Genomic DNA, 72,089 nt, shown 5'->3' on the forward strand with positions numbered 1-72,089 from the left:
TGAAGAAACCCAGGCACAGTCCAGGCACTCAGCCTTCCAAGCTGCATTTGGCAACTGACTCTCCAATTCATCTTTCTCTTTCCATTCACTCATCTCTGAAGTAGGAATAATAGCAGCCGTCTTCACTTACAGGACTGTTTCCTTTGTCATTAAATATTTATTAAGCATCCACATGCATGACACAAAGTCGAGTTGCATAGGCTACACCGGATAGACGCCGTCCTGAGCTTCAAAAGGCCCTGAGGAGGAAAAGGCAGGTGGCCCTTGGGCACATAGGCACAGGGCAAGAGTGTGCAGATTTGTGTGAGTGCGGGAGAGAGTGAAGAACAGAAGCTGGAACTACATGCCATTTGCTCTCTTTCTAACTACATGTGTCTGCCTTGACTTTGGGTTATCTTCAGTCATTAATATGTGGAAATATATTTGAATTTCAAAGCTGTTGGATTTAGCAATAGCACATAATCAGATTCTGCTTCTTTTTCTATTTGCACAAAGGGCAGTCACTACCAAGTGCCCAGAAGGTATTCACATAGCAGGTACTCAAGATGACCCCACAAAAAAATAAGGAGCAAATATTTCCAGCATCAAGCTTCTCATCTGATAGTGTTACCTAGGTGCATAATACCACTAGGGCTTTTCTCCTTATGGTAAAGGTCAGCATAAGACTGAATTATAATGGTTAGTTCTGCTAAAAAATACTGTCTCTGGGCAGAAGAGAGCATTTAGAGAAATAGTAACCAAGAAGGTATAGAATGGAAGTTACTGTGTTAGTATGTCTCCAGCTATGAAGCTCCAGGCCTTCCCATTAACCTTGTGTCAATCTGTACTATTAAGGGACAGTCAATTATGTGAGGAACATTATAAATTTTCTAAAAAAGCAATAGCTGGAAGTTTTCATCTGGGCCCTAGCTGTGTTTCCCTTGTTTGCTTAATCTAGGTTTTCAGTCTTCCTAAAAAGATGAAAGGCTGCCATTTTAGCCTCAATGCCTCATAATATGTACGTTAAACTCAGCACTGCCTCATTACTTATTAATGTCAAGTTATTATACTTCAGTGGAGGGTGGGGGCTGGAGCTGCGATGGTGACAGATGTTCCAACAGATCAGCTTATATAATGAGAAGTTGGGCCAAATCTGTCGAAAGGAGTGTTTTTTAAAAAAACACACTGACTTCAAAGAAATGAGTTGTGGCATCTGTAACATCCGTGGAGCAGTGCCAGTGGAGGCGAGTGGGTCTGCAGCCGGGGGGCACAAGTCATGCGATTATTGGAGCTTGCAGTGCAGTGACTGGAACAACATCTGGGCTGCAGCAAGCTGGCCAGGACATTTAAAAAGAGCTCCTGCGGTGCCTCAAACTTTGATTTTACAGAGCTATGGAGAAAGAAACAGGCTGCATTCAAGAGCTCATGTGTTTTGGCTCACATGTTTTGTCCTCGATCACCGTGGAGGGCTCTGCTCAGCTGGGAATCTGAGGGACACTCTTGGACAGTCATTCTCTATCCACTCTGCTAGCTTTGTGGGTTTGTGCTGGGTTCTGGGCAGGTGATCCCTGAAAATGGTACAAAATAAGAACCACTCTCTCTATTCCATGGAAATTACACTTATTCTTTCTCAGCAAGAAACTCTCAAGGGAGGTGCTGTGTAAAAACTTGACACCTGTCAGTTGGTTTTGGATAGTATGTCAGTTGGAAACTAAACAGGTTCTTGTCTGCATGTGTGTGTGCATAGTGAGGGAGTAAGGAGATTGTGTCCTACAGTTGAGAATTAAGAATATCCATTTCCAATTTCACAGCATTTAAGCATCTAGTCCGAGTATCACAATGTCCTAAACAACTTTTTCCCTGTCTCCATTCTAGAACATTCATTTATGCAACAACTATTATTGTGAAACTACTGTGTGTAACATACAGTATGCAGAGTCCTGGACAGAGTGAAGACTTGGGACTGAACCACAGCCTTGCAGCCTCCAAATTCTGTGAGCCTCACTTGCTGCTCAGGGGCTTTGGACAGCATTTATGAGGTGTTTTGGAAACCTTGATGTTCTCTAACATAGTGCAGGTGGGAGGACAGCAGAGTGATGAAGAGCCTGGTTTCTGGAGCTGGAACCCTGGGTGCAAATCCTGACTTTTCCACTTACAGGTAATGTGACCTTGGGCACGTTATTTAGCCTCTCTCTTATACATAGGTCCACATCTATAAGATGAGGATTATAATAATAATAATAATAATAATAATAATAATAACCTATTACAGGGGCTTGTCAAGAACAAACATGTTAATGCATATGATGCATTTAGGATTTTACTTGGCACATAGAAAGCATGATATAAGTAAGTGCTCTTTTAAAGCATACATGTGTGCATGCACCCACACACACATAAATGAAAGGTGCTATTTCAGAACTGAACCATCCGATGTGAAAAACAAAACTTCCCTCTCTCATTTCTGGACTATTCCCTTTTCAGACCTCACTTGGCCAAACTGTCCTGGACTTCCTGATTCTCTTGTTTGTCCAACTTCGTGTGTGTGTCTTTTAATCAATGTAAGCTTCCTTTGCCAACATTTTAAGTATTATGAAGCCTGGAAGCTTTCCACTCCCACAATGCAAGAAGGAGCAGAACCCAAAGGGCGTGTTGCACATGTAACTTAGAAGAAGAAATGGAAGCCTGGGAGCTTGGAGAGAAGTCACCAGGCAGAGAAGGCATTGGTGCTGAAGAACGTAAAGTCTAAGGCCCTCACTTAGTAACGTCAGCTAACATTTAAGAACCCTTGACAAAGTGGACTTTGAAGTAAATCAGACCTGGTACGAATCCTGCCTTGAGTATGCACCAGCTTTATAACTTTGGGAAATTATTTAATCTGGCTGAATCTTAGTTCCCTCATCTGTAAAATGGGGAAATAATATTACCTCCCTCCTAGTCCAGTTACAGGTTATATTATATAATGCTCAATAGAGTACATGAAACATAGTAAATGAACAATAAAGAGCAGTTGTAATTATAACCACTGGCTGCCCACTAGGTCGGGAGGACTGTGGGGAAGGAGCGGACTGCACCGGGAGGAAGGGGGAGAAAGGGAAACCCCTCAGCTTGCTGCCTTTCTTCTTTTAAGCCACACATGCTTAACAGTGACTAAAAAAACCTATTCACCATTGCTTGATAAAAAAAAAAAGTGGGCTAAGAAGAAACTCCCGGAAAACAGAGACTTACCTATAATAAAATCAATATGAAGACCAAATTTCAAAGAATTTAAGAAAGAAAATACTGTTTTCTAAAAGGCCAATGACTGCAGTCTTTGTGCCTTAAAAAAAAATTTAAAAAAAGAAACCAAGTATATGTCAATAGAACAGGAGGAATTAAAGAATAACTTTAACAGGATCATGGTCTTCGTGAGTTATTGTGTTTGTTTCCATCCCTAAAAGTGACACTCATCCTGGTGAAGAAGTCTCACATGCTGTTAGAACTCACAGAATCATCCCAGAGTAGAAGCCCATAAATGAGTCACTTTGGAAACAGCACATTTTTCTCTTCTTATAAATTTATAATAGGAGAAAGCAATCGTAGTTTCTAGATCCTCCTTCTCCAACCCATCCTCACCTCAAGGGGAATGTGGCGTCAGGGTCCACAGATTTTTCTTGAAGTCTGTGACGTGTCAGCTGAACAGACGCAGGGCCCAGCTTCCTCTTTGCTAGCCCCCCTTCTCCCCTTATCTAATGCCAACTCAACTTTACTTTTTATTGGGTTTCCATTACTTCAATGTTCCTCATGAAGACTCAGTTCCTGTAACTGTTATAGCTGATGGTAGTTTAGTACTTTGAACATCAGTAATTAACTCTCTGCGTCACACAGGCCAGGCGCATTTCCATCACAAGCTGCTATCTTGTCCTCCAGCCTAGAAACCTTGGCACAGTCCTCTCAGAAAGCCTGGATTGCATCTAAAACCATACGGCAGAGAGAGAAGCCCCAGATGGGGCCCCCTGAGAAGACTCAGACTGGGAGCAAAACTCTCCTGTCCAAGCACCAGGGTCCAGCCACACTGGGAGCTGCTCCACGAGCCAGCCCCCAAGCTTCCATATTTGTCTGAGCAATTTTACTTGTCTCTATACCACGTGCCCCTATCCTGACTCCTCCCACTTCTATCACAGTGACCAATGAATCCAAAACACAATCTCTTCTTTCCAAAATCCATACAACTCTGACACACCAGATATACCTAATGCTTATCATCAATCATTTTCATGCAGCATGAAATTCTTTTCTCCAGCAGTCATCCATTAGTTGTCTTTATGAGAATCCATCCTGAGTCACAGCCTTTAGCCACCCATAACAATAAATAGACTTGTTTTTATCATTTTACTAATTAAGTATTATATGGCTACTATGATGGATATGAAGAAAGAAGTAAAGGTTGTTAACACTTACTAAGTACCTATTATGTGTTAGTCCCATTCTGTGACTTCAAAGATCTTACATTCATATTGTTAATATAAGACTAACAAACTCATAATAATTTAAATGTGGAAACTTTTTAAACACTTACAGTGACCCTGTGTTCTGCCTCTATGTGCTTCTCTTTTTAGTCCTTAGTTTCGAAAGAGAAGAGGTCTTTTTAGCTTCATCCCATTCAGGCCCACCTAGGGCTCCCAATGCTCATATTTCTCATTTTTTCCAATAATTCAGGAATAAGACAGCATGTGTGCAAGTATTTAATAGAATGAAATTAAATTCCCAAATCACAGAGCTCTGCCTCTCCTGATGTTTGAGAACTATGCTGTGCTATTTGGTAGCCACTAGACTTGCGGCTACTAACCCTTGAAAGGTGGCTACTGTAACTGCAGAATTACATTTTTAATTTTACACAATCTTAATTCAGTTTAAATTTAAAAACATTTTTCCATTTAATAAAGCGTTATTGTTTTTGAAGGGCTACACTGAAAATTTAGTATCTAAATTGAGATGTGCTATGGTATAAAACAGACACTAGAGTTCAAAAACTTAGTCCAGAAAAAAGAAGATAGAATGTTCCATTAATAGTTTTTATATTAGTTAAATGTTTAAATGATGATATTTAGGGTATATTGGGTTAAATAGAATATTTTTTAAATTAATTTCACCTGTTTCTTTTTCTTAATGTGGCCACTAGAAAATTTAAATTTAGGTATGTGGCTTGTTTTACATTTTTATTGGGCAGTGATGCTCTAGAAAAGAATTAAAGAGAATTCTAGAAAAAATTATAGAAACTAGGAAGAATAATTTCTATTGAAATGCAGGGCGAGAAGGACAGAAGGAAAGATGAGAAACTACTAGTTTAGCCCATCTAACCAAATGAAAGGAAAATCATTTGGTTTGAGACCCAGTCACTGACTCATAATTCTCTCTAGGATTAATTTTCCATTCCATGTTCCTACCCAAAGCCCTGCCTGCACTGTCCCCTGGGTGATGAGACTGCTCTGTGAGACCCTGACCACTCAATGCCTGGATATGATACTCCCCTCTATCCTTATGAAAGCACGTAAAATGGTGTAATAAACACACAACGTCCAGCAATGGCATTCATTGTTCCCCTACATGGTATCTGTGCGAAGCTTAATTCGATGAAAGGATTACAGGAAAAATTTGTGTCATAACGATACTTTAAAGTGAAATTGTAGATCAAAGTTCACCACTGCCAAATATACAACTCAAGAACAAACTGAAGTGCTGCTATTAATCATGGTTTCTGGGGATTTGATGACACAGATTAAACTGCTGTGGAGAATACTGCTGTGCATCTCACCCTTGCAACTGTCATCAACACTTCTGTCCAGTATTCACGGAGCAGGAAGGAAAGCTGCTCAGTGTTTACTGTAGGTGCCTCTCTCAATGAGATTAGTCACAAATCTGGGCAACAGGTTTAAGTTCATGATAATACCTCAATGGTATCTGCAAAGCCTCTGCTTTCTTAGGAGAGAAAGGTCTTGGTAAGATTGAGAGGCACAGTGGAGGTGAAGCATGGAGGGACAAGTAAATTGAGATCAGATGTCACTTTTAATTTCATTTCCACTGAATTTTCAATCAGATATAAGGCTTTCCATAAAGATTCTATAGAACTCTTTACTAATAACATGCCATATTTCAAAGATCTGAGGATATGTATCTTTTCAATTACATTTTTAACATCGTCCACACTGAAATGCTTCTTAGAGCTGATAGCATCTTAGTCACTGTAGTCCAGGCTGCACTTACGATGAAGTTGTTTCTGCCCGCATTCTGGGTGCCCGTTCAATCATGCTGGCCCTTTTTAATCACTTCCTTTGAGTTCTTTGCTTTGTTGGTACAACAAGGGTTGAGTTTAACTACAAAAATTGAAAGTCTTTAAGAAGATTACATAAGGATACAGCATTGAAACAAAGGGTATTGTGCACATAAAAAGACAGGAAAAAGTGGATATAAATTTGACATTCGTGTAGTCATCATTGGAGGAATAATGTCAATTCCATCTTCTTACACAGCAACAATGAAGTGCTTTGTGGGACCAAACAACTAGAAACCACCTTATAATTGCTGGAGACATGCAAAAGGAGAGTCTCTTGCATGCCAGGCAGTGCAATGGAAGGCAGAAGAAATTGCAAAGCAACCGAAGACTGGTGTGATTGATTCATGTGTTGCACAGGACTATGGATAAGGCCTTGTATCAAGTTTAACTAACATGTTTTGTTCCCTAGTGGTTCAAAAATGATAACATATCCTAATTCCAAAAAATTCAATATGTAAGTAAATATAAAAATGGAGGGCATTAGAGAGCTTGTGCCCTCAGTTTATTTTGGGCCCTGGTGATACGCTCCAAATGAACTTCCTTGTCTTTGGTAAGTAAGTTGTCCCCTGATCTCCCTTCTAACACAGGTGATGCTTAGATAAAATGTATGTATTTCCTTACTTTTTAAAATGATTGTTTTAAAATACAAATCACCTGGCTTTTCTTTAGTAAAGGAGCAACATTCAAGTGCAGAAATGATAAAATTTCCCTGTACTCCCTTGCCTGTAAATCAACTTAAATTATGTTTCCTTCTTCCTTACTTAGAGTCTAATAGAGATGACCATAGAGATGTACTAAATACTGTCGACAGGCTGTTTTGATTGCCAGGAGAATCAGATGCTTGCTAGTTAGACGACAAATGAGAATCAAATACACACCAGTTGCATTTGTGTATCAGGCTCATTTGCATATCAGGCTTCTGTTTGTAATGCTTCACTCTGGCAGTTGCACAAAGAATAGTCCCCACCCTTTGTTAGTGAAGCAATGTCACAAACATACTTGCCTTGAAGAAAGGAAGGGCTTGGGAAACCAGTATATCACGTGACAGGCAGCAGTTGAGTGTCCAGTAGATAAGTGTACATGTTTAAGTTTTAAACTTAAAACTTGAAAATCAAGACCAAGAGTGTTCCTTGCTTCAGTCGCATTCCTCCTAGTATATGCTGTCCTACACCACTGATGCTTGTTCATAGAGAACACTGGCACTGTGGTGATTTTATACTTATTTGAGTTATTATTTGATCGATGTCTGTTTTCCTCTGCTAGATCACTCTGTGTTCTGTGTTTTACTCACCACAGTATTCCCAGTGACGAGAATGATGCTTGATTCATAAATGATGTTCAATAAATACTTGTTAAAGATTGAAAGAATGGACAAAAGATTGTGATATTGGTTTTCTGAAAGCTTTGTTTTTTCTTGTAAGAATCAGTGCAGTTCTTTGAATGTTTTTTAATTTTTTAATTTTGGTAAAATACATACAATAGGAAGTTTACCATTTTGACAGTTTTAAAGAGTATAATTCTATGGGATTAAATACATTCACATTGTTGTGCAACTACCACGTCTTTCCATCTCCAGAACTGTTCATCTTTCCAAACTAAAACTCTATACCCATTAAACACTCCCCATTCCTCTCCTCCCCAAGCCCTGGCAACCACCATGTACCTTCTTGTTTTTGAATTTGACTACCCTAAGTACCTTGTATAAGTGGAATCATACAAGATTTTCCCTTTTGTGTCTGACTTATTTCACTTAGCATAATGTTTTCAAGGTTCATCCATGTTGTAGCATGTGCCAGAACTTCATTCCTCTTAAAGTTGAATATATTTCATTGTATATTTAGACCACATTTTTTTTATCTGCTCATTCATCGATAGACTCTGGACTCACTTTCACTTTTTGGCTATTGTGAATAATTCTGCTATGAATATGGGTGCACAACTATCTATTCAAGTCTCTGCTTTCAATGAATTTAAATTTATATTCAAAAGAGGAATTGCTGGATCATATGGGCTTCTATTCTTAATGTTTTAAGGAACTGCCATACTTTTTCCCACAGTGGTTACATCATGCATGGGGTTCCAATTTCTCTATGTCCTCACCAACACTTATTATTTTCTGAGTCTTTTTTTTTAATGATTTCCTGATGGTGTGAGGTGGCATCTCACTGTGATTTTGTTTTGTAGTTCCCTAATTATTAGTGATGTTGAGCATCTTTTTATGTGATTATTGTCATTTGTATATCTTCTGTGGAGAAATGTCTATTTAAGTCATTTGCCCACTTTTTAATTGGGTTGTTTTGTATTTGTTGTTGTTTTTGAGTTGTAGCTGTTCTTTATATATTTTGGATATTAATCCCTTATTGGATATAGAGTTTGCAGATATTGTCTCCCATCCTTTGGGTTGCCTTTTCACTCTGTTGATAATGTTCTTTGATGCATAGAAGTTTTTAATTTTGATAAAGTCCAATTTACCTATTTTTTTTGTTCCCTAGTATTGTGTTTCATAACCCAGAAATTATTTTAAAAACAATTCTGGTATCAGACGGACTTGAGTTCAAATTCTAATTTTTCTCCTTTCCAGCCCAATGGCCAGATAAGTCAGTCCCTTATTTTATTTCAGTTTTCTTATTTTCAAAATGGTACTAAATAATACTTGTTTGTATGTTGGAAATTAAAACATGACATATCTTTGGATCACAATTCATGTTAAAGGAATATTAGGCAATGACATCAACAATCAAAAGATTTAAATTTCAAGCTGGCAGGATTTTCCTTGAGCCAATACAGCTGTCAGATAGTTAAATTTTGGCATGAGGCATAAATTTTCTTTCAAAAAGAAGTAGTTATCATTCTTCTCCTCTTGATCTTCACGATCTTAACATATTTGCTTCCTTTTCTAAGAGGCAAAAAATAATAATAATTTTCTCAAATGAAGACCTATGAGAAATAATTTCCCATAGCATTTTGAAGTATTGTACACATATTTCCAAGGGAACCATAAGTGAGAAAGCTGACAGTTTTATTCCTCTTCTTTCCAACCCTAACAGGAAAGTTGTTGTTAAATTAATTAAATAAGGAGTCCATTACACTGAGGTGGCTATAATGCTGCGGCAGCCAATGTAAGCAAACCAAAATATAACTGTATAAACGCTTCAAGGTTATGAAATCAAAATGCTAAGGACAAGCAATCACAAACAACCAAGCAGGCTTCAAGCTACAGTCAATCAGTAATTTCCTTACTTTGCTTCTGCCTTTTCTCTATGAAAGTCTAATCACAGGCTCCTGAATGGGAGTGCTCCTGATTTGGTGCTGCCCAATTAGAATCAAGTCTTGCTCAAATAAACTGTTAAAGTACTTAATATGCCTCAATTTATCTTTTAACAACTCTTAATATAACCAAGACTCTCCCTCTGGCTCCACCCCAGCTCCGAATCCCTCAGCTGCCTCCTCACAGTAGGGGGCTGTTCGCAGGAAGCAGGGGCGAGAGGGAGGCCGTGCTGACAGCTGTGCCGTGGTGACCGCCCCTGCCGACCCACTGCTTTCCCTGACAGGCGCTTTTAGTCACACAGAATCCGCAAGGAGCGGTTTCTTTCCCTTCTCTTCTCTTCTCACTCCCGCTGCCTTTTGCCCCCCCCAGTCATTAATATGACCCCAATCTTCTTCCTTCCATCCTGTCAGTCACCAGTCAGCAGACAGGTTGAGCCCTCACTTGTCATTTGATGGCTGGGTGATTATGGGCAAGTCCTTAACTTTTGTGAGTCCAGCTTCCTCACGTACAAAGTGAGGACAAAAGTATCTCTCAGGGTTGTTGTAAAGAACTGAATAAAATAAGGTATGTGGATATGCAGTGTATATAAGAAAATGCTGTGCAAACTCTAGTTGTTTTTTATGCCTCATATAATGAAAGTTCTGCATTAATTTTCTCCATCTTTCCCTGGGAGGAATTATCTTCATTCATTTAATGGGGGTAAGGCAAGAGAAAGAATCACACTTATCAATAAATGGTTACCTGGCCTTTAAAGTGGTTTGACAAGGGAAGAGGATGAGATGTTGCCAGATAACGTTTCATTGTGTCATTCAACAGTGGATAGGCATGAAGAGCTGGAGGACTAGAGCCAGGGCAAGGGGTCAGGGCCCCAGAGCCACCTCAGCTGGGAAGCAGTCACTGATGCTATAAACAGGGTCCTCTGATTCAGAATTACTAACTGCTCTTCCCAAACCCTATCAAAGCAAATTACAAGTGTCACCTTCCAAAAAGGACTTTCTTGGTCTCTGCCTGATAAAGGGAAGGGGCCTGGGGCCTGGATCACCTCTGGATGATTGTGTGAGAAGCCCACTGTGTGGAGGACAGAACTGAGCAGGTGCCCCATAAATGCATACATCATGAATGAGCTGCCTGGCAGAGTCACCCATCATTGGTCTGTTTTCAGTGGCCATAGAGTCACCACCTACCCATAATACCCTCCAGAAGCATCATCCATACAACAGGTGGACTGTGTGTTGCAGAAGCTGTTCTCTCCGATGCCCATCATGCATACCGTTTCTGGGACACACAGTACTTTCTGCTTTGGAGAGTTTTCTAGAGCTTTATTGTCCAGCATGGTAGCCACTAACTACACATGGCTATTTAAACTTGAAATACTTCATATTAAATAAAATTAAAAATTCAATCCCTCCATCTCACTAGCCTCATATAAGGGTTCAATAGCTATATGTGGCTCGTATTAGACAGGGCAGATATAGAATATTTACATTGTTAAAGAAAGTTCTATTGGACTAATGGAGTATACTGTCCTAGAACACTTACCCCTCACTTTACCAGCCCTTCCTGGCCTTTGTCAAATAGTGTCTCATCCTCACAGCTCGATCCCTTCCCTCTCCTCTGCATAACCTTAGTCACATCCTCTGTGCTCCCTTGGTACTACCTCTAGTTTACAAAGTATTACCTTTTGGTACTCTTACTGCTGCCTCGATTTTAACATTTACTACATGGTGTCATGACTATGTGTTTGCACATGTGATTCTCTGATGAGACTCTGAGTATCCCCAAAAGAACGACTTTTCTCACTTATCACCACATCACCAGCAACAGTATATGGGCTGTGGCAGGTGCTCAGCAAATGCTAAGAGCAGGGCCGAAGAAACCAGTGAAGGTCATGTAAATAAGCCGACACATACTAGGAGCTCAAGGTGTCATCAAAACCCTTCTCCCAGGGGTTCTGACTGGATGTATCACATGCACAGGAAATAGAAAAAGCATAAACAAAAGCTTTATCAATCCAGGCAGATATGTGATATGTGGTACCCCAAAGCAGAAACATAGTAAAAAGTACCCTATGAATGCAATGGGGCCTCCTGTTTTATGTATCCTCCCCTCCCCCAGTCTATGCCTATTTTTATGCCATCCTCCAACCTTTTGGGTGGATCTTACCAATAGAGTCTGAAGAAAATCCAAGCCAAAATACTCTCCTGTATTCCAGAGAAAAGGAACAGACAGAGAGCAAGAAGGAACCTGTGTGCCCCGCCGTGCAGTGACTCACGCACCTAAGCTGCTCACCTGAGACGGCAGCAGCTGTGGGGTCCGCAGCCACTGTTACAGTTTTCCTCAGAGCAAAGGTTTTCTCTGTGGCATCTTGGATCACCACCAAAAGAGAAAATATTTTTTTCTGACACAACACCCCTAATCCATGGGAGTTGGAGAGATCTCTAGGTCCTTTTCTGGGATTGAATTGTTTTATATTATAAAAAGTACTTTTTCAAGATAAAATGACATTTACTGCACTCAGTTGCACACATCTATAACCTAGAAGTAACCATGTTAGTAACCTAATACAGCAATCCTTATAGAGCCACTGGGCCCATAGCTCTCAGGATGCAATACCCATCTTTCATGCAATCCGGGCTTCTCTAGCACCCTATCTCACTGCAGTCAGTGACACATCTGTCGCTAGCTGGATGTCCGAGGATGTTGAAAGTCTCCCTTTCCTCCCATTATTTCCAGACTAGACTCTGGAGGGTGTCTGCAAAAAACAGTTTCTGAAACTACAGCTTAGCCTGGGGAAGCTCCTTAGACTAAATGATCTCCAAGCTGCATGTAATTCATTCTTCCCTTAGGAATATTTCCCCTTTGAATTCACATAACATCCTAATAACTTTAAAAGATATTCATGATAAAATACCTACAGTTTTGGAAGGAATATCTTATTTAGCTGTCACTACAATCCTCCATTCATAAAACTCAGCTCAAACAGAGAAAGAAAAAGGAAGGGAGCGAGGGAGGGAGGGAGGAAGGGAGGTAAAGTCTTCCCTTTCCTGTGTTTTTGTGAGAAACTAAGAGTCTTCTATGTCTCTACTGATAATGGGAAATTGGCAGCTCACCCAGCAAAATCTCCAGACCTACCAAATTTGAGGTTCCATTCTAAACCTACAAAATCCACTTATTTTTTATTCATTTATTCACATATTTATTTAGGTAGCCATTCCTTCATTAATCACTTTTTATCTTTACCATATGCTGTGGCAAAAATAAACAAGATAGAGATAGAGCCCCCCTCCCTATGGATCGCCCATTGTAGTTAAGCTGTTCGACCTACACAAAAAGCATATATTGAGGTATATTATCTTAAGAAAAGTTTGCACATTTTACTACACTGATGGACAGGGACTGCAGTGGGGCATGGGGGGGGGACTCAATAATATGGGTGAATGTAGTAACCACATTGTTTTTCTTGTGAAACCTTCATAGAAATGTATGTCAATGATAACTTAATAAAAAAAAGAGATAGAAGTATGCACAGAATGCTTTGACAACATTTTAGAGAGACCGTTTATTTCTCCCAGGGAAAGGAAGATAGAACCAATAGAAACTGGGAAAGGCTTAGCTGAGGAATGATTTGAGTAAGTTCTTGAAAAGTGAGAATGTAGATTTGAAGGACATGCAGGACTGAGGAGAAAACATGAAACTAAGCTTAAAAATGTTTGATGTCAAACTATCAAAATACATGTTTGATAGTGGAGACCATCGCTGAATTTTCTGAAGCTTGTAGATGGGTCAGAATTCTTAACTTTGAAGGTCACCTGCTTCTCCACATACAGCTCTTACTTGATCTCTTAACATCTTTTAGCTCTAATTCTTCATATTCTTTCTGCCTCCCCATCCTCCCAGTATCCTCAAGCTAAAACTGAGTAGACAGCAGACATTTAAACTTATACAGCTTCTAATTCCTCTCTTCCCCATATACCAAGTTCATGAAATTCAATTATCAGAATAAGCAGAAGCTACCAGGCACCCTCCTTGATGTTCATTCATTCTGAGACGATGTTCCCCAAGGCAAAGGACTTCTAGAACTTTGTAACAGTCCTTGATACAAGTGTCTTTAAGATTGTCTTTATTGTTGCTGAATGAGAGCTTCTATTTTGTTTGAAAAACATATGGTTCAATTAATTTTCCCTTGAAATTCATTTCAGCAAATTAAGAAAAAGGAATCTGCAAATCCTTCCAATCCATTTCACCAAATACCTTTAAGAAAAATGTGCAGTTTTCCAGAAGCCTAAACAGGCAAGGTTTTTCCCTTCCTGCTATTAATAGAGAAATATTTTATTACAGTTCTGTAAACAGAGCCAAATTGAAAAAATTGCATTTAAATGATGTTAGGGTTTCCAAAGAAAACCACAAAACAAACTCAGAGTTAAGGCGATAATGCATCCCTGTTGTACCTTGGCACAGGAGCAGGCATTTTGCAGTGACCATCTGGGATATGTAACATCATAATAGGGGCAAGGGCACCAACTCAGAGAGGCCAAGAAGCAACACTTTTGTGTGTGCCAACTGTGATATATTGCAATATGAAAGTTTTTTCCAGGAAACCAGCATTTCAACTTTTATAAGGCATTTGAAAACACCAAAAGTTTTTTTAACTGCTCTACTTCAGATGTCTAAAATAATGCCTCACATTTAGTAGATGCTCAATAAATATTTTTTTGATTGAATAAGTATTGAAAGTGCCAAGCTTTTTCTGTAGTAATAAAAATTCCTTGTTGCTTTGGGGTCCTTTTACCTTTAAAACACTGAAGGATGTATAATTATTTACCAAGAACATTTCAAGAGTGCTGGGAGGAGTGGTAATTTATCAAGTACTTTAAAATTTGTAGACCCCAAAACCATTTTAAAATGCATTTCTGTTACCACTATCTCTACTAAGAATGTGAAAAGGCAGATTTTAAAAGTTCATCAAAATGTCTTGGTCCTCTCACCAAAAGCATGAGCAACAACAAAAATATAAATAGATAAAGTAGATCTCTTTAAAATTAAAAATTTTGTGATGCAAAGAACATCATCAATAAACTTAAAACACAAGTCACCAGATGGGAGAAAATATTTGAAAATCATAGCTGCTGGGGCTAGTATCCAGAATATATAAAGATCTCTTAGATCTCAAAAATTAAGACAACCCAATTAAAAAATGGGTGAAGGATCTGAATAGATATTTCTCTAAAGAAGATATACAAATGACAAATAAAGCACAAGAAAAGATGCTCAGCATCGCTTATTGTCAGGGAAATGCAAACCAAAACCACAGTGAGATACCCCTTCATACCCACTAGGATGGCTATAATCAAAAAGGCTGATAATAACTGTCAGAAAGGATTTGGAAAGATCCGAACCTCACACATTTCTGGTAAGGATATAGATTGCTACAACCACTTTGAAAAATAGTCTGGAAGTCCCACAAAACATTACAACATGGCTCAACAATTTCATTCCTAGTCACATACCCGAAAGAAATGAAAACACATGCCCACAGAAAAACTTGTACACCAATGTGTTTAGCAACATTATTCATAACAGCCAAAAGAATGGAAACAACTGAAATGTCCGTCAGCTGATGAATGGATAAATGCAATGTGGTATGTACTTACAATGGGATCCTATTCAGAAATAAAAAGCAATTAAATACTGAGACATGAAAGAACACAAATGAACCTTGAAAACATTATGCTAAGTGAAAGAAGACAATCACAAAGGCCCATACATTGTGTGATTCCCTTTGCAAGACATAGGTAAATCCAGTCCCAAATAGGCAAATCTATGACAGAAAGTAGATTAGCAATAGCCTAAGACTTTGAAATAAAGAAGGGGCGGGTAAAAAAGTGAAGGTGCCTGTCAATGGTCACGGAGTTGTGGGCAGGGTGATGAAGATGTTCTGAACTTTATTACGGTGATGGTTGCACAGCTCTGTATATACTAAAAACCACCGAATTATTCACTTTAGGTGAATTGTATGGTTTGTTAATTATATCTTAATAAAGCTATGATTTAGAAAATGTCTTGGCCTTATTATGAATTATTCTAGTGGCTTGTAGTTTAATATAACTTAAACATGGACATAGCGTGTGTAAGTTGACCTAACCCTGTATAAACCCAACGAATTGCAGGTAAATCAACTATTTCATATTATTGGATCTGAGTCTTAGTGTGAAAAAGACCCTTAAAAAATACAAATTACAAGTGTTTTCTTGATGAGGATTTAAATGTATTTTGAGTGGACTTGGGATGATCTCTAAGTATTCTCATAGATGCCATATCTATTCCAAAGTGACTTTATGCCATGCAGTTAGAAGTATCATCAAAAAGTAGTTTTATTAACATCTTTTTCTGTTCACTAGAGAGTCACAAATACATTATTAAGTTCAGCTTCCTTCAAATACTAACATACTAAATTATGTCCTACATATTATAACTAAATAACATGATAAGGTATGTCATACTTAATTATAACATGTAAAAGATAAATTCTAACTAATTCAATGAATTTAAAATAATCCTGATGGTGGTGTTATGTTCTTTGTAAAGATGTATATATATATATACACACACATACACACACACACATATATAGGCAAATATATATATATGTAAATTTTTTTCCAAAGGATGTATTTTAACAGAACTATTTCCTACTATTAAGCTGAATATTGTTTATACTTAAGGTCATATGAACTTGAAATTGAAAGGAATAGTAAAGATGCTCATCCTAGTCACCCCTTTCACACACAAATAAACTGAGTCCTGACGGGTTATGTTTTTGTCCAAAATCATGGTTGGGAAACCTTTTGAAACCAAGTTTCTAATTCCCAAGGAAATATGTTCTAACCATACCAAAATTCCAAAAAAGGGAAATTTGTTTTTGACAAACATAGATGGATACTAACTTTTTATTTATTGGATGTGTCTGTACTTAGCTGTTCATTTCCATCACTGATAATGTGTTTAAGCTTTGAGCTCCTAAAAGGTTGTAGTCATATATGTCTACTTACGTGTTCACACATTCAACCTTACCCTCCACTTATCTGTGCACCAGTTTTAAAGAAAGGTCATTAATGAGATTGAAACACTATGCAGTAATGATTTAATACCCAATGGAAGGCTTAAGAAAACTTCCATATAGATGAGTCAATACATTCCCCAGGAGGAAATCCAGAATGGTTACACTTTGAAATAAAGGGTTCTTTACAAACCTGTCTAATTAGAGAGAGCATCAGCGTAGCATCTGCCAACTCTACCATGACTCCTAAAAGAAGCTCATGAAATGATTATTTTTAATGGCTTTACACCAGGTTTGGTTAGAGCTCCCTCTTCCCAAGATAAACTTCTCCTCCCTATCCCAATCTTCCCAGAATTGCCTTACTCCAAGAATTACTCTTTTCTTTTAATCAAACCTCCAAATGTTTTGTTTATCTCCAAAGCTTTTGTTAATCTATTTCACTGCTGATAGGTTTAAATCTGGGGAGGGATGTCTTGAAAGGAATTCACAATTTTAAAGTGAGGTTCCTTTTGCTCAAAATGTCATTAATTGATATAAAGAATGAGTGTGATCCTTTGCTATGTCAGCACCACTGTGCCTCAGCCTCTTCTGGGAGCCACCGAAGTCTCCTGACCCCCTACATTCCAGAAATCAGGGGTCAGCAACTGGGTGCCCTGCTTGTGAAAAGCTGTTGACCTCTGGGAGGGAGCTTGTATGGAACCAAGTGTTAATTTTCAAAATGTGGCTGGTTTTGAAACAGCAGCAACCTCATCTCATCACAAGTCCCTGGAATGTTTCCTAGTCATGGGGTCTAGAAATGATCTGTCATCACTGGTCAGTGGTACAAGCATCTCATTTTTGTATCTTTGCCCTGCTTCCCTGACCTGAAACGAAACATACCATTCTGCCCTTCTCCTTTCACATTTAAATTTTCATGTGTTCAACATTTGTCAGAGCTTCACCTTCAATGACATGACTAGGGCACCAAGAAATTATATTTAACACATGAGAAATGAATACCAGGCCCATTTCTCCATGCCTTATAATCAAAAGCTACAAAATCTGTGTTTGGAGTAGAAATATGTGTGCTTATTCTTACAACAACATTTTATAGACACATGAAATGATTACCCTCCAAAGTCATAACTGGGTTTAGTAAAACACTTTAATATATACTTTCTTAAGCACTTTTTTAATAAAATACAGATATATAATTATAATTATCAATGCATGTATGTCATGTATGATAAAAAGTTAGTCTTTGAAGTGACATAGTGATTAATATTTACAGTAAAACCTAAAGGAAACAGCATCTGTACAATATTGCTAAATCTAAAAAAGGATTTAAAAATTCTACTAGTATTGTGGTGTCATCTCAAATTACCAACAGCAAAAGGAAAATGCTCTCCTTATTAACAGATATGGGTACAGATAATTTCTTTCCAGGTTTTCTCAAGATGGAAAACCCTCTTCTTCTCCTTGAATTATACCAAGGATGAATGAACTCATAAGGACTTTTCCCAAATCTCTGTCAAGCTATTATTACCATATACAAACACCTTATACAGGTCTACCTATTAGAAATATTTCATGTCCCTTCATGCTAATCTTAAATTTAAAAATTAATACTAATTTGATGAACTGTTACAGAACCCACAAGGAAATTCATCAGTATCTATAAACAGAGACACATCCTGTGCAAATGCTGTTCATATAGTAATCCCCCTAAATACCTAACAGCCAAGCTGTTTTAAGCAAATTCTACCCTTTCCCCATCTGAACTAAGGTTGAGTTTAAACAATTCTCTTTGGCACTGCTTTAGCTTGGCAAATATACGAAATGTGAGTCGATGGAGACACATCAATTTCTCAGCAGATATATGGTAACGCTCCTCATCATGCATTCTTAGCCTTTCCTATTCACTCTTAGCGTGCCATCAAAGTTACTTGTTTCGAAATCTTAAACCATGTATACATTTGATGGATTTTTAAAAAATTAATGCTGTTTTCATTTTTCCAGTTTTAAGGTTAAAAGTGCTGTTGAGGTTAAAAGTTTTATAGCTCCATTATCATAATTAGTATCTTCCTCCTTTGTCCTTCAAGAGGGCCTTTATAATAATGGGCTTTAGCCTTTGCACCACAACCCCCAAAAGATAGATTGCTGGAGATAACCCCCTGAAATTCCTTACAATGTTATTTAACACCAAAAAGCCCTAGAATCTATCTGTTTCCGGAAATACTCAGACAGAGGAACAAGGTTAAGGAAGGGGGAGGTTTCAATTTGTAGGAGTTACCAGACATAAACAAGCAGCACAAATGCCTTTTTCCTTACGTACAGACCGTGGGTCAGAAAGCAAGATGGAAAAATAGGCTGAATGAAAAAATCTCAGTACGAAAAAATAAGGGATAGTAACAACATTATTCCCCTTGATTTAAAAAGACAGCAGATGTTGGAATCAAAGAATTTGAGGTGGATTTATTTTCTTTTTACCATTCCATTCATATCATATATTCCCTCCCTGGTGAAAACTGGAATTTAAAAATATTTATAGAACATTCTTTAACAGCCTACTTGATAAGCTAAATAAAATAAGCAAAAAAAATCCCCAAATACTGAAAATTTATCCTCTGCAGATGAATAAGCACCTCTATATGCCCAATGGAAATGAAATGAAAAAAATGACAAGATTTTCCTCCACCTTAAGAAAATAATTATTATGGGTTATGGATTTTTACAGAACCGAGGTCATCTAATATCTCTGATAAATAAAAGAAAGGAGGAACACAAAGCTAATCCTTCACTACTATAAAATACCTCAGAAATAATGCTAAGACCTCTCACACTGTGCCCAAGAATAGCAGAAATCACAGGACCCCGTATGCTGGTTACTGCTGGTTATCCAAACTTGAGTATGAAACTGTGTAGAGTGTTTTTCTGATGAATTAAGTTATAAGTCTTAGTCTGGTCTAAGTTTTAAGTTTGCTGTTTGGTTTTTAAGAGAGTCTGAGAACTTTGATGAAACGAAGATTTACGCCATTACTCTGTGCAACTAGATGAACTTGGGGAGAAAAGAGTAGGATGTGGTTTCGTAGACTAGCAAATGACGTGCTGTGTATAGTATACAGATGCACCACAGATAATTACAACTTCACCGTGAGAAAGTCAAATAACTCAGTGAGCCTTCATTTTCTATCATGTGTACATTTTACAAGCTACTGATAGTTTCTTTTCATACTGCTTTCAAGAAAAAGCAGCAAGAAAATGCATTAGAACAATTAGAATGTCATTTAACTTAAAGGCTTCTTCAGACCATATGTGCCGACACTTGAGATGATGACAGAGTTAAGCTTCCTAGGGTCCTAGAGTCAAAGAAACTCTGCTGACCCCCGCTGCTAAGCAGGTGCATGCCTTCCACAGGGGGCAACATCTGCCGATCGGTCATGGTCCCACTCGGGGAGGACCCCAAGAAACTTCCTTGAGAAGAAACAATTTTCTCAGGACTGGCAGCCAGTTTGGGGGATGTGGAGAAGTTATATCCATACAAGGCACAGGGGCTGTGCAACCGGAAGGTGTTATAGGAACCCTGATGGGTCTGGTTAGTAGTGAAGGCGTTGCTGGACGGTGAGGGCATGATGTACTGGAGCTGCGGAGACATCCCCGAAATCTGCATGGACAAGCTGGTCTGAGGGCAGCTGAAGGCATCCCCGTCAGTGCCACCCATGGACATGTTCACGGAAGTGCTGCTGCTCACACCCACGTAAGAGGGAGTCCTGGGCGGGGCGAAGGTCTCGCCGGTCTGGCTGGTGAGCCTGTTGTAGGTCTCAGCCAAGGAGGTACCGTATCGGTTGAGCGTGAGGCTGGCGCGGGCACAGGCGGAGTAGTCAGCTGGGGCCAGGCTACACAGCTGGCTGGTGTTGGGCCCCAGATGGAAGGCAGGCGAGGAGCAAGGTGAGTCGGACAAGAGATGAGGGTGGGTGGCAGGCACGCCCCTCCCAGAACCTTGGAGTAAGGGGGAGGAACTTGTGTTTCCTATAAAAGAAGTTGAAAGGTTAAGAGCAACGTCCACAGCCATCTTTTCCTCTCAATTTTGTAAAAATGAGCTAGACACAGCTTGTTACAAGGGCAGTGACGGAGGTGAAAGAAGATGGTCTCGGCTGTCAAGGAATTATAGTTTAATTGAATTCAGACTGGAATATTTTAAACACAGATCCTCTCAATGTATTTTTTCAAGGCAAATTATCCCCCCAGGGAATAAATTTTTTTTTTTTTCAGAAGATATCAGGATACTACCACATAGAATTTCATTCACTTTTTCGGTTAGCTTTCTCAAAGTTTTTTTATTTACTATAATAAATATTATAAATACTGACTCTGCAACTTTATAAAATATAAATTTCATCTTACTCTATATTTGTTCCAAAAAGAGTAGCCATCACCTCTCTTGTACCCACATTTTACCCTCTCTTTCAGCAGAGCTTGCTCAGGATCAATATATTTTCTTGCCCAGAAAAAAGAGGGAACTCACAGGAAAGCCAAGCTGGCAAAGGACTCGTCCTGCCACAGACATATCTGCAGCTCCCCACGGAAAGAGGTGTGCACCAGTGACTATGCCAAGCCCGGCTCCCGCAATAAAGCAATAGTCTAGAACTTCAAAGATCTCGTTTCCAACCAGAAAACAGGTTGGTGAATCACATGCTAACATAAGAGCAGAGGGCCAGCAAATAAATAGTCCTGTGAAATAGAGAGAGAGGTCAACCCTGCTTGCGAACAACAGTGGTAGTGCGGGTGACTCCCCCTCTCTGGATCTGCTGGCAGATTGATGTTTGCAAACTTGACAGAATTTAGGGGGAGAGGAGAATTCCAATGGGCAGGACAGGCTGTAAAACCTTCATTGCTCTAGCGACAGTGTTTTATACAGCTTCTCAAAATAATCTAAAAGCCCAATCCAACCAATGATAATTATCTAAAACCCAGCAGGCTAAATTCTCACTGGGGTGCTGGGCAGGATCAGGCATAAAAAGGCTGAGTGCGGAAGTGGGCTGGGAGGCCTACCTACCGAGCAGAGAAGGAAGGGTCATCTCTTTCCGGGCAGCTCCCTCTGAGGAAACACCAGCCCTGGGCTTGTGGGAAATACTCAGAGGTGAGCCCAGGGAAGTCTGCAGGAGTGTGCCTGACCTTCCATCATAAATCCAACAGGAGAACCCTGCCTAGAGGCAATTCTGCCGAAGGAAGAAAAAAGAGAAGCTGGCTAGAAAGGGTGCATTGGGACCGGCATCTGCAATTTCTTGTGAGGCGCACCGGGCATCAGGGCCCTCTAGTCCACCTCTAATTTTTACAAGAGATTTAGGGTGAGGTGAAGGTCATGAAATACATGAACAGCCTAAAATATACAAAATTTAACCAACAACCACACAGCCATTTTTCCTGGACCATCCCCATGCCACACAGGAAAGATATGAATCCTGTAACAGGAGGATGCTGATGAAGAGGTTGCCACTACAAACGGAATAATGCCTTGAGCATTTTTTTCAGTGCCTGAGCTTCTAGGCAGGAACTGGCTGTAGATATGGCCCAGGAAACCTTGTGATTTACCTTGCTTGGGAATTCCAGGAATATCTTCAAAAGTGAGAGTCCGTAGTGAAGGTCTCCAGAATGCGTATGACTCCACAAGAGCTTCCAAACCCATTCTGAATGGAGGGGTCAGGATGGGGGGAGACAAAAGAAGCCTAGTTAGGAGCAGCTTGTCAGGAGCGTTCACCAGTAATAAGCAACGCAGAAGACAATGCTGGTGTCGACAGCGGCCCCAACCCAGGCAGGTGAGGAGCTTGGCACAGGCAGAAAGAAATGCTTCGGTAATGGGCTACCATCCTTTCACCAGTAGCACGAAGGGATGGGAGCCACCCGAGATGCCCAAGATGTCCTGAAAATGTCCTCAGAAATCTAAGCCGATCTCAGAGGCTAAAAATCTGTTCCCTTGTGCTGAAGAGCTAAGGTAACAATCATGCATCCGAGTGAATGTGAGTCCAAGGCTCCTCTGTGATCTGGGACACACCCTTCCTCCCCCTGTTACCTTACTTCTCCCTCTGATGAGGAAAGCTTTGCTAAGAAGTATGCCCTTGTAAAGCCACATCTTTTCTAAGAGGCATTTCTGCCCATCAGTTGTTGCCTCAGCAGCCAGCCTAGAAGAGTGTTCATCCAAAAAACACATCTTTTTCAGGGGCACCATCTCCCTGACACCCAGGGCAGCTAGGATGGGCTCTCCTTCCAGCAACAGGGCATTCAGGGTGGGCAGCCCTGGCCTCTCAGCCCAGTGCATGGGATAATGCAGGAAGGTGAACTCACAGGGTGGTATAGTAGGCAGAGCTAGCACTGGCATCAAACATTATTTTAAAGCTCCTATATACACTTAATGAATGGATACTGAAAGAGTCAGGGTAAGTTGGTCATGGACTATTTAAATGATTCAGTCTTCCCCTTCTTATATCAGATAACTAAGTCCTCTAGGTTCTGAAAATGAGGCCCTTCACTCAACCAGCCCATGCTCAACTTTTCCCTCAATTGCCTTAGCCATAAGCAATTTATTAAAGTAGATAACATTATGCTTTTCATGAAACATATAGCTCCACTGTAGGAAATGCTTGTTTTCTGAGTGTCAGACAATACTCAGACATCTCTTGGGATCATTAGATACAGTTTTATTTAATACAGATAATCTGTATTTAATGTGGACGTTAAAGAAAGGGCTTATCTTTAATAGCTTAGACTAAGCTTGCTGCGTCCTCTGGATTCCTTGCAACCCCAAGTGATGAACTGTGAGTTAGGACTAGAGGAAGTTCCCCCACAGTCATACCGCCTACACAACATGGAGAAAGCTTTCTGAACACCCATGTCAAGTGATATGTGCAGATAAAACCTTCTCACATGAGCTGCCCTTCTATTCCAAGGCTTCACACTCTGAATGTGCTTCCTTAGAGTGTTCAGACTACAGACTATTAATTTGTTGATTCTGTCATGACTCCGTGAGGAGCATGGCTACCCCATCTTAGCGACAGAAGGAGACAGCTATCTGTGTATGAGTGGGCGGTGTGTGTGCATTCCCAGGCTTGCATGCATGAACCATTCTCACATGAGTCTGGCCTGATTCATCCTGAGTCAAAAGTTCAGCAAGGTGCTATTCTGAGAGCACTTTAAAGAGCTGTCACAAGCCCCACAAGGCTAGTCCCTAGCTGCCAAAGGGAAGAGCAGCTCACAGAGGGGACCTGCATAGGCCTTTCCTGGGCTGCACTGAGAGTGAAGGGAGGAATCTGGCTTCAGAGTTGTCAGTGTGCCACGAAGAGGACTACTGAGTAGTAAGGATACTGAACTGGGGAGTCAGGAGAACTGGGCTGTGACTGCAACTCATTAAAACTTACTGTGTAATCTTAAGTAAATGTCTTAACCTCCCTGGACTTCAGTTTCTCACAAAGTAGAATACAAAAGCACTGCATCCTCTCCTAACTCTAAAGTTGTTTCCTACTAAGTGATTTTTCCCAAACCAGATATCATAACTGTGGTTGACTACAAGCCAATCCAAGATTACTCTACTCGGTGATATTTTATGTACATTAAAATACTGATTTGGGGCAGTTTGGCAGCCAGGTCAATCCCAAAACCCCACATAACCTGCAAGTTGCATTTTATGTTTAACTAATGAGTGATAGGTGCTCTTTAGCTGATTACTCTACATTTAGCCTGCACTGAGTTTTTATGACTTTGTAGAAACAAGCTGTTTTGAATGCTAGGACACAATTTTTTACAAAAATGCTTTTTCATTACCACATAGATGAGTTTAAGTTATCATAGTTTTAAATATTAAGAATACTAAAGTGGTCATGGAGTGGTCTCAATGGGTGTTTACTAAGAGGTAATTAATGAGCATTCAACTAGGCTTAGAAATTTATTAACTGTAGAGATGAACATTACTGCATTATTTGCTAAGGTAGTATAAACTTTACTATGCTTCATATACAAATCCATAGACTAAATTCTGGGAGAGAAGTTATTATCATCACAAACATATAACCCTTAAGCATTAAGGAGATGCTCTGAAGGTGACGTATCTACAAGTGATCTGATTTGGAGCTACTGATATTTTTCCTGAGGCTGTTGTTTCACACTGGAAGTTCCAGAAAGGATTTCAGATATTTTGCAGGAAACAGTTATAAAATATTTATTAGCTGAATCTGGACTTTTTAAAAAAGGCCTTCATTTTCCCCAGTAATGGAGACTTTTCCCAACTAGTTAAAGAAAAGATAAAAGGCACCTCCTGCAGGAGTGTAGCCAAGGCGATAATTTATACAAGATGCCTTTGAACAATTTCCACATTTTATCACCACCCTAATTTATGCTATCAAACAGCTAAGTTTATTTAGTAAAATGGCTATGTTTTTCCTGAAGTATTTAAAGAGAAGAAATTTTTGTACCTTCCTGAGTAAAAAATTTTATAGGGTCAAACCTAAAGCCTAACTGAAGAATGAAACTATTCTCAGCACATAAATCCTCTTTCACAAATGTCTTGCAGGAGAGCTTTTAAGGTCTGAAGCTACTGATTCCTATAAAATAGGCTGTAGGACCATAAATAGCCAGGAAAGGATAATTTTTAATTAAAGCAAATTGTTTTATAAAGTTTAAAAAAATCACAAGTCTATGCTAATTTCTTTTCCTGATTAATTCATTTATTTCACATATGGGGAAAAGTAGAATTTATATTAAGAAGCAACAGCACAACAGAACCAGGGATATTAAAGAAATATATTGAACTTTTTCTCAAGGGCTTTCTTCTTTATCAATACATGAAAAAAAATCACCCCTTCCCCCAAGCCCCTATCACCAGTGAACCCTCTAAGTCTTACTTATAACTTAGCCTCTTTTTTTAAGAAAAATGATATATTGTTATAAATCTTTAAAGCTGACCAGATTCTCTCTTCCCCATATAAGGGTCTTCTGCATTCATCAATGGATAATACTAAAATCAGATTTTTTTTTAATGGGAAATGTTGATTTATAGATATTCAACATTCCAAAATGAGCACCAAAAAAGCTTATCTACAACAACCAGGAAAAGTAATTAAAATGAGAAAAAAAAAACCTATTTCTTTCACTAACAAGCAAGCTATGTACAGGCTCACTATGTTCTTCTTGTACTAAGATGTTGTTCAAATACTTAGAGCAAAGTTTAAATTTTAAATTTTAACATAATTTAAGAAGTGTTAAAATCCAATTCATTATTTTCTGTATGTCCATTGAAAACTAAATTTTAGAGTCAGGAAAGAAACAGTTGCAAACACTATGTATGCCCTTCCTATATATTCCCGAGACAGCCAAAGGGAAGGAAAAAAATCGTATCAAACCCAACATTTTGACCTCATGATACCAAACAAAAGACTAAATAGTTTATCTTCACAAATGCCACCGATTTTTTTACTGACCAAATTTTAAAACCTAAATGCCTTTTCATTATGCTGATGTTTCTAGAATTCTTTCTGGAAATTTGTCATACACAACTTACCACACACTTGTACTTGTAAGTTCATTTATTATTATTGTCTGCCCAAAATATACATTTAAAAGTATTTTTAAATTTATTGCTTTGAAAAAGAACCAGCCGAGTAGAAGCAGCACCATCCCCCAGCATCAAGAGCAGTGAGGTCTTCCCCAGAGCAATCCTGCAGGAGAGCCTGGACGTGGTTCCTGCTACTACTCTCCCCGTGTTCCTGCTACTCTCCTGGTTCCTTATCTACTCTCCAAGCTTCAGTGATGCCCTCCAAGAGTTTCAGTGAGTTTTAATACATGTATTCTATGCTTTAAAAATATAACAAACTGGAAGTAATTGAAGACTCTTAAGTGGATAAATAATGTTGGGTTATACCCAAAACGACAGGAAGATTCCATCAAAGTATTTGTCAAGGAGAAAAGGAATCATTCCAAAGGCTGCTTTACCTCACAGTGACCATTTCAGTTACCTAATTATTCAGTTTTCAGAAACTCCTCTGAAAAGCATATCTAACCAGGAGCTAATGAAACAGAACAAAAGCCAAGCAAGTTTTTCCTCTCCACACTGAAATACACACCTAAAAATAGTAATTTCAATACAGCCAACAACGTGTAGTAGGTATACCTGCAAATCTTTCTACAGGGTGAAGAATTTCAGAGGGAAACCCTGTTATTAATTAGTCTTGTTGACCACCTGTACTAGGTTAAAGGCTACTCTGCTTTCAATGCATTTGACTCCTCACATTGCATGGTGTTTAAAAGCCATTGCACATGAAGATGAAATCAAGTCTGTGCAAACACTTGAGTGTATTCTAAGTAAAGGTCTCTGTTGACACAGACCCTGCCCAACTTAATCAGAGGAAAGAACTAAAAGTCTGAACTATGACCTGATTGTTTTCTCTCTACAATTTTAAATGAAATTATCCCTAAAATAAGTTAATTGGGGATTTTGACTTCATGTGGACACAGCCTATCAATACCAAGTTTTCAAAGAGTATTAGAATAATTTCTGGAGTAAAGTAATAAAAATTTCTCAAATACCTCCCTTTAAAAACAAAATGTTTTAAAAACATTTAAGTCAGAGCCTTACCCTGAAAAGGCATCTGGAGAACATTAGTCTATTATTACTCTCTATTACTAGCAACAGTTATTTTAGAAAATGTTGCACCAAGCTGTATTGGAATAGAATTATATCAATAAACTCAAGAACCTTTGGCACACAGAATCGGGTGATCTGCTTTTTGATAAAAGTAATAGAGTGGAATTCATTCTTGTAGCTATCTCACTTAGTACAAATACCATAAAACATGACATAGAAAAAATAAACAAGTGTGTGGCTGTCAGCAGAGCCGAGACATATTTGGAAACTAAAGAACAACAGCTCTCTCGGCAACGGGGAGCAGTTTCATAGTCTAGTTGGGGGAACAAGAGACTCCATCATATTCAGAAGACAGAATCAATAGATAGCATCATAAGCAAATTCTAAACCAAGAACAAATTCAGAGAGGATATTCAGTTGGGATATTGCTGCCCCTAGGCCTGCAGGAAAGACTTCCTCCAGGCCCTGTGAGAGGCAGCATGCACTACACTCCCTGACAACTTCTGTTTCCACCCAGCGTCACACATCAAACTCACCTTGAGAATGGGCAGGCCACAACACTACACCCAAAAATAAGTTACATCCATGGCCCAGCACTATTAAACAAGTCTAAATCCTCTTCAGAAATTATCTCCAAACCACATCAGCAAATTCAACTGTTTTTTTGTAATGGAAAATCCACAGTACAAAATCAAATATATTTATCACAGGGTGTTCCTCACTAAGACTTACCTGTTCCTCCCAGAGTCTCGGAAGCCTTTGGCAAATGGGTTCCTATCTATCTTCAGACGAGTGATCTGCAGAGCAGGAAAAAATAAACCACGTCAAATCATATTATAAATGTCAAGTAAGGTCATTACAAAGAAATGATGGAAGAGGTACAAGTTATTCCAAAATTAACTGTCAGCAGATTCTATTGTGCTCCTCCACCCTATGTCCCAGGTATTTTATTATCTTAGCAGCAAAGCTAGAAGAAAATCTCAGAAATCATTCAGCCATTCATCTACTTTGAAAAACATGCCCCATCTCTATTCAAGCTCTGTAAATAAAGTTTGTTTTGCTTTTAATAACCCTAGAGATGGATATTCGAATGGTCTGCTGAGGAGTTGTCCTTTGTTTGATAATCTCTCTGAACTAAAGTTCTTCCTTTTAACTCTGTGACATGGTTTAATACTGTTTCTCTTGCAATAGTGGTGATGGGAAACAGCTAATATCCAACGTCTGCTTCACAGCCATTTCTAAGCTTCAATGTTAAGCAACTATGTATTCTTTTCTTCAGAATTACATGATATATAGTCCTTTAAATGTTCTGCCTCTGTATTTTGCTTTGTCTCTCCTTGAATCATCTTTATGGCTTTCCTCTGAAAGTTTTATGCTTTCCTCTTTTATCTGTGCAGTCCTGATCTGGTCAGAGCACTACAGTGAATGTCTAACCAGAGGTAACCACTACTTGAAGGTTCTAATGGGATTAAGTCTCAGGCATGTAGTTGAAGTAAATGATGCATTAATTTTAACTACAGCTCTAATTTGTTGACTAAGAACCAGCTTTTTGACCACTAGAAGCCCAAGTTTTAGGAGGGAAAATTATACAAATTGTCTAATCTCCATTATAAACAATTTTTTTTAAGATATACATTTTGAAATTGACACTGATTTAGTTACACACATCTTAAAATTGACACTAATAAACAACATCCGGTCTATTTCTTAACAGAGCTCTACTTTGCCTAGAGGAATTTACAGCCTATTTTCTAAGAAGCACATCATCCTTTGTTTTCTGTGTTTATTGTCTTTGTGGAATCTATAAAGTTAATGAATATACTTCTGACTGTACCATTTTGGCTAAGTACAAATGAACACTGTTGGATAACACTAAGGCAAAGAAAGACATCTTTGAAGTCTTCTCCAGTTTCCTAATATTTCCTGTGTGCACTCTCAGCCATCCTCCAATTAGTAGTACAACACCTAGGATACATGTGTTCCATAGGATATTGCTTACTATGTGGATAAAACTACATTATATATAAGGGAAATAATGTAAGGCTTTGCCAATTAATTCACCATATCTGCCACTTTGTCATTGAATGAATTATTTATAACTTACTATAGCTCAATTCTGTGTTCACTTAAATACATTTAAGTGACATTAAATAATTTAAATGTTCATGTAAAATAGTATTTTTAAAAGAGTTCAGACTTACATACTGGTGTCTTGTCAAAATAGATATATCATGGTTACTATAATTTTACTACTGACATTACATCTATTGACTGCATACCATTCATATTGTACCAAGAGTTTTATACATATTATTTCACTTAATTCTCATAGCAACTTACAATAGTTACTATCTCAATTTTATGTTTTCTTTTAAACTAAGGCTTAAGTTTCCTACAATCATAAGGTTACTTGGTGGTAGAACTGGGCTGGGAGCTCATGCTGTTAACCATTAGGCTAGGCTCCTTTCCAATTTTCCATAAGTTCTTCAAAATAGTAACTAGGAAGTTAGAAAATAAACATGATTGCTTTTTATCATTATCAACTTCCCTTCTAATTTTTCCACCCTCTAATAATTGATTTGTCAACATTTGCTAATTGGTATTAGTTACCAACCAACATATACTGAAAGCCCACTAAATCTTTTTTATTGTATCACAGAGGCTGGGAGAAAATACACGTTTAAAACAGTTAATTTGTGTGTGTTAGAGAGACAGAGAAACAAGATGGACTGGGTTGTTCCAAAGATAGTAAATGCCTCTTTTCTTCTTATGCAATATATTTTTCCTAAAAATAAAAAATCATCATCTGTATATTTTAAGAATTATTATTTAACTATCGCCAGCCTTCCTAAAAGTTAATTTCATCTTCCTTCCTAAAAGCCTATAAAAAAGCATCGCAATATGCATGTGAAAGGACAGGACAGCTTTGGCTGTGGGACTGGCTTCTTCTCCACACAGAGGAGAGCAGGTGAATCTCTCAGCCTTAAAGGAGGACACCTGCGACAGGATCCGACTCTCCTAAGAAGCCTTAAAACAACAGAAACCACAACAGAGAGATAACAAGCCTTAAAATTTTAACTGAGATGTATACAAATCTACGGAGAAGTGGAGACCTAAAGTAATTCTGCTGACCATTGGAATTTATTTTTAAATCTACCCACAAACCATATCAGCCTCCACTACATTGCTATTTCTTATGAAAACCATACAGAATTGTGTGGATTGAATAATTGCCTCTATTCAATTCTCTACCTACTTGACACAACCTCTATATAAAGATATATATATGCTTGCCATACAGAGAGAAATATTTCACCTTTCAAATTATTTCTTATTTTATGAAAGGGTCACAATCACCATTGCTAATCTTTCAGACTATAAGCATATCCATCACCTTCTATCACAATAAAAGCATATCTTGAAAGAAATAGCCCTTTTAGTATATACACCAAAATGACTACATAGGATAAATGCTTCTGAAATACTGTGTATAATACATGCACTGTAGTTTCAAAATGAGCAAAGAAATCCCATGTTCTATGATACAATTCACTTTTCATATTCTACATGTCTACAAGGCAATATGCATGGTTTCTAATTTTAATTATGACATTATGATTCACCATCTCAAAATGGAGAGTAGACATACACTGTGGTATGAGACACATTCTTGCTTAACAAAATCCTCACTAGAGTGGCCTTACTTGGGAAATCATGGATAAAGAATTGTTATTACAATATATGTGCTCTGAACATCACATATAGCAAATGCCTTATGACAATTCATAACATTTAGGTACAGTGAAAAGGAGAGCTAGCTTTCTATATACACCAGAAATGAAAAGTCCAGGAAGATGCCAATTCTGAGAACAATACCTGCTGATTCTGATAGGCAGTGACAGTTGTGAAGACAGTTTCCGGAAAGGAGAATGCTTTCACTCCTTCCCCAGATGGAACAGGCTTGACGGGAGAGAGATCATCTCCACAATCTTTACGGATGACGTGGACCCGCGGTTGGTATTTGTGCATAGAATGAAGAATAATCTATGGCAAGGAAAGAAAAGCCAAATTTATCAAGAACTTCTGCCCAATATCAACAGCAAGACTAAGCATTTAATGTGTAAAATCCCAGTTGGAAGTGAAGATTTTCAAGAATGCAGAAGCACTACTTTAATGAAAATATGATCAAAATTAGAGAGGGAAAGTTAGGAAGTTATTCATAAAATATGCATCAAAACACAAAAAAAGAAAAAAGAAAACCATTATTTTGGTGGAAACCTGTATTCAATCATGTGAATTCAACATTAAATTTTCTGTTTCTGAAAATACAAGAATAAATTCATAAGCATTTCATTTATAATGAGCCAAATAGAACATAGAGTCCAAAACAATAAAACTAAAAATGAGATTGAAATGATTATAAAATCCACCACACCCATCCTTTAAAAATAAGTATTTGTACACCAAGGTCTTCTTCAGAGAATATTTTTCCTCTATTGGTGACTATGACATGTCTATTCAAAGACAACTGAAATTTTAAGTATAACCAGGTTCTGCCTTAAAGTGGCTCACAGAGTCTCCGGTCTGCCAGGAGAGCCTAGGGTCTGTGGCCACATCACAGTAAGGTTTCTCAAACCCAGATGCTTGGGGATAGAAAAGCTGGAGCCCTCAGATACTACTAGAACTGGAAAATATGGTTCAACTCACTTCTACCCAATGATCCTACTTCTGAGAATTTATCTGAAGGAAATAATCCAAATACAGAAAAGCATTTTGTGTACAAAGATATGCAGTGTACTATTTATGACAATGGAAAAACTATAAACTACTTACATGAGTAGTTGGTTAGGTGAGTGAAAATCCACACAATGGATACATATTATTAAGCCATTATTAATGCTATTTAGGACATTTTAAACACTTAATGAAATGTTTCTTTTCAAATCTTAAATGATAAAAAAGGATTCAAGTTGTTTACAAGCTTAGCACAACTACATAAAAATAGACATTAAAAGGGACCCATACAATTATATGAACAGTGATCATCTTTGGATAGGATTGCTGGTGAATTTTTTCTTCTTTATATGTTTTATACTTTCAAGGTTGAGAAGGTGGGGTAAAGAAATAGCCTCATTTAAGAGGATTTTCTATTTGCTGCAGAGAGTCCATATTTAGGTATTCATTAATGAATTTAGTTAACAAACCTGTAGGTTTCCTGAGCTACATGATTTGAATCCAGGTTCTGGGGTGTTAGGAATTTGAAGGGGAGCTGCTTCAACAAAAGTGTTGGAAATACACAGTGGTTGACCTGCCTCATGTCTTTTAGGATGCAGGCAGTTTAGTAAGCCAAATTCAGAATCTGTGACCAGCCCAGAAAACAAATAGCCCTATATCTGAAGAATGGGTTTGCTGCCACAAGAAGAAGTCTTTACCCTCCGGCAGTAACCGGTGCTATAGTCAGTTTTGTTTTGTTGACCTAAAGTTTTCTTTTTATCAATGGAAGAAATGCCTTGATAGCAGATCTAATAACAGTGCTTGATGGGAAGGCAGCATAAGTATGAGGAAAGGATAAGAGGGGACAACAGTTCTCATCTTCTCCTGGAGACACACGCACAAATCTTCAACCTCTGTAAAAGTTTCTTTCCAGGTCTAAGAAAGGACAGGATTTCAGTAACCTAATAGTGGCTCACAAGATCCACTTGAAGGGTTATAATCAGAATTTTTTCAAATCAATACAGTTATAAAATAAAGTAGAAAAAAAAGAGTGTGCTCCTCAGAGTAAGGACAGGTACCATTTTACAAAACACTGTTTTCTCTGTGAGTGTGTGCATGCCTAACTAGGTCATAAAATAGGATGTATGTCTGATTATAAGTCAGGTAAAAAGTCTGAAAAACACACAAACTTCAATTTTAATGATTCCAATGATCAGCAAATTCCAGGGCAAAAGAAAAATTAGAAAAAGCTCCTTTATACTAATGAAGTCTTCGTTCTCTCAAGCAGACTTCTACATATAGCTATATACATTTAATTTTATCTGTTTATATCCTTACCTAATTTCAAAATGAATTAAGATGGGGTATATTGGGGTGGGATACAGAAATACCTGATGCATGCTTATGTTGGCCCATTAAGAAACAACTGCCAATAGTAATCTGAAGAGTATTCAAGCAAAATAATGTATTTTCAAGATTATCTATAGGAACTTAATATATCCCTAGAAATTTTTAAAGAATGCTAAACAAGCCTCAGTTCTTCTTTATAAAATAACACTATTTGCTTTTTAATGAACTATCAAACTTACAATGATGAGTGGTCAATAATATTTTGCTTATTTACTAGAACAAGTAAAACCAGAAGAAACACTGGCCTTGTAAACAAGGAGACCACAACGATAATGCCCATCATAGAAACTCAAATAATTTATGTGATCAACATGTTCCATGCTCTCTGTTCTGTTTAAATGGATGATTTTTTTAAATTTTTTGGCATTATCTAGTAGCACAGATAGTCACACAGACCTAGGTCCATAAACAAAGAGTGCATTCTCATGTGCAGGTTAACACATCTTTTCCACCTTAAAGACAGTAGGTTTGAGTCAAAAGAAGCCTGCTATTACTTATTTCTGATCTGATAGGCTTAAAGGGCCTGCAGTTTGATAGACATGCCAGCTGTTCCTTACAAAACAGCTCAATAGGGAAACACTACCTGTTAACACTGGAAATTTTCTAGATGCCCTATATGCCAGTGTTGGAACAAGTCAAGAAAAGGCCCAAGGGGGAGAAGATTACACAAATCTGGCCCCTGCATTTTTGGTGATACCAGATGCTCACTTTAAATGCTAGGAGTCCAGGCAGTAATACTGGGTCACAAACTCTTGAGCAAGGTGACCTTGGTTTTGTTTCAGGCATGATGCTGTATAAAGCACTCCTTACAAATAATGTACTTTCAAGATCATCAGCTCAATTGATTCATTCAAAATTCTTTGATCCAGCATAATGCATGAGAACACCAAGCCTCAGGAAAGCCAAAATGACTTGCTCATGACCATGAATCGGTGGGACCTCTAAGCCAAGTTCTTTCCATCAGGGAGATCCAGACAATCTCCTGTTTAATATCTTACTTCCCCACCTGACTGTCAAGCAGAAATGGGAAGAGGATGAGGACAAACTTAGAGCTAGAGACACTTTACACCATGAATCTTTAGCACCTGGGAGAACAAGCATCCCACAGGTCCTCTGGCTGTAGCTGTGTGGCCATGCTTCCTTCCAAAGTACCCCCTGCACTGTGGGCATGAGTCTTGTTTAAGGTGTACCATTACCTGTTCAATGCCTTCTAAATATTATGTATAGTGAAATACTCATCTAAATATTTCCCTCCAGACTGCAAATTCCAGGCTAATAGGGAAACATGTACATGATAAGTAAATTCTCTACCCAAGAATGCTACCAGTTGCACAGGGGTAGTCCAAGGACCAGTCTTGGTTTGTATACAATCCAACATAAAGCCGGCTATGAATTTCCCAAGAAGCAAGTACAGAGTATAAAATCTTTACAACATTCAAAGACCAGGTGTCAAGTGATAAGACATTTCCACTCTACATGCTCACCAATATTCCTCTCTAATCCCTGATATTTGGAAAGATGAAAAGTCACTTTGGGGAAAACCAATGGCACATAATCTCATGTCTCATGCAATCCGACGTCCAGTCACAGCCCTGTGAGGGTTTCATTCCTGCAATCATTCTGGGTTCAATAAAAGTACCAGGTCTACATGGAGTTCCAAAGTCACTGTGTTGAAAACATGTACATCTTTAGCAGAGTAAATATGGGAACTGAGAGGACAAAAAAGTAAGAAGGTAATTTAGAAAATCACCTCTCATTTGAGTGTACAGCTTGATTAGTTAGAGATTAGTGCCATTTCCTTTAGAATTGGTAGTCCTGAGGAAAAGGGGAACCTCAGCCCTATGAGGGCAGAAGGGTGAGTCCCTGAGGGGTCTTCGCATCAGGAAAGTGACCACTGAGTCAGGAAGTCCCACCCGGATGCTACTACTATCTCCCTAGATGCTGCATCATATCAATAATCGAATAAGAAACAAATGTCTCATCTCTAACCTGACCTCACTGGGGTCATCAGACTTCAGGAACCTCTCCCACGCTCTTCTGACTGGAATAATGTGGCATCTGTACTTCTCTGAGCTGACAGCATGATTATCTGTGTGCATGCCTTATCTCCCTGTCTAAGCTACAAGATCACCAAAAGCAAAGACTATGGCCTTTTATCTTTTCCTACATTTTAGAAAGTCTTCAAAAATACATTTTAAAAATAAGTAACGGGAAAGAGCATTTTCCCTTCTACATTCTCCTCTAGTGTCAACTGATACATTTATTTTTGCCATTTGCAAATGCAATTTCCTTCCTTCCAAAATACATATATTTCTCTCCCTGATCCCCACACATATTAAATGCCCCTCTTTGTTAAAGTATACATCTTGCCACAACCTTAAAAGAAAAAATGCACTGGTAGATGACACACTCTTTATATTTTCCCCATTTTATGCTATGACTCACCCATGAACATGAGTGTGTGAGACCTCTTAAAATATTATAAAATAATAAAATATTATAATATAAAATATTATAATTATTAATATAAACAATTGAATTTCAACTTGCAAACTATTATTTTATGTTTTAAATAAATGCTGTGTGATATTTTTATGTTTAACTTGGCTAGGCCATGATCCCGAAATATTTGGTCAAATATTGCTGTGGTTATTTAGTCTGGATGTTATTGTGAAGGTATTTTACCATGAGATTAATGGTTAAATCAGTAGATTTTGAGTAAAAGAGATTGCCGTCCATAATGATGGGCCTTGTCCAATCAGTTGAAGGCCTTAGGATAAAATTACAGGTTTCCTGAGGAAGAGGGAATTCTGCCTCCAGATTGCCTTCAGATTTAACAGCAATATCAATATCAACATCCATATCCCTGGATCTTCAGCCTGCCAACCTGCTCTACAAATTTCAAGCCTACCAGACCCACAATTACATAAGCAGAGTCCCTAAAAGCTGTGTGTATGTGTGTGTGTGTGTGTGTGTGTGTGTATACACACACATATGCATCCTATTGGTTCTGTTTCTGTAAAGAATACTGTCTTAAATAAAGTCTAGTGATATTACAAAGTTAAAGTCACATAGATAAATTACAAGATTTAAATCTTATAGATATGTTAGGTATTAGATATAAAAGCAGTAATTTGATCTGAAATTAGAATTATAAAATGAACATATTGACTTATATTATTTAAAAGTTTGTACCTTACAAATAACAGTGTATAGTTTTTAGACCAAATTGTCTCTTTAAAAGATATTCTCAAGCTATAGAACTAAGGAAAGTAGAGTATATTTATTTACTTAATGAACATTTTAAAATTGTTTTCTATTAAAAAAAAGACCCCTCAGTGAACATTCTGGCAATATTTCTCAGCCAACCCCTTTTAATAAGATGGGAAAAAACTAGCATTCTTTCACTGAAGTAAAAGATAACTGTTACAACTTGACTGTGTAATAAAGAATAAGAAAATAAATTGAATAATGCAATAAAATATAGGGCATGAAATTGAATTCAGAAATGAAAGCTACCATGTTACTTTTTTATTGTTTCAAATCATAAAAGGCAACAAATAAACAAAAGCTCTAACAATGTGAGGTCTGTTTTTAAAATGTAGGTACTACACCTGTACCACAATGAATTTGTACTTGACTATTTTCATTAAGGTAAATCACTTAAGATATTGTCTAGCAACTTGCAAATCAGATCCTGTCATCACTGTCTTAGTAGTTTAAGACATTTTGCATTTTTGTGGCAAACGATTTGCTCATAAATATGATATCTTTATGTCACCCCTTTGAGAAATGAACTTGATATTCCTTTAAGTATGACGTACTCTTCAAAAGGCATTTCAATCCTGCCTCAGTCAAAACCCTCTCGAATATCAAAAACCTAATATAAATGCTATCTTTGAATGAAAATTAGCATGTATCCAAATTATTTATTAAAACAATAACCAAGAAATCTTGCCTATGAACAATTTTACTGCATAAAAATTAATAAAGTTTTTAAAATGATTATGTTATTGGAATGACTGACTTTGTCTTAACGTATCATGTTTGAGCAGTTTTAAAACTAGAAGGAATTATTATTGTAACATATATTGACACATTAGGTGTCATTACAAAACAATTAGGAGTTTGCAGATGAAATACAAACAGCTCAAGCCTGGGCCATCACTGGGAAACAGTAAGCCTCAGCCGGGAAAAGCACTGGATGCAGGCAGGACACAGTAAATCATTATCCCTGGGAGCCCGGCTCCCAAGTTTTCATATTCAGAGTATAATAATTAGCACCTCGTGGGGTTTCAAACAAATGTTTTAGCTAAAAAAATCTGCCTGAGGTTCTTTCATTCCAATACAAAGGCAGTATCTAGCTTTAGCCTATTAAATGTTTCATAGGATACTCAGGCCACAGGCATAATCTCTGATGCAAATATAACACTGATTTTGCAGAGAGCATGCATATTCTGATCAACTCAGAGAGGAGTACTGTGATCTTAGAAAGTTCATGGCCTTCAGTCAGGCACAGTATACATATGGCTTCACTATCCAATGGTGGTACATGAAGGAGGACATTTACTCACATGGCCTTGGTCATCCAGTTCATTGTTGGTGAGCTTCAGCTTGTCAAAGCTGATCACTTGCCTCATCCAAGTCTCCCCCGAGGCAGGCGAGTCCGGATGAATGTATACACGGGGTGGCACAGGGGAGTCAGCGTTACCTGCCACCATCCATTTAGAGCTGTGGTAAACATACCTAGAAGGTGATGACAGGGCTCAGTATGTGCACTATTGCTTTCTTAGAATTTCCAACTCAGTAGAATCGATAAAATATGCTCCTATTTTTTGGGGGGTCTAAAATATAATGATTGGCTCTTTATATCCCATGCATATAAAATAAGATTTCAGGCACTTTTCAAAACCTCTGTAAAACAACAGTGGCCTACTGAGCACTCAGAGCAAGTGGTATTAAGAGTTTAGTGAAAAATATGCACACTATCACCACCATAAATGCAAATATATTAATTCTTACAGATCACATATTAACACATACATAGACATGCTGATATTTCCCATTTTTCATCTGGATATTCAATTAACATAAACAAACTATAAAGTTGTCAAGCTCACCTTTAAGTAAATCACAGAATATTTGAGTTATATTTTAGAGGGTCTCACTTCCTTCATATCACTTCCCACTATAGGCTTATGTACAAACTGATGTAATAGATCGTAGAAAGGTAAGGGGAAATGGTCAGAAGTTCCACTAGCTTTTATTTTCTTATCCATGATCATTTAGGGTTTTTTTTCTAATTATTTTACACTTAAATTGAGGATAGTGTACTTAGTTTAACTTCAAAATTTTGTAAAATCAAAAAATGTAGTCTTAATCTCCATATTTCTCTTTCTTGACCCTTGTAAGAAAATTCTTTAGTTTTCAAATTCCACTAAGTAAAATACACATCAAAGTTTTAAAATGATGGCATATTTAATTAAATATTACTTTTCTAATTAAGAGACAAAACATCCTATTGTTTTTATATATCATATATAATGACTCCTTAAGAATACATTTAAATAACAATGCTTCAAGTAATAAGTATGATTATAACATTTAATCCTGTATTCAGATTACCCTTCATTAATGCTAATTTAAAATTCACTAATTTAAAAACTAGGAACTAGTATGTCAATGATCCGTTCAAGTAGGATATAAAATGATAAATACTTAAGTGTTTTCTTTTCATTTGTATTTTGGAATACTATGACATAAAACTTAAGTAATAATTTGCAAACAGTCTCAGAAAATTCTATCTGTATAGTATGAAAACTGCTTTTTAAAATGGCATAAAACATGCCCATAATGTCTCTGGTGACACCCTGTTTCAACTATGGTTACACATTTCTTTCTCTTTTGAGCTCAATATGCCTTCAATTATTTAATTCCTTTTCTTGGGGAAAAAATACAAAATCACAAAATTAATAATTTTTTAATTGGTATAGTGCAATTTCAATAAATAAGTTAAGTACATGGCCTTTTGTAAATATTATCTTTACATTCTAATAAAAAGCAGTTGTTTTTAAATTGACCAAATATACTTCTTGACAGCAGAGAATAAGGAAAAACAATTTTTTTCTAATGCTACTGTACTGAAAAAGTTAGAAAGTAAAATGCAAATCTTATGAAGGCAAGAAAAAAATGCACAGTGGGTATAGTTATTATCAAAACAAATACAGTAATATGCTCTATCAAAACCTTGAATAAGTACACATATTGAATAGTTCAAAAACCCACACCCTCTAAGAGAATAAATGCTACAAAATATATATTCTTCGGGAAACATTCTAAATACAAATGCTAAAAACAAATTTATTCTTGGGGAGCTTTCAAATGGAAGCAAATTTATAGTTTACAATTTTATCTTTTAAAAGCTAACATAACACCAAATTTTCTTGCTTTATGTGAGAATAATTTGAATCAATTAAGTAAAACGAACCATCCAAAATACATGGAAGAAATTTGGAAAAAGAAAAAGAAGACAAACTTAGAAAAGAAAGGAATAATTTCTAAGCTTGTTAAGAATTATGTTATCTTCCTCAGCACAAAACCCAAATTAGTATATGGGTTCTAAACCAAGTATATTTAAAGAATAACTTTCAGTGCTTTCTAGCTTATTTCATGCAGCAGATAATTTTAGCAAAACTCCTTAATGATTACATAACTAAAGTAATTAATACAACTTTCACACAAAACACAAATTTAAAAAATCCTTTTAGTACCCACTTTTTTAGTATTCCATATGTGCCTGAATTAATTAAATCTGTATATTTTTGACAACATAAATGTTTCAAAAAAGCAACTTCTTAAATTTTAAAAAGTGATAAAAGCCAAATTTGATTGCATTTAAAAACTTACTAAATGCTCTTGTCGTTTATAAAAACACAAAAACAAAGAAGACCACAATTTAAGGCAGCATCTTCTGACCTCTCACTCAAAATTTCCCTTTTTAAATGGTGACATTCTTAACTCAAGAAAATAAAAAGCATTGTCATTGAAAATTGCTGATTTGATTACTTGCAGAAGAAAAAGAGCAAAGATTGGTTTAAAACTTAAGAATACATATCTTTCCCAACTTTAGTTGACGTCTAGATAAATATCCTCTTTAAAATCCAAATATTAGAAAGCTTTTTTTAAAAAAAGCACTGTTAACTACCAACCAAACAACAGTAAATTAACAAGTTCATTATCAGTTTCACTCAATATCATAATGAATTACAAATTATATTTTTATAAGTTGTAAAAAAATCTTCAAAAGTTTCCTCAAATTAATGGGGTAAAGTTTGCAAATATCTACAATTTTGTAGATATTCCTATGTTGTAACAAAACACAGGAAATTTATTTAAAGATCAAAACAATCACAAAGAAAATGAAACATTTCATTAAATATTATGTTCATCTACAAACTTTCCTTAACATTTCCTCAAAATTCTAATCGAAATGTAAATGGATATAAACGACACATTTAGTTTAGCAACACTAAGCTGGCCCCTATTAAAGACATTTTGTATTTATTAATAGCAAAACAAAAATTGTTTCCTCATTTACTGCAAGAGAAGGCACCTTCTGAGCTACTAGAACTGAAGGGCATTGGATTATGGACCTGGAAATTCTACAAGTTTCTGGAAACAAACGTAGTTATCATAGATCAAACAGGCATAGCCTGAAATTCCTCTTATCTTCCCGTATCTTTCTGATCACTGTACCTGTATCTTTTATTATCCACTGGCACAATGTCCATGGCAATGTAATATTGCTGGTGAGGATCTAGTCCTGAGATCTTCACTCTCATCGCTGGAAACATGCGCCTGTATATCAGGGACGGGAAGAAAGAAGGTTTGCATTTTGTTTTTGTTTGGGATTAGGCGTGGAGAACGAATAAGCAAAGAAACCTCTCGAATCTCTACGTTTCAAATGTGCATAAATGTATAGCTTTCACTCTGTTAATGTAATTTAAAAAATCAGAACATAGGACATACAAAAACTGAGGGTTTTAAGTGTAATTTGTGTACCCCGTCACGCATTCTGTGTTTCATGAAATATCAGTCCAGCTAGAAGGAAAAGAATTGTACAATGAAGGAGTAATGACACTAAAGAAAGCACTTTATTTTTAAACAAAAATCAATAAGCATGTTTTAAAATATGGATGAAATGTTCCAAATGGTAAAAACAGAAACTTTGAATTTCCAAAAGTGATAAAATATATTATAAAGTGAAATTTTAAAAGGGTTATAAAAAACCACAAGGAGCCAATGTGCCATGCTATAACCAAACAATATGTTCTTTATTGAGACAGGACTTCCTGTCTGCAGCGTGGTAAAGGTGAAGTGCAAAAGTTGCTCTAAATTTGAAAGGTATAGTAAAACTTCTTTATTGAAAGCAGAAACTAAACACAACGTATATTTACCAAATCATTCCTTCCCCCACCATACCCTGAAAACACTTTCTTTTTTAACCACACTCACTCAGAACTTTGCTAATTAAAGCAAATGAAAATCCACATTTCTTTTGGCTTCGCAGAGATGGCTATCAAAGGAGATGCTAAAGTAAATGCACTTACCTTTTTAAAAGGGTACAGTAGCAAGGACTACAACAGCAAATTATTGTATGTAAAAAACAAATAGAGGAGTATTTTTTTAAACTTTCACCTAATGATTTATGTCTAGGACCCTTCCAGTTAATCTAATTTTTTACTAATTTAACCTTATAACACAAATTTTAGTGCTGTTATTTACCAATTTTTTTTTCTTTAACAATAATGCCACTAGAGACCACTTCCAGAGAAAAGAAAGTCCTTTATTCCTAAGTAGGCATGAGAACAGTTTAATACTCTGTTTTGGTGTTATTTCAGTGCACCTGTAAGATAAAGAGTTAAAGGTCTTTAACTACATCCTTTATAAGACAACTGTTGCTTTGTGTTGTTGAAGACTGAATTTGGATCACTAATAAAAGCTCTGTGAAAATGTAGAAGGTAGCATATGGATTCAATAAAATATGTTTTTGTAATTTCTAATAAGTTGGGATACTTTCATGCTATACAGGTTTTTGCCATGTGTACTCCCTGAAAGAGCTGTGTATGCTTTATGAAGTTCCTTTAAGGAAGATATTATTCATAGATTTCACTGCACTAAATGAACTGAAAACTTTAAAATACAAATATTTCTACGACTCCCTCAAATTAATAGGCTATGGTACAAATTCATTTATTTTACTGATGGATGTGAAAATTTCACACGTTCAAAAAACAGACAAAACTACAATTTAAACATTTTTTTTCTAATATTTTTCAACAAATTAAGGCGAATGTGGTGGATTTCATTTAGAAAAAATATGGATAAATATAACTGTGAATCTATAAACAAGAGTTTTTAAAAATCAGGGTAATTAGTTTTTCAGGAATGAAGCATGTATTACCGGTGATTCCAGTAACTTTTCATCCTGAGCAAACATTAAAATAGCACAGTACACCACGTCCTCACATTGCCAGGAAATCTTTTGATAAAGAACCAACCTAGATGTTTCGAATCTGAAAAAGCATATCATAGGTTGATGAAAAGTAAACTGTTTTTAAAAGGGGGGAGGGGAAGGTAATATGTCCCACACTTCCAGGAATGGTAACTAGAGCCTAAATAAATGCCTGAACAGACGTAAATATGACCACGAATGTTAATTACCCTGCACAAACAGTATTAACCGCAATGGCTGCCGCACTGACGACGACAGTGGTTTTTCTCCCTGGCATCCACCATGAGGCGGCCAGGCTGTGCCCCTCACAGATCGCACTCCGGGGTACGTAGGCAAAGCCACCTTCAAAACTGAACCACTACTTGAGGCCTTGTCTTGTCTGAACGAAAATGCTACCCAGAGACCCCACCTTGCTGCAGGCCCTTCTTCCTAAGCCGCCAATGGGTGGGGTGAGGTTCGGGGTCGGGGTTTACCTGCCCGCCTTGGTGATGATCATCTCCGTGCCGATCTCGTGAAAGCGCTTCCAGAGCTCGGCTCCCTGCAGATCCACCCTAGGGGCCTGCGGCGAAGGCAGCGGGGTCCCCGGCCGGACCAGGGCGGGCGCCGGCGACCCTTTCGGGGAGGCTCCCGGGGATGCCAGGGGGGAAGTGCCCTGCAGAAAGCCGTCCTCACAGCCACCTGGGCAGCAAAGAGCAAAGAGGGGAAACGGGGAGGGCTTGAGAGGGCAAGTCGGATGGGAGGCTGACCCCGAGGGCGGCGGGGGCAAGGAAAAGGACGAGCGGAAACGGGGGAGCTTTCGTGCCATCAGGCTCATCCAAAGAGACCCCAGGCACGAAATACCCGCTCTGCCCGCCGACGGGATGCTAGACGTCCAAGCGGGGCCCCCACGTCGCGAGTCCCAGAGAGGCGTGCAGGCCGCGTCCACCCCACCCTCCCGGCATCCTCCCACTCAAGGCTCCAAAATAAGTTTCGCGCCACCGTGCGGGTCTCGGATGCGTGCCCGGCGGAACCTGAGACGGGTTCCCGAGTCCAGATCCCTTGTGCGGACCCCGACACACCCCGCGAGCCGCAGCACGCAGCAAAACGGCCTAGCGCCCCGGGTGCGAAGCTTCTGGGCCTCCTTTCTCAATAGGCGTCCGAGGCGCCGCGTTTTGGGCCAGGCCTGAGGCATCCTCTAGAAAACTCTCGAGCCTCGGCTCCGCCGAACTCCGCGACGGCCTCGAGCTGCTCAGACGAACAGCGAAGGGGCAGGAAGAGCGCGGAAAGCAGGCCCACGGTCGCCGTCGGCCGCGGGAATGCAGAGTGGCAGGGAAGGGATCGCCTAGCTACCCCTCGGGAAACCACGTTTGCAGATACGCCGCCCTCTTCCTGGTTTGCCCAAACGGTTTAGGGCATTCGTTCCGGTTTCGTGGGGTGTGATGCCGTCGCTTCCCCCACCCCCATGCTTTTAAAAGTTAGCAAAGAAAAAAGAGCACCCATTGGCTGGAACCCCAAGGGAGGCAGATACGGAAAGCACACATCTCCACCAAGCGCGGCAACCAGCGGAGGCTGCGGGCGCGGGTCGCCCAGTGGGCGGCGGCAGCCCGAGAAGCGAGGTTGGAAGCGGCTTTTAAACCGTCTGGAGAGCGTCTCGAGAGGCGCGGCGAGCGCGGTCAGGACGGCGGCACGCTTTGCGCCCCGGCACGCGAGGCCAGTGCGCAGGGGGCTGAGTGGTCGCCCCCGCGCCCGCCCGCCCGCCCGCAGCTCGAAGCACGGAGCCCGCGGCAGCGCCGGCCCGCCGGACCCGGAGGGGACACGCCCGGGGGCAGCCAGGCGGGAAGGGGCCGACTCACCCGCTGTCCCGCGGGCGCCGCAGCTCCGCTCCAGGTCCGCGCAGCCCCGGGCGGTCCCGGGTGCCGCCCCAGTCGATGGCGGGAGCGTGGCGCCTTCGTCTCCGTCCGCGGAGCCCTGTTCGCCCGCGCCCGCGCCGCTGCCACAGCCGCAGCCTCCGTCATCCACGGCCTCGGCCGCCTCCTCCGCGCCCAGCTTTCGCCGCTTCTTCTGAAGCTGTTGCTGCTTCTCGGCGCCAATCAGAGCCTCCACGGAGAAGGCGTGCGCCTTCAGGCTCAGCATGCTGCACGGCGAGCTCCTCCGCTTCTCGGCCATCCCCGCCGCCCGGCGCCGCCCGCCCCTCGCGCACACACCGCCGCGCCGGCACACGCGCTCCCCGCTCCTCTGCCACCAGAGTGCGAACGAGCCCCGCGGCCTCTCCCAGGCCGAGATCGGCCCCCTTCCCCGCCGCGGGCAAGCACAGATCGGGCTTTTCCTCCTTCTCGCTCGTATTTGGATCCGAGGAACCAGCGACGCGCCCGCCAAGTTTCCTTCCCTGAGTCTCTCTCGCGCGCCCTCTCACAGACGCGCTCCTTCGCTCCCACCCCCTCCGCCGCCTCCTGCTGCTCCAAGCTCGGCCTCGACTGATGCGCCAGAAAGGACTAACATGGGTAAAAAAAACACTCTGCGGACACAAATTAGGGATTGTAATTGAAATTTGTTGCCTTGATCTGTCAGCACTTACAGGCAGGAGAGCGGTGGGAAGAACTTGCTCATTAGTGTCAATAAAGCGGTGGGGGTGGAGTCCCAGGACCTGTCAATCACTGAGGCACTCGACCAATCAGAAGGCGCTGACTCCGCGCAACCCGCGCCCACTTCCTTACAAGGTTGCAAAATACCCAGAGTGGAAAGCGCCGCCGTCTGGTTTGCAAGTGCCAGCCCCGGGTGTGGAACCGGGTCAGTCACCCTGCCTCCCACAGCCTAGCCCAGCCCAGCCCGAGTCTCCAGCTTTCCTCATTAGAATCTGGAAATGCTGATGTTCCTGGCTTAAAACCAAGATGATCACCAAGTCAGAATATCAAAATCTTTCAAAAAACCTTAAATTCCGATCCCTCTCGCGTATCACTTAATGTTAAAACTCAGAACATTTTGAGCAGTGCGGAGAATTCACAGCCATCAGGCCCGTGTTTTCTCATTTAAACATTCCTGCATTTAGTAGAGCCTACTCTGCACTGGGCATGGCACCAGGCTTACTTATTAATTAATTTTATGTATGTTTTTATGTTTTGCTCCAGGGATTTTTCTTGGGGAAGGAGTGAGAATTCAAGATATATTTAAGTCCTTTATATTTAGGATACTAGTCAGTAAAAGCTCGCCCTTTCCAGAGCCTCCCTCTTCTGTCAAAGCGTGATAGTTAATTTTAAAACGTAGGTGGTGGGATTTTAATTCTGTATGAGTTTAATGATAAAGATTTAGTTTTAACTCTCCTTAAAAACTTCTCAGAGTGAAATGTTTTAAGATACAGTAATGTTTCCAGTGCAGTTTTTTTAAATGTCTCTGTAATTTAACCTGACTTCAAATTGCCACTTCTTTTCTCAGGCTTTTAAAGAGCCAACTTGTTTCTTTAAAATAAAATTTTAAAAAAAGAACAATGTTTTTTAAAGAACTCTAGACGTGTCTGTACAGTTTGTTTTGTAGTTTGAACTCGACTATCAGGATTAACAAAAAAAAAACTGGTTTGGTATAAACAGAGCAAATATCTTGTAGAATAAAATCCATGATACATATTACTTTGAAATCTTTGGTATAAAATGCACTGCAAAGGATTTTTTTTTTCTCATCCTTGTTCAGTCAGTCAGTCTCAACAGTTTGCTGCTCCATATCTCAGACTTCCCTCTGAGCTTTCAGTTGAATGGTTGGGATAGTAGTTTAGCCTCTGCGATCTTTTTACACGTAGTTCAGGGGTGCGCGCGGTTCCTCCAACTTATCTAGTAGTATGGGAACCTGAGCAGGCAGTGCTCGGAGGCATTCACTTACCCGCTGCCCGGCAGGAGCCAGCAGCCCCAGGGTCAAAAACGACTCAGCAACACCGTGGGGAGAAGGCCTCTTGTAAATTCAGGAGTAACCGACTCACAGAGAGGGGTTGTTCTGCGTTTGTGAAAGAAGGCTCTGCAAACTGCCTTGAGCTTTCCGGACCCCGAGAGCGCCCCAGCCGGGTAGGATAGCCTGAAAAGTAAGCTCTAACTGGGTTTCTGAAGCCGAGGTTTCTGAGGCCAAGGGCGGGCGCGAAGCTGGGAGAGTCAAAACCTGAAGGACTTGGGCCCAGGCTCGAGCTAACAGGGAGCATGGCTGGCACAGACGCGGTTGGGAGGCTGCACCCTGAGCTCCACCGGGCTAGGGTGTCAGAAATCGGCATCAGCACGTTGCGAGGACGGAACGCCTCGCTCCAGGCCCAGGCTGCAGGTGACCCCAAGGACGGGGGACCCTTGGCTCCTCCGAGCCGCCCTGGTGGCTTCGGAGACTTGGAGGCTCAGAGGTCCAGGGTCGAGTCGCCGGGGCCTTTAGGCCCGCTCGCGCCCCGCGGCAGGGGAAGGAGCGGCTCGTCCTGAGGTACCCGAGGCTGCCAGGGACCAACGCTTTTTCCAGATGCGAAGCTTGCTCTGTAGACGGGTTCTTGTACTTTAATGAGCTCCGCAGCTCAAACTGATTTGGAAGGACCTGAACGGTTCGTTCTACAGAGCGCTCTCAGAATCACACTGCCCCAAGGCCTCCTCCATTCCACCACCACCACAGTGCCTCTGCCCAGGGCAGCGAGGGACGCAGTCCCCACAACGTGTGGACACCCGGGAACTTGTGTCCGCCTGGACTCATTCGAGCTGGAAAGACGGACCTCACAGATACGCACGACGTCAGACAGAACGTGGTCCTTAGAATTAATCCAGATGGGCGCCGGACGCCCGGGGGCAGGGACGAAGGCGCTAGAACCCTCTGTCCAGGACGTTCAGTCTGGGTTTTGGGAAGCATTGAGATAGAGCCGCACTGCACCTTGCCGCCTGGGACTTGCGCAGAATCGGGCTCGGGCTTCCAGACGCAGCAGGACCATCTGTCCCCGACGCAGAGAAGCAGTGGGTCGCAGATCTCACCGGACCTGGACCTTCGTTCTGGGAGAGGAGGAGCTGGAGGGAAGGCAGAAGAGCGCACGGATTCACTGCCTTCGGAGTGATGGCGAGGCCATCTGCCCTGACAAGCGTTTTCTCAAAACAGTGGCGCAGGCGTGCCAGGGTCTTGCATTTTTCAAGTCAAGAGAATAATGGAAGCAAGGACAGGGCGTCAATTGGCAGTAGGAAAGTTTGGCGGGGTGAATGCACGCATACGCATGTATACGTGCATATGTGCGCGTGAGTACGCGAACTGCACTTACCGGTGTGTGTATACTTTTATGGAAAGCTCGTGTGTGCACCTGCGCTCAATGCAGACGTGGGTGGGGTCGTAAGGATCCGGAACGTGCGCTTCTCAACACTTTAAGAAAGAAAATGTCTTTTCCCAGTATGACCTACGTTAAGGAAGCACTTAAAACTGAATTAACCTGTCAGGGACCTGGCCAAATTAACCCGGCTTTATTTCGAAACGTCACCCAGGGAAGAACATTATCGGAGTGAGTCTGTCTCTTGTACTGGGAGGGGAGAGGGAAGGAAGGGCAGCAGAGCTTTGAATGTCCAGATTTGGGAGAATGGTACCTAGTGGAATACGTGTTCAGCCAGATAGCAAAACTAACAGGGGCAGGGTGGTGGGTGTTTGAAAAGGCATAATCAGTCCTGTTTTTCTTGGAGCAGTTTAAAATTGGACAGTTCCGAAGATTCTTTTTTTAAAGCGCATTCTCTCTGTTGGTTCCTGCTGTGCTTTCAGCCTGAAATTATACTATGTCCATATCTACCTATATTCACATCTGCATCTATATCTACGTGTAAAGAATGCTTGCTATTTCATCGTACTGACAAACTATTTGTATTAATTTATAAACAATTGTTTATTGTTAATTCTAAATTTAATAATCCCACGCGTCAGGATTTCATTCTCTAGAAAGACTTCTTTTTCTTTTTCACTTTTTTCTTGTACACTTGACAGCTGCTGTAAGAGTTTCTAATCCATGTTTGATTTTCCATACTCAAGACCGGCACTGGCAAGGGAGCCTTGGTTAAGAGTGAGTCTGCTCTTGGCCTCTGAACTCGAGGTGCATCAGGTGGTCTCCCAGTTCCCAAACAGTCAGGATCCGGACCTTCTTCCCACGCAAAGGAAGACGCTTATTATTATCTAAAATGTTAACCCATAAAGAAATACAGAATAGACGGATGAGAGGGGTGAACAAGGGCCCAGTCCAAGCACGAAAAGGGATGATTATATGCTTGCATTACTTAGTAACTCAATCTGGGAAGGCGCCATATCCTAAGTGGGGGTCGTGGACGTCAGAAGCTGCCTGGAGTCACAGATCAGTGCCACACGCACGTCTGGGGCCCACTCTCTCATCCTGTCCTTCACCTGCTCTTTCCCACTCTCTTGCTTCTTTTTGCACATACTCTTCTTCTCGCCCTTTCATGTGATTTGGGTTAATAAAAATAATAAGTTATAACCTGAATACATTTACAGAGCCTACGGGAGGACGTTGAGTTGTCCAGGGGTTGGACGGCTGCCCTCTCGCGGGCTTTCTCTCTGCCAGGCCTTGGTCTACAACTGCAAGCGCAGTCCCCGCAGAGAAAGTGATCCCGAACAGCAGTTCCTCGCTACTCCGTTTTGTCGAGGATTTGCGTACCCTGAACTTCCTCACGGATTGGCGGCTGTTTACCATTCTTCTGTTCCAACAGCCTGCCTGATCCCGAAGATCAGCCGAGACCCAAATCCCGCAACAGAAGAGTTCTCGAAGCCTACTGAAGAGCCTTTCGGGCTCCCAAGCGCCCAAACTCAGTTTGGGGCTGGGAATTTTACTGTTGGTTTTCCCATCAATGTCCATTTCTCGCTGGGGCTAAAGGGAAGTGTGAGATTTTGGTAGAGTCAAAGGAGAATGTACTCTGAGGGTAAACTTGTCTTCATTCCTCCCTCTGTCCCACCTTCAAGTTCTCCAACTTGGGGAAGGGAAAGGAATGGAAAGAAAGGGTCTCTGACCTACCAAGTCGAGGGGCAGTAAGGAAGCAATGAACCTGTGATGTGTGTCCAGAAAATTCACTTGGCTGGGCCGATAAACTTCCCCACTCATCTCCAATTTGCAGCAGTATCTGCTCTGACTGCAGACATTACTGCAATTATTTTTCACCCTGTGGAAAAAACCTTCACTTCCTCATTCATTGACCCACACTTTTCCCACAGCCCTACAGTTAGGGGTTAGTAACGGAAATCTCAAAAGGCCACACTTGTCTCTATCACTAATACCTGATCTTCACAAAGGCGGTAATAAAATTAATCCCCAGCTATATGGATAATTGCTGACATGGATAATGCAAAAGGTAGTTTTGGATATAAATCAATAAATGGGGAAATTAAATAATATTCTCTAAGTAGAGGGCATTTTAATAGTTGATGATATATAAAGTGATGTTTAATTAAATATTTAAAATATGCTTCATATTCTTTAATATTTAATGTTATTTTTCTCTATAAACAAGGTTATCTTGAGTCTGCTGGTTTAATAAAATGAAATGAAAATTGAACCAAGTGTCTCTATTTCGGCTTTGTTTAAGAATCACTAGGTATGGTGATCAGCTTTGTATAAAACTATTACATGTTCTAATTGGCTGTATATTGAGCCCTGTCCTCCTATTTCACATCTTTAGATATCCTCAGTTCTTAAACGGAGGAAAATTTGTGCACATTTATATAATCTGCTGAAAATATAAACAATGAAGAATGTGACTGTAATTTATTCCTATTTTAGTACTGACAGATGAGACATTTCAGTTTTAGCTGAATGAAGGATTTTTAACAGATTAATTTAAAGGTAGCACTGGAACTGCACAAAAGGAAGCGAGCTATTGAAAAATAGTATTAGCATTGGGAATGAGCCCCGAGTTAAATACACATGGGCAAAATCTTCGACAGCAAACTATGACTCTTCTACATAACTTTTGGTTTTGTTTTGTTTTTACTTTGAATTGTGTACATTTGCCTGTCCTTTAAGTTCATTATGAACAATTGAGATACATGAAAAATGGAGGAGCTTAGGCTTTCCCTTCCTCCTTTAGTATAAAAATATTTAACTGCTCAAATAAAATAACCTATTGGACTATATTTCCAACCTGTGCTTTTAGGGAAAGCCAAGTGAGCATCTTAAAGTAAAAGGCTAAGAATAGTAATAACAAAAGGAACTCTACCAAAACATTGAATGCTTTGGAAATGTTTGTAAAGAATCCTTGGCTTATACAAAACGGCATTTCCAAATCCAGTGTCATGAAGAAAGGGGAGGGAAAAAAACCCTATGTCAAATCTTGTATAATAGGTGATGTAAATTTAGAATAACTAGTATTTCTAGAAAGACTTGTGCTTTTTTTTATTGTTAACCTTTAGTCTTTGGTGCAGGTTCCTTCTCAAATTACATAAAATGTACTTTAAGAAGCACTCACTACCTGCTACAGATGTCCAGGAAAAACTGAATTATGGAAGTCGGAAACATATGGCAGTTGCCTATTGCACAAGGAAGGTACATATGAAAGTTATAAATTTCTTTCTTTAAGTCAGCACTGTAAACGCATTTTATAGGGTTCACAGTATGTATTACATCTGTAGTTTTAATTTTTGAAATATATCCTTTTTGAAGATACTTGTGGTTTGGAATTCTAAGAAAAAATTCATCTTGATGTTTTAGAAATAAAGAAAAAACAAATAAAAATAAATTATGTGGAGATACAAACATTTTTTCTTTAATTTCTCGGCTGAAAAGGACATCAGAAATCCAATGGCAAAGGATTTGCACAGGAATTGCCCATCAATAGAGCATTCTGCATTTACTGCGTGCCCGTTCTGAAGAAGCAGAGATGTTAGCTTAAGCAAAGCCAGTTGGAGTGGATATAAAAACCACCAGATTAAGAATTGAACTATGCAAATGTCAACAATGTCAAAAATGTCATATTTCTCAATTTGCTCTTGAGAAAAATTTCCAACTACTTGATCTTTTTCCACCAAAAGTTACATTTGATTTTACTCAATGCCTTTGAAACCACATATTTTAATTGCAATCATAATTAAATATTGCATATTCAATATTATCAATGGATACCACGTACTATCAACTACCAAAATATCTTCCTTTAAACCTTCAAAGTTGTTTTTAAATAATGCCTCCAATTTTCTACCTGAAGGCCCCTGTGGTATCTTTAAATTTAATTTTATTTTGCAGATTTTAAGAGTCACAGCTCTGTTTCAGTGTATTTGGAGAAATTCTAGAGGCAAATTATGTGAATAGATTTGGTCAAAAAGGAGTTTAATTGAATACATACTCGTTTAAATACCCTAAGAGTGAGGCAGGTGCCTACCGGTAAAGTCGGTGAGTTCACATCAAGAAAACCATCCTCGGGTTTCCGTTATGGAAGCGTAGGGAAAGCAGGAGGCTAATCTCTGCCTTGCTGTGCTCCGCTGAAATTTACCTGGGGTGAGAAATAATGCAAAATATAGCTGATGCGTCCTTTCCGGGCAGAAGTTTTATTTGGTTTTATTTTGAAATCCTCTTTATGATCAAGTTTTGAGTGGTAGCCTGTGTGGGTTTTCTCTGCTCTTTCAGTTCCTGCCTTACTGATGGCTAGTCCTGACCAGGCGTTTGACTATTCTATGTGGAACGGTAAGAAGTTGAGTTTTCATTATTGAGGCTTCCAGATTGGCAAGTGAGAGGACTCCCTGAGGTGCAGAAAAGACTATCAGATTCTTTTCTGTTGACAGAAATTTGGGAAAAAGGAAAGTGCCAGGGAAATTTTTGATTTCCTTCTTTACCAAATTTTAGGAAGCTTCTGGAGCTCCCACCCTATCCAGCCCACGCTATTTTGTGCCCTCTGGTTAATATTTATAATTAGATCTCTTCAAAAGGACCCCCAAAATAGCATTTTTATTCATTATTATTTAATAAGAAAAACAGCACAAAATTAAAAAGAAATAAAGAAACCAGTTTCCTGGGACACTTTAAATCCCTAGGGGGCATACCCAGCTGGTAAAACACTTAGGAATTCACCTTCTCAATGAGGTTCCATGCCCAAAATTAAAATCCAGTCTGGGTTTCTGAAGCCTCTTGCTTTGGTCAATATCTGCGTTTTTTTCTTTCATTTTGTTTCCGTTCCCTTCTGAGTTTGGTGCATTTTTTTTCTTCATTGCCGAAGACAATCTGATTTACAGTTTGACTGCGAGTTGCATTTCTGTTTAAAAGGTGAAACGTCCAAGTCAGTTAGCCAAATTACTCCCCGACGGTTCCAATATTGCGCCAGAGTCTGAGAATCAGTTATTTTTATGTCTGACTGTATTTCAAATGCCTAGGGTGATAAATAAAACCCTCCTCAAGCTGCAAACTATCTCAGTGTGATGAAGAACAATTGACAAAAATTAACCCAGCCAAAGCGCTGGGGTTCTCACGAGCCGCTGGAGCATAAATCAGCACCGCGGAGGCTTCGGGAAGAGGCGCACTCGGAGCTGCACGCCTGGCCTTTCCGCAGCCGCAGGGCTCGCCTGCCCGTGTGAGCGCGGCTCGGACTCCGTCCCAGGCTGAGTCGATCCAGAAGGGGCATGTTGGGGCAGAAAGGCAAAGCCACCTGTTGGCGACCCCCTAATTCCTCAACATCGAGAATTCTCCGTGTGTGTGTGTGTGTGTGTGTGTGTGTGTGTGTGTGTGTGTGTGTGTGTGTGTGTGTGTGTGTGTGTGTGTGTGTGTGTGTGTGTGTGATCAAAGAGAACTAGGGAAACAAATTTGGCGGCGGAGGGGAGGGATGGAAATTGCACAGCAAGCAGGATCCTCTGGATCCCAGAGAAGTATCTCTGCTCAGCTCACTTGAAAGGGAGATCCATCTTAACTATTAACAATTAGACCCTTTTTATGGGAATTCAGGAAAGGCGCCCTGGTAAGCTTTGGGCTGCGGAGTTGTAAATTGCTTGGAGTCCGGAGCCCGCCTGCATATTCAGTTCCCAGTGCACATGCCCCACCCTGGAACCCCGGCTTCTACCGAGCCCGCTGCCTGTTCCTCGGTACGAGGTGCCCAGACCCTGCGCCCCCGTGATTTGTAGGTCAGGTACGTTTGTAGGCCGCCGCGGGCCTTCGCCACCTGTCGGAATGGCTGGCGAAGCCAAAGAACTCGCCCCGCGGGTGTTGGCTGCGGCGCTCGGGAGCGGGCTGACTCGCGCTCAGCAGCTACAGGGCCACCCAGCCGCGGGTTTCTGTTGAGAAGTGCAGAAAGGAGCCCTCTCGGTGCTAAGTGCACAGTGAGTGCGAAGATCATTCTTCTCCCAGGGCGTCTGCCTTGAAGAGGCCTCAGCCTCGTACAGTTCAGAGCCCAGTGGGGTTATTGATTAGTGTGGGTGCCTGCGCTTCGCCCTACGTGGCGTCTGGCTCTGGCGCGGGAACAAATAAGGATCATCGAAACCCTCGGAACTAACCCCAAGTACATAAAGCCGCCCCAGCTGCCCCCACAGCGCTGGAGGCGACGGAGGCTGCAGATACCCCGTGCGCGGCGGGTGCGCCCTGTGCGTGCGCGTGCGTGCGTGAGGGCGTGAGTGCGAGAGAGCAGAGCGGGGCCTCGCCCTGCGCTGTCAGTTTTGGTTTGCACTGGAGAGCCGGGCAGTGAGTAAATTAAAGAGAGGAGGCTATTATTATCGTCTGTATATTTAAGAATTTCCATTTAAAAATAAGTTAAAGAGCAAAGTGAGTGAAAACCGAAAGACGCCCTCAGGAAGCGTCAGCTCCCAGGCGGTGCGCTGCGAACGCCGCCTATCTGCCTGCGGCGCTCGTGAAGCTGGGCGCCCGCTGCGCCCGCCACTGACTCGGCGGCCGCGTCCTGGGGAGCCTGGGCCTCTCTGTGGCTCCGAGCTCAGCTCCGCACGCCCCCTCTCGCGCTCGGCTCGCCGGGCCCGGACACCGCTGCCCTCGGCAGCCGCGCTCCCCACTCCTCCTCCCCACGAGGGCGCAAACTAAATCAACCCGGCCTCGGGCCTCGGCCTGCGCCCTGGCCCACGGCCCGCCCCGCTCCAGAGGACTCAAGGGCGCGGGAGGCGGACGGCGCTCCGTTCACCAATGCACGTGTCTGTTTCCTGACCTTGACCGCGCTCCAGCCTTAACCTCCTCAGCGTTACAATGGGGATAAGCTTTGCCGGGCTCCCCTGGCGGGCCGTGAAATTATTCTGATGGGGGATGGGGGCCGGGGGGTTGGCGGAGAGACTGTCAGCTCTCCCACGTGTGGTTGTTCACAGTCCGCCCAGATTTGGGGATGGAGGTTTGCGCAAATTTAGACTCGGGCCTACGACCTCCGGAAAAAAGGGGGCTCGTGGGCTTTTATGTTGCGCGGAGCCCGCCATTCTGCAGGAGGGCGGGCTCAGCCGGGGTGCCGGGAGGGGTCACGGGACGCCTTTAGAGCGCGTGGGCTGCACTGCCCGGATCCTGGCCTGGGGAGGAGCAGCCTCCCCCCGTGCATCCTTCGCCTGAGGAGTCCCTCAGGCTCCACTCAGCCTGGCGCCCAGTACTCGCCGCTGTGGGCAGCAGCTGTTGGAGACCCAGGAACTTAAGCTGAGGGATGCCCTGTAGGTTGTCCTGATATGCGCACGCAACAGAGGTGACCCTGAGTCGCGCAGGAGAACCAAGCACAGAGAAGGCATTGGCCTCTGTGTCAAACTTCCGCGGAGTCTCTGAGGGAAGAAGTCTCCCAGCCCTTTACAAAAAATAAAGCCACTGGGAAGGGCAGTATCCACCAGGATGGAAGGAGAAAATTGAAAATAAGAGGTAATTTGAAGGAGGAACCTGAAAGGAATAGTAATACACATTTTCTTTGCACCTGAGTGCAGGTTAACCCCAGGGTTTTAATGTATAAACCAACCAACCTCAAACAGGTTTTCCCAAGCCATGGATGCCAGCCAGCAGATATTTCCCTGTCAAGTTTCCACGACCTGTTACCGTTATCATCGCTCTAGATAGTGGGCTAGGAATGAGCTTTTCTGTCGTTCCCATTTTCATGTAAAACCCCACCGCACTCCAGCTAATAACTTTCTTGACTTCCCTCATTAGTGAGGTTCTCTGTAGTGGCACATTTCACAAGTTTGCTGCCTCTATCACAAGTTTCAAACTGCCCCTATCTTGAATCATAGCAAACCAAAAAATGAATGGGAAATAACCTGTATATGGGATAGTGATCTAAGATGTTATGGGCTCTCAGTTGAATAGTTATTTCTAAGAAGACTTCATTTAAAAAAATGAAAAACATTTTGGGGCAGTTACAGTTACATTAGTACATGTTGTGGAAATAAGCTTGCAGTTAAAGAAAAATTATTAAAAACAGCTGTTTCAAATACCCAAAGTACTCAGTATGTTCAATATCTACTTTTCATCATAACTTTTTCTTGTGCATCCACATAATGCACTACTCTCTGTGTATAATATAAGACAGTTGTTTAATAAAGCAAATGATTATCTGTGTCAGGAAGATTTGGTTGTCTTTCTGTCTCCCAGTCCATGTGCAGAGTACATCAAAGACCTGAATTACCTCTGTCTTTCTAAAGGCAGCCAGATGGTGTCTTGTTTTTTTTCTCCGATTTTTTTAGCAATAGAATTCAAAGGACAAGAATCCATGTGATGCTAGATGAAAGCTCTACCCAGGTAGGTGTACTTTTTAATTAATGTCATGCATACCTTACATTATTCCACTAAAGTTTTAAGGAGTCTCATGAGAATACATAGAATAAATATGTAAGTGGTGAGTAAAAGATTATAATCAAATAAATAACAATCACAATTCAGGGTCAAGAGAAGAGAAGAACTCTGATATGTGGAGCATGTGGAGTACTAGACAGTTATTACAGAGGGACTTTAAGTTTGTCTCTGAGATTCCTAGCAGTAAGAGTAAATAGTAAACAATATATTCCCTACAGCCACGATGATGATATTCACAGCGGCAGCAATGGCATGTTTTACATGTGCGTCTTTTGTGAAACCACTTGCTTCCCTCCTGCTAAGTCCCCACACATTCAGATACTCTTCTTGGGATGTTTTTACCTTGTTACAGTTAGAACTTTTTCCATAGAGGCCTGTTAGTGCTGAAAAAAACTTTGGAATCAGACCTGAATTCAGTGCTGGCTTCTATACCTTGGGTTCTACTATAACCTTGACAAGGCACTTAATCTCTCTCTCAGACCTAGTTTTCTTTGTAAAATGAAGACAACCTATCCCATAGGCTTATAGAGAGACTATTTCAAGAGCCTAACACTAAGAAACTTTTTTATAAGTGTTAGGCTATGACTGCTGTTTTTATGGTCATTAACATAACACAAATGTCAAGTTTCCATTCTCTTTTTCCCATAGCTACACAAGCATTCAAGGGCTCTTCTACTTTTGGGACTCAGAGGAGACAAGAATGCCGAAGTTTGGATTTAAAGACCCGTCCTAAAAATTGGATGAGCAAGGTCTTCCGAGTTCCCTTACTCTCCTTACTTGCCCATAGTGGTTACATTTCTGCAGAGAGAAATTTAAATTTCTGCCATCTGATAAGATGGGCCTTGCCTTGAACCAGCAAGGTTAGGAGTGGGTCAGCCCTTGATGTTGCAGGTCCGCTTGTGGGTCCATCCAGCAGCGTCATTCCTAGTCACTAGTGGTGGTGGCAGATGTCTGGATCACCTTGATAATTAGGATAAATCACACATAAATGAATTCCAAGAGGATGTAGGTATTTATCTGAATATTGTTTTGGAGAGGGATGGGAACACTAAGGTTTTGTAGGTTACTACAGAAAGTCCGTATTCTCGTAAGTATTGGGGGTTTGGGGCAGGAACAAAATACAAGGTGACATTCCTCTTTCCCCCACCCTCCCTTCCCCTGCCTCTTACTATGTAGAAGTTTTAAACTGAGTACTTGCTGAGAACCCGGCAGAGGTTCTAAGTGTTACAGAGACAGGTTCTCTGTCCTGGGTGCACCTCCTAAGCTTGTCCAGGCAGCTGGACCCCCCATAAACTTCACTTTTTGTCCCTCTTCCTTCTTCCCTCTGTCACCAGCTCAGTGCCCACTGAATCAGTTAAATACCAATCTTGTATGTCTAGGTCTCTCTCTTATATTTTCCAAGACTATTTGTGTCTTAGAAAGTATGGAGACGTATATGTGCATGTTTAACCTGTTCTACTAGATTGTAAGCTTCCCAAGGTCATAAGCTTCATGATGTTTATGCATTGATTCGCTGAATCTAGAACAGCAGTTTCTTGGTTTGAGGTTGAGGCAGCCCCATGACTAAACTGCCAAGAAGCAACATGACAGTAATAGGGTGGATAAAGACTTGGAGTCAGAAGAGAGGGGCTCAAGGCTATGTGGACTCTGTCACTGACCCCATGACTTTGTATAATCACCTAACATCTTTGGCTTCTGCCTGGAGTATTGAGATGAGATGATTCCAGTAGCACCACATAGCACCAACATTTTATGATCCTGAATCTACTTTCCAGCTGAAAGTAATCTCATCTTCCTCTTAGTTAGCCCTCTTGGCATTTTATTTCTCCCTTTTTTAGGCATATAACACATACTTACATTAAAATTACTGGAAACTATTGCTTATCTTCTCTTTTAGACCATAAGCCCCATTATTGCAGGAACAGTATTTACATATGTGTTTATAAAAGAGCTAGCCCAGTGTTTTGCACCACTGTACTCAGTAAATATTTCTGAGTGAATAAAATCTGAGCTTTTATTCATAATATCCACTAACTTGGTGTGAAAAGAGGGAAGACTAAACTTTAATGGGGCTGGTGTGCATAGGCCTCCTCTGTCAAGTCCTGTTGTTTTGCCTCCATATAAGCCAGGGTACACACAGTCATGCTTGTGCTTGTTTGTGGGGTACAGACCAAATGACCAGACCAACATCTAGTTCCTTTTCTTAGTAAATGCACAGAATATGGCAGTAGGGGAGCAGGCTTTATGGTGGCAATAGAGAGCACCACACGAGGAAGACTTTTCCCACCTCATGAGTGTAGACGGTGGGTATTTAGCAGTGTGGTGTGCAGGCAGCAATGGGGACCGCCTTGTCCTGGGAATTGGGTTTCAGAGAAGCCTGCCTATTCCTGTGGCATAGTTTTCTTGGCCATGTTTGCCAGCTCTCCCAAGGATAGGAAGGTGGAAAGAACAAGTGAGAAGACAGTTTCACTCTGTTTAGGTGTATGCATCTGGATTTCTCTTCCAACTTTAATGGATTCCAGAATAAAGCTGCAGGCAGAAGCAGTAAACTATTTTCTAGAATAGTCCTTGTGGAAGAAAAGTGCAGTAAATTCTCCCAAAAAGTCGTTGGGTCTGCATCCCTGCTCCACCCTCAGTCCTCCATGCTCACTTAAACTGGAGCTCTTCCAAGCTGCCCTTCATGCTGTGTCCCACCCAGGTCCTCAACCAGGGCCAGCTGGCTCCTCATCCCTGTACTTCTTCCTGGAAGACAGGTGCTTCTGGAGCTTCAGCTGCTATTGCTTTCTACCACCGAGTTGCTAAACTTGCCTGTGGCCTCGGTTGCTGATACTATCTCCCCAGCTTCCCATTGCCAGGCCTGGCTACTTGCTTGGGTCTTGTGGGTTGGAGGTTCTGCTGTACTGCACCTTCCTATCTGTGTGGAGTTTGTTGGTTATTCTGGATTACTTGCCTCTTCCTCCTGCTGTGGAATCTCCAGCTTATCCCCTCTGCAGATCCGTTCCTTCACAATAAAGTCCCTTTTAGTGAGTGTATGCCACCTGGCTATTCCCTCTAAGGTCCCCTCCTTGCCTGGCCAGTCCAAGAGTGTGGAATGGTACTTCCTTTGCACCTCTCCTCATGGCTGCAGTAAGTCCCCGTGAACCCACATTAGAAGGCTGGAATCTTTCTCTTTATGCCAGTTAGGTTTCGTTGAACTCAGTTGGGTGAATATTCATCTCCATCCATTTATGGTGCATTTACCCTGTAAGTCTCAGACATATTTTAGAAAATTTCAACATTCTAGTAGTTATTAGTCACAGAAATTAATGCTAGCTGCAGTATCAAATGATCCCTGAATAACAGTGGACTAACCCAATACTAGTTGGCTTCCCAAGTAAGATCTGAATGTGTATCAGGTGGAATATTTCTTCCTACTGTTGACTCAGGGACCCTTGCTGGCTCCCTGTAGCTGGGACATTTGCAACTGAACTTTACATTGGCTGTGGAAAGTGAAGATGGTGTGTGGAGAAAGCACACCATTCTTAATGACCTCATCCTGGAAAGTGACACTTGTGACTTCTGTTCACATTCTCTTGGTCAGAAATCAATACCATAGCACCACATAGAGGAATGTGGGAAATGTAGTATTTCTTTTTTTACCAGGAAAATGGAAGTAAAACAATCTGATGTCTAGCTTTTTCTCTGTCCTGGATGTTGAAGGGAAATGCCTTTCTTTTGTACAAAGGAGCTGGTATGCCCCAGTCTCATAGGACAGGGAAAATAGAATCCACTGTTTGTTTAATCAGGTGTAAAAACTAAGATGAGTAATATAGGATAATATTTGGTTTTTGCTCTGGAGCTGGCTCAAAGGCAAAGTTCTCTCTAAGGTCGAGGAGTATTACATTGTTGGAATTGAAACAAGGTATCTGGAAGACAATGAGGATGTGAGGAACCAAAGGATATCTACTTATTGGGAAAATAGCCATATCAGTGTTAAAAGTCCTAAATCCATCTAATACAGATTTTCATAGTCTTTTTATTACCAGAGTAGTTTCCAGTGACTTGGAGCTTAGGATGGTTTAGCCAACAAGCTATAGTCATATTCCGAAATCTAGGAATTAATCATGTCTTTCCTGGCCTTTTACTTTTAGTCCTAATGCATGCTGTCAGCATTCTCCTTCCCTTCTCCATCTTGGTGAACATTTTATTTGTATCTTTAATGATCTAACAGATGTCAAACTTTGTTATGGCTTTGACAAGGGCTGACTGCGTGAAATATCTTTGTCTAGGTCTGATTCATTTATGGGGGAATAACAGACCACTGATGTCATTTTCATATGCTTTGTTGGAAGTTTTAGTGTCCCAGCTCCCTTGTGGAAGGAGTTTTACACTTCTAAAGTGGTTGCACCTTCTTGTCAAGTTCTCCCTACATGTTCTTGCATTTTACCTTCTCACTGAACAGTATATTGAAATACCATTTAGGATAGTTTGTTCAACAATGGTACACTCAATTTCCCACATGAGAAGTATAGTTAAGAGAAGGAAACTTGAAATCTTCAGTTTCTGGGAGAGATGATGGACGTTACACATTGATCTAGTGTTCAAAGAGACCAGAAAAACCTTTGTGTTGCCTGTCCTTTTAATAGTTGCATTTATGGTTTAAAATAGCCTGACATATTATTCTCATTCCTGGATTTTTATGTGAGGAGGTTTTAGAAGTCCTGTGAGAACCTTAGAAACTGCTTGATAGGTTCATGTTCGCTGGCCATATGCAAAGCATCCAAGGAAGGCTGCAGCCAGAGAGAGGAACTAAGTGGGAATCCAGTATGTCATGAATTCTGCTGACCACAGGAAAGACCTGGCCTTCACCTTCAAGAGTTTACAGCTGAATGAAGTGTATGAAAAATAAAAAATAACTGTATTAAGAGAACAGGGAAAGCATCATCAGAGGTAAACCAATGACAATACCTAAAGGAAACGTAGGTGAAAAATATTTGGCTGATACTCTTTTTGGCAGAAATATTTAAAAAAAAAAAAAGTCCAGGTAGGAGTCGGGGCCAAGTGAAGGAGTAAGAGCCGAGTGGTTGTTTCTGGTGCAGATCCTTTCGCTTACTGCCTTTGTGACTTTGGGAGAAGTTCTTTAACTTTTATGAGCCTCCATTTCCTCCACTGAAAAATAGAGTAATGTGGACCCTGGCAAATGGGTGAACTGATTGTGTGGATCAGCGGAGACAGTGTCTTTGAAAGTGCTTTACGATGGTGGGGGTCACAGAGGGAAAAGCAAAAAGCGGCCTGACTGCACTCTCTCCTCTCCACCTACCCCTTTGTGTGTTCCCGACCCCCGCACACAGACTGGGGGATTCTTCATTGCAGCACAGGGAAAGAATCCAACAGGGGACATTTTGGGGTGGAGGTGGTTTGGGGGGGTGACTGTTTTTTGGTATACTATTTGGCAGTGTAAGTATCTATATAAAAACAGTAAATTTTTGGTGGAGAACTCTTTTAGCCCCAAAGTTTGCATCCAGCTGCTAAAGTCATTTATTACATGAATGGAAACATAATTTAACTAGACTAGGATGTGGCACTTGGTGGTGGCTCTAGATAAGTTCTATGAAAATCAATTTGCCAAATTACCAATTGCAGGAAACCATCAGGCATGTATCTTTTACTAGGTAGAGGAGAGTTTGTAAGGAGTCTTCACTAGTAGAGGTAGCCGTGGGTCAGGGCATAACACCTGCAGAAATACAAAAGTGTGTTTAAAGGAAAGCTCATCTATTCACATCTTAGAAGCATGGCCCTGGAGAATTGCTTCATCATCTGAAATGTGAATCATGGGAAATTAAAGACTGAGATGCCCTGTCAAATCATCTGTGAGACCTACTGTTATACGTACTCACCAAAACTACTTTTCAAAAAAGTTCAACAATAACTCAGTGACTTGTTCATTCAACAACTTGGTCAGTCCACTAGGTTGGGTCTGTCCTGCGTTCTTCTTCTGTGTGTGTGTGGAGGAAGTGGCGGAGCACTGCAGAGGTGGCATTTAGGCAACAGAGATTGTGAAAGCTGAGTTCGAGTGAGGGTCATAGTTTTTTACTGTTTATGGAATTTGGAGCAAAATCCAGAATGGTGTTGAGGGTAAGACAGCAGTGGAGGCAGATGCTAGGTGTGAGATGGTTCATGGAACCCAGGTGTACAGAGCCGGTGCAGTGGACAGTGGAGTGCTGAAACAGAGAGGCCAATCAGATTTCAGAAGCACCCACAGTGGATTTAGAGCTTTGGTTAGGAATGGCTCTGGAGCCCCTGAGGTAGTCAGAGATGTGGATTGATGACATCAGTGCCAGCGTCTGAGAGCAGTGAAGGACCAGGGCAGCCAATGCTGGACCCAGAGTCAGGAACCCCAAGTTCTGGCCCAGACTGTCCCTTAAATTGATGTATTTTATGGGAATACTGTTTGACTACACTGATGGACTATTTTTTTAAAAATTTCCAATCCATTTTGGGCTGACACATGCTCCTGGTATACATGACATACACTTAGCTTGTTGCAGATGACTTAGCAAGTGAAGTAGATGCCACCCAAACTGGTCCCCACTCAGTTTAATGAGATGAATGTACTGCTCAAGGGCTTGCATGTCACAGAAATACCAAATTACTATAGGTTTTTAAGTGTTTATTCTCAATTTTTGATCTTATCACTTTATGAACTAATAAACAGTTTTACAGACTGTTACTGGAATAGATGTTCTCAAGCTTACTTTCTACTTTGACACTTTATAAATGTAGATGTGGGAGGGACATTAATCTTTCGAACATAATGATGCTTTCTTTATGGATCATTGCTGGAGAATGAGAGTGTGAAATTGCATATTGGGGAATGCCGCAGAAAATACAAGCTTAAATTCTGGTCAGGAAGACACTGGTTGTCTTGCAACCTGTGTTTCTCCTTCTTTGATATTAGAATCCACAGTTTTTAGCTGAAGCTGTGACCTCTGGGATAGGAACTGCATTTCCCAACAGCCTTGCAACTAGATGTGGTCATTTGCTAAGTTTGGACAATAGAATGTAAGCAGAGGTGGTATGACAATTTCTGAGAGGCCTGAAAGGGAAAGAGCTGGAATATGAACATAATAGCTGGGGCTCCAACACTGATAATGCTTAGTAGTTACCTTGAGAGGAGAGTCCCTGAAAAGCACAGCAACAGGACAGATGGAGCCTCAGTCCCTTTCGCTGTAGGCTCTATATACCACATTAGCCTGCAATATCAGAATAAGTGGATGAGAAAGAAATAAGTTTCCATATTTTTAATGCCAGTGTCATTTTGGTATTTCATTTATTTGCTGAACCCCGTCCTAACTATATCAGTACAATTTTAAAATTCTGATATTTTTATTAAAATATTTATTTAGTAAAACGTAGCTTATTTCCCTAATCCTTAAATAGAGATTTTAAAATGTGATTTAAAGACATCACTACAAAGAGCTATGATAATATGTGCCATCATCCAGGAGAACACAACTATTTGCTTATGAGGACTTAGATGTCTTGTAAATTGTTTTCCTTGTCAGCTCCACTTCCCCCTACTTTCAATATGTCTGCATCTAGAAGGTAGAAGTCTCTTCCTTTAGAACTTTTCTTCTTCCAGATGGCTGCACATGGAAACCAAACATATTAACACTGGTTAGATCGATTCCACTTCTATTCATTAAACATCTACTAATGTGTCAAGCACTGAGCTAGACACCAGGCATACACAGATGAATCAATATAGTCCTTGCTGTCAGGTTGTGTCAACATATGGTGGGATGTTGTCAGTGACATCAACAAAATATTCTAGGAGTGTAAAAGAAGGAGCTGTTATTTTGTCTGGTCTTGGAATGGGGTTGTTAGAGTTGGGAAAGTCTCCACAGAAAAGATGGCATTGGTCCTGGGTCCTGATGCAAGATACTGTCAGAGGAAGAAGAGTTGATACAGGCATAGTGGAGTGAGAGTGCATGGCATACTGGTGGGGCAGTAGCCCAGGGAGGCTGGGACACATGACTGGAAAGGGAAGTTTAAGCCACATTTAGAAGGACTTTATTTTTTTTAAGAGTTTAGTCTTAGCGGGTGATGGAGAGCCATTGAAGTGTGTTGTTTGTTTATTTGTATGTTTCTAAGCTGGACAAAGATATGACAAGATCTCTAATCTTAGGCAAATAAATCAGACAATGCTGTGAAAGATAAATTCTGTAGGAAAAAGAATAGAAAAAAGTCAGAAATCTACTTCAGTGTAGTATATACTATAATCCACTACAATATAGATAAGAACAGGACTCAAGACAGTGGCCAGGAGAGAGGGAGATGCTTGTGTGATAGGTTTCTAAAGAAGCAAGAAGATGGGAGAACTGGTTGTATATGTGCGATGAAGGAAAGAGGGCAGTCAGAGTGTTTGTTTCAATGTGGGTAATGATACTTCTAACTGATATCAGATTCAAAGGAAAATCAATTTTAGGGAGAAAGGTGATTTTAGTAAATCAGGACATATTGAAGGTTTAATGTTCTAGAGACATTAATAGATGTCAGTTATCTTCTTCTGCAGGAACCAGGTTTATCTTTTTTCTGTGGTATCCCCAACCAATGGTACTTGATAGTGTCCACTGCACAGTAACAAATACATGTTCAGTTAATGACTAAAGAATTCAATTAAAGAAAGGTCTAGAGAAGAGATAGGGATTTGGAAGTCAGCAGTATCTGTGTCATGCTTGAGGCTGTGGGAGTTGATGAAATGAATAATCAAAAGCATGAACAGAAATGAAAAGAGGATTTAGGAACCTTAGAAAATCTTATTTAGGAATAAAGAGGAGGGCTAGTGAGAATGTCTCAGAATGTGTGAACAGATAAAAGTATGTCCCAGAAAACAAGAAAGGTGGAAGCTGAGATAGTAGTGAATTTTTTTAAATGGCACCAAGGAGGAAAATTTCATGAGGACTAAGGTCAGTGGATTTGGAATTAAGAATGATAGTGATCATTTAGGTCGCTTCATATAGAGTGGTCTCTATAGAGCAATTTCTATAGAGTGGTGATTCTCAAACATCAGAATCATCTGGTGGGCTTGTTAAATACATAATTTTTCCCTCCCTCCAATTTTTGGATTCAGTAGGTCTGGGATATTTTCATTTTAAACAAGTTCCCAGGTAATTCTGTTACTTGTCCAGGGCCATACTTGGAAGAACTACTGCTATAAAACAGAGAAGATAATTGGGTTATTTGGGGATGCAAGATAGTTTCCTGAAGGAAGAAAAGAAAAAAAAAAAGAGTAAAAAGTCTGCTCTACTCACTAATTAAGAACTTCATCACCTTCTGGTGGAGAAGCAACAGAATAGATTTTTCATTAATATTTGAAGCTGAAGAACTTGTGTCAAGACATGCAACCTCTCTGAACTTCTGTTCCCTCTTTTGTATAAGTAGGAGTAATAATAAAACTGACCTCTGTGCATTGTTCTCAGGAGTAAGTGAAATAATATATCAGGGAAGTGGCAGCATTCATCTCAGTGTTTAGTACTCAAATAATAATTGAATCAGAGCACATACATTATTTATTCAAATGCAAAATAGCCTGTATATAAATTAATGTATCTAGTAATAATAAATACTACCTATACAAACTTCCAGCAGCCCTCCAAAATAGGTTTTTATAATTGGTGCTTTAATGCTTTCTATAAATTATTAATTGAGTAAATATAAAAATCTTGATGGCTGTTTACAGGAACAATGGAATTTAACCATATACCACAAAGCTTTTTCCTTCTTTCCCTGTTAGAAATGTGCTATTCCAAAATTTCTGTCTCTTGAAGTATTTTCCTCTGGTCACTTTTTAAAACAAACATTTAAATTGATCATTTAACATTTATTTCATTAATATGATGAGTGAATATAAATCACTAAAAAATGTTTGAGAAAGACTGAAAATTATTCAAATAAAAGATGTGAATGTATGCTAAAGAATTTAATAGGACATCAAATCAAACACTGTCAATGTTCTGTATTTAATAAATGAAGTATTCCTTTAAGTCATACTGTGTTTAAATAATAAATCCCTAAAACTAGGTAAACAAACCAGGATTTTGAGGAATAAAATTTATGTCTTAAAATACTCTAATTCAATAATTATATTTAGGTAGGAAATAGTTATAGAATGTGTTTTTATGGTTATATAACAATGATTAAAACTGTGCCTGCATATTAAAAGAAGAAAAATATTATCTGATAATATATAATTCATATAATTGTTCTGAAAATTAAATTAAGTAATATATATATAAGGTCTTTAGATTACTTGGAAGAGAGTAAACATACTAACAATAAGAAACATAATAACTGTTACTGTTTCTGTCTGATATTATGGTTAAACTATTACTGCATTAGCCTAGTTTAATCACTATGTGGTATATATTACTATTAGCCTCATTTTACAGATGAGGGAAATTAGCCTTAGTGAGGTAAAATAACATCCTAAGTAACACAGCTAGTACATAGTGGAGCCTGTGTTAGAACCAGGTTATCTACCTCCACAGCTCTCCCTCCCTACCCACGTAACCGCTGCAATATAACACCTCCATGTGTCAGTGTGTATAGTATGTATGAATCTAATAGAAATGTTAAGGAGGGACAGCATAATACTAAATTATGTATGCAAAGCATTTAATATGAACGATTTAATTACAAAGCATGCTTGAAGTTAACTTGAATACAGAAATTGTGTCTAAAAGGAGACTTCAATTCTGTAGATGGTTACCAAAACATGCCAAATAAAATGAACACACATTTTGAAAATCACATATCTGCTTAAGGGCTTGCATTTAGAATATAAATAAAGAACTCTTAACAACTGAATAATAAAAAAAGACAACCCAATTAAAAACTGGGCAAAAAATCTGTATATGTATTTCTCCAAAGTAGATATATAAATGGCCAATAAGCACTAGAAAAGATTTTTGGAATCATTAGCCATCAGGGAAATACAAATCAAATGCACAATGACATACCATGTCATACATATTAGGAAGACTGGGATAAAAAAGATAACAAGTGATAGCAAGGATATGAAAAAATTGGAAGTCTCACACACGCTGGTGGAAATATAAAATAGTGTGCAGCCACTTTGGAAAATATCCTGGGAGTTTCTTGAATTCTAACAGGTGTGCAGTGATAGTTCATTATGGTTTTGATTTTGCATTTCCCTGATGCATAGGACACAGAATTACCCTATGGCCTAGCTATTCCCTATGGCCTAGCTATTCCACTCCTAAATATATACCCAAGAGAAATGAAAGCATAGTCCACCCAGAAACTTATATATAAATGTTTATAACAGCATTATTCATAATAGTCAATAAGTGGAAACAACCCAAATATGCATGAACTAATGAATGAAGAAAAAGATGTATCCACGCAATGAAATATTATTTTACCATAAAAAGGAATGAAATATTGATACATGTGTAACATAGATGAACCTTGAAAACATTATGCTAAGTGAAAGAAGCCATACAAAAATCAGTTGTGTTTCTATACAGTAACAGTGAACTATCTGAAAAATAAGTAATAAAAGCAATCCCATGTACATTAACATCAAAAATAATAAAATACTTAGGAATAAATTTAACCAAGGAGGTTAAAGATCTGTAGCTGAAATCTGTTAAGACATTGATGAAAGAAACTGAAGAAAACATTAATAAATGGAAAGGTATCCCATGTTCGTGGATTGGGAGAACTAATATTGCAAGAATGTCCATACTACCCAAAGCAATCTACAGATTCAATTCAATCCCTATCAAAATGCCAATGGCATTTTTCACAGAATTAGTAAAAAGAAGTCCTAAAATTCATATGGAACCACAAAAGACCCCAAAGAGTTAAAGCAATCTTAAGAATAAAGGTGAAGACATCTCACATCCTGATTTCAAACTATATTCCAAAGTTATATTAATGAAAACAATATGTAGTGACATTAAAAGCAGAAACATAGACTGATTTTATAGATAGAATCAATAAACCCACACATATATGGTCAATTAATATTTGACAAGAGAGTCAAGAATATTTAGTGGGAAAAGGATAGTCTCTTCAATAAATGCCATTGGGAAAACTGGATATTCAAATGCAAAAGAATGAAATTCATCCCCTATCTTACACTATACATAAAAATTAACTCAAAATGAATTAAAGATAAATGTAAGGACTGAAACTATAAACTCCTAGAAGAAAACATAGGGGAAAACTTCTTGAAATTGGTCTTGGCAATGGTTTTTTTGAATATGGCACCACAAACACAAGCAACAAAAGCAAAATCTGATAAGTGGGACCATATCAAACTGAAAAGCTTCTGTACAGCAAAAGGAACAATCAACCAAATGAAAAGACAATTTACAAGATGTGAGAAAATATTTTTAAACCATTTATCTGTCATGGGTTAATACCCAAAATATATAAGGAACTCATACAACCTAATCACAAAAAATTAATACGACACAAAAATATGGACAAAGGACCTAAACAGACGTTTTCCAAAGAAGACATACAAATGGTCAAGAAGTACATGAAAAGATGCTCAGTGTCACTAATTATCAGGGAAATGCAAAATCAAAACCGTAATGAGCTATCACTGCACACCTGTTAGAAAGGTTGTTACCAAAAAGACAAGAAATACAAAGGTTGGTGGGGATGTGGAGAAAAGGGAACCCTTGTGCACTGTGGGAATGTAAAATGGTGCAGCCACATAGAAAACAGAATGGAGGTTCCTCCAAAATTAAAAATAGAACTACCATGTGACCTAGCAATCGAAATTCTGGGTATATACCTAAAGGAAATGAAATCATTACCTCAAAGAGATATGTGTATTCTCAGGTTTATTGCAGCATGACTTACAATAACTGAGACATGGAAACAACCTAAATATTTATTAATGGGTGAATGGATAAAGGAAATGTGATATATATATATACATATGTAACCATTAAAAGAAAATCCTCCCATTTTTCACAATATGAATGTACCTGGAGGGTCTTATACTAAGTGAAATAAATGAGACAGAGGAAGAAAAATACTATATAATCTCACTTCTATGTAGAATCTAGAAGAACTGACCTCATAGGAGCAAAGAGTTGATTGGTGGTTGCCAGGGATTTATGGGGTGGAGAAAATGGATGTTGGTCAAAAGGTACAAACTTAAAGTATAGAATGAATAAGTTTTGGAGAGTTCATGTAGAGACTATAATTGTGACTATAGTTAATACTGTATTGTATACTTGAAAGTTGCTAGGAGAGCAGATCTTAAATGTTCTTACTGCACACATCAAAAGTAGCAATATGAAGTGATGGGTGTGTTAACTGACCTTATTTTGTTGATCGTTTCACAGTATTTACAGTTATCAAATCATCATGCTGTACACCTTAAACTTACACAATATTATATGTCAATTATATCTCAATAAAGCTGGAAAAAAGAAGAAACCAGTCACAAAAGACCACACATTACATGTTTTCATTCATGCAAAGTGTGCAAAAAAAGAATATCTATAGAGACAGAAAGTAGATTAGTAATTGCCTAGGGTTGGTGGAAGAGGCAGGAAGGGAGGTTAAGGTTGAGTGGGTGGGTAGGGAGATTATAGCGTATGAGGTTTCTTTACTGGCGTGATTAAAATGTTCAAAATTTGTGAAGATGCTTGCACATGTCTATGAATATGCTAAAAATAATTGAATTGCCTAGTTTATATAGATGAAATTGTATGGTATATGAACTATATCTCATTAAAGCTGTTAAAAAATAAGGCTCTTTTTGTATGGTGTCTGTGTGTGTGCTTATACATAAAAAGATGATTAAAGATGATTAGTGAAGGTGAACAGGTCCAGACAGCGTCAAAGACTTAATCAAAACATAATTAAAACATTAAATACTAACAACAAAATTATTTTTTAAAGAATAGGATAGAGTATAAATCACTGATATTTTTACATATGAAACAGTATATAGTTTTATATAATATATGAGTAAGCAAACTAATGGAAAACTATATTTTATAAAGCTAATTTTACATAGTTAAGATTTAAAAGAAAAATTCAGAGGCACACTAAAACAAAACAAATACCAGGTTGAAGACACTATAAACAGAAAAATAGGCAGCAAATAGCATTGAATATGTATGTTTATCAAATTACTAGAAAAATAACTTACTAAACTGAAAGCAATAGAATAAATTTAAAAGCAAAAGGTCAATAAATTTGATCCTATAAAATGAAACTCTTCCTTAAAATTCTCTAAAATAAAAATAAGGCAACCAATAGGACAATAATTTTTAATTATTTAATGAAAAGTTAAGTCATTATTAATATTTAAATTACATAAAGTGCATAACATTAAGACAAAGATTAAGACCTACTTCAATAAATGGATGTGCAAAAGACCATTTATACAAAAGGAAATGCTATTATCAAACAAACAGAATAAAAAGAATTTGGCTTAATAGTTACCAAGCATAAATTTAGTGATGATTTAACTGTTTATATCTGGTAAGTGTATTAAAATGACAATAATACTGATAAAGTTTCAGCAAAGCCAGTTAATTAATATTTTGTTGTGGCAATGTAAATTATTATATTTTTGGTAAGAAACTGGGCAATCCATGTAAAGATCATATCCATGTTTATATTCTTTGATTTAATAATATTATTTCTGTAAATTTACCTTAACCCAGAAGAAAAACACAGTTGTATATATGTCAATGTTCATTACTGGAATTTCTGGGAAAAAGAAATCTACTCAACAATAGAGGACATGAACTTCATAGAATAGTATGTAGTCATTAAATGAGAAATACAATGACTATTTAGCACATGAACAGATGACTAAGCAAAACAAATAAGAAAGCCTCAAAAACAAAACCCCTAGAAGAATGAAAACTTATATCAACTATCTAAAATTATTGTATGCATATGGACAAGAGTTAAGTGGTGACATGTAAAAGTAAAGCTTGATTTGTTGGAGAACTGTAGGGTGAATATTTAAATTTTTATTTTGATGTTCATTAATATGGGCAGAAAATAAGAGCTATACAGTGCAGCTGAGATGAAGCGCTGTCAGTTACACTTACCAAAGCTGGTTGGTACAGCAAACAGTGAAGTAAAGTAGGAGTTGAGAAGATAGATGAATCATTAGAGATGTCTGATACAGCTTATCAAAATGTTATTTAAATGAAACTCTTTGCAAAATACATTGAATGCATTTTAAGAAAGTTTTACCTTAATGGTCAACTCCTTACCACAAGTTTGGGAAAGGAATTGCCATAAGAAATGTCATTTTACTATGCTCTCCCCAGTATTGGGTACAGAAGAACTGATGGCTGAGATGAGGAGTTCTCAAGTGAGACCAGAGGAAAATGTACATAAAATTTGAAGGGGATAAACCCATGCATGAATGCTGAGCTCATCAAGCCAGAAGATGGGAATAGAGGGCTGTAAACCAATGGTGCCAAAATAGAGTGTGGAACCAGAAATAAGAACAAATTCAGGAAAGCCAGAAGCATACATCCTGC

The 72,089-nt window shown here is 39.6% G+C and overlaps 1 protein-coding gene across 2 annotated transcripts; it reads right to left on the bottom strand.

The window, feature by feature from the left end:
• Nucleotides 1-17,744: 17,744 nt before the first annotated feature.
• TBX18 (T-box transcription factor 18) lies at nt 17,745-45,145 on the bottom strand. Of its 2 annotated transcripts, XR_005027477.2 has the most exons (9): nt 44,696-45,145; nt 43,337-43,541; nt 41,105-41,206; nt 37,924-38,095; nt 31,103-31,270; nt 27,959-28,023; nt 22,189-22,283; nt 21,653-21,815; nt 20,491-20,625 (listed from the first exon to the last, which is right to left on the bottom strand). XR_005027477.2 is itself a non-coding variant. In XM_036899207.2 (8 exons), the coding sequence occupies exons 1-8, from the start codon at nt 45,006-45,008 to the stop codon at nt 19,901-19,903; spliced, it is 1,845 nt and encodes a 614-aa protein (XP_036755102.2). In that variant the 5' UTR covers nt 45,009-45,142; the 3' UTR covers nt 17,745-19,900. The 2 variants fall into 2 exon arrangements, 1 of the variants encoding a protein (XP_036755102.2); XM_036899207.2 differs by lacking the exon at nt 21,653-21,815 and having other exon boundaries at nt 17,745-20,625; nt 44,696-45,142.
• Nucleotides 45,146-72,089: the final 26,944 nt, after the last annotated feature.

The sequence above is a fragment of the Manis pentadactyla genome, chromosome 12 (assembly GCF_030020395.1).
Source record: "Manis pentadactyla isolate mManPen7 chromosome 12, mManPen7.hap1, whole genome shotgun sequence".
Lineage (NCBI taxonomy): Eukaryota > Metazoa > Chordata > Mammalia > Pholidota > Manidae > Manis > Manis pentadactyla.

Coding starts and splice junctions, on each gene's coding strand:
- TBX18 (XM_036899207.2), bottom strand. CDS start 45,008: ATGGCCGAGAAGCGGAGGAGCTCGCCGTGCAGCATGCTGAGCCTGAAG. Junction 31,271..37,923: donor AACTGGATGACCAAGGCCAT/GTGAGTAAATGT, acceptor TCCTTGCCATAG/ATTATTCTTCATTCTATGCA. Junction 28,024..31,102: donor CTGCCTATCAGAATCAGCAG/GTATTGTTCTCA, acceptor CCTGCTCTGCAG/ATCACTCGTCTGAAGATAGA.